This window comes from Drosophila suzukii, unplaced genomic scaffold (assembly GCF_043229965.1).
Source record: "Drosophila suzukii unplaced genomic scaffold, CBGP_Dsuzu_IsoJpt1.0 scf_4, whole genome shotgun sequence".
NCBI lineage: Eukaryota > Metazoa > Arthropoda > Insecta > Diptera > Drosophilidae > Drosophila > Drosophila suzukii.
Window position 1 is genome coordinate 1,653,510 of NW_027255927.1, and position 72,089 is coordinate 1,725,598.

The window sequence follows — 72,089 nt, forward strand, 5'->3', positions numbered from 1 at the left end:
TAAATAACGTATTCCTTCACGGGAATTGCTTTATCCTGGGTCGTTCCACTGCTTAAGGAGGACCTCTATACGCTTTTCCACAGAACAAATTGGCTTTTCCGCGCTAGACGTTACTTTAAGAAATTGTGTCCTACAAAAAAAAAGTGAAAATTACTGGATGGTGTTAGAGAGCGATTTTCGCGGGAATTTCTGACTATATATCTTCTGATCTGAACGATCGGGCCCCACGTTGGGCGCCATTTCTGTTTTAATGATCACGTCTACTACGTAGCGTTCAACTCGAATCCTACCGATTCTCAAGTCGCCACTCGGTATGCTGGTCGTAGAGGTCGTGCACTTCTAGCGATGCTCTGCGCTATGCTCGTCGGACTGGCGTGGGTTCTTTCTACTTCCGCTATACCACGACATAAAACAAGAAAATAAGTGCACTATCTGAAACTATTAAGATGTACTTAAATTGTTGTAATCGGCTGTACCCACTGCTTAGTTACGCCAACAGGAACAGATCTTCAATCGATCAAGGGTTAGGGAGACTTGGACATTGTTTGCCCCCTAGTCTTTACCCACCCTTCCATGGTAACCTTGACATCTATTAGATTACCCCTTATCTGACCTCAGATTATATTCTAATACCCCTCAAACATCATGTAGCTCCGGTGACGATCCAAAAAAAAAAGAATCTACACGATCATTTCGTGGCGTTATACAAAGAATTCATTGTTTCCATTTATTTCATAAGTTTACGCGCGGTGCGTTCTAATAAACCCTTCAAAGGTCGTTTTAGATAATCTAAGCACAGGGTGGTGCCGTTTACTTATTACTATACTCCAAGATTTATATCCCTAATACATTATATACATATATATCTATGGCAAACCATTGCAAATTCAAAAGCGGTACGTAATTCAGGTTAACTAGGTAAATTCTTATTTACATATTTACGCCAGAGGTTTTAGCTATCGCGGAATTCGCATCGTCAATAATTAAGGCTCAAACATTTTCATACAATATTCATTAAGGGTTTACTCACGATCGGTACTTTATAGGAAAATCCATCGAAGCGTTCGTTGGGCCCAATGAAGCTCTCGTTGATCCCTTGAGGGTAGATTAGAACATGATGTATATGTATATGTGTGATGTGTACAACCTTAACTTCGATGCACTTCCCGTTTACATAAGAAGCTTTTTACCTAATGGACGTATTTAAAACTATCGTTAGAAATTTCGTACAAGTACACTTATGCTAAAACTACTCAAATACAGCGAATAGAAAAAGGAAAACTAAAATCTACGCAAGGTTACCGCCGCTGAGCATACAGCAGCCGAATCGCATCTGGCAACGCCGTGCGGCCGATGCCTCCTGTTACTTAGGCCTCATGCCCTAGTGGTGTTGAGGTAGCGGGGTATCTACCTGACTACATGTCTAGTCTCTGATGTGTAGGTGTTGCTAGGTCTACGTTGCATATTTGTTCATCAAGGCGCCTCCGCTGCCGGTCCGACCTCCTGGTCAACTCGAAGAAAATTCCCTTCTGACTGTTTATGAAAACGCTCGCAGAAATTTGACGGCAACCGACCAGGGTCCTAAAAGCCACCCCCCGCTCTGCAATCGTTTGACGATACCAGTGCCAGCATACACTGAGTGGCAGGGACTTAGCGCCTGTTAAGAGATCGATTGCGGGGGGGTGGGTTCTGAAACAAAAACACTTCCGATATTATATGACCGGTCCTCGAGGAAAATTATGACTGATATTCACCTCAGTCTATGGTTTTGCACTATTCACTTTAGCTATTACTGTACAGGTTGCACCTTGCCGCACTTCGGTACCGTTTGTCGATCAGTTTTCACGTGGACTTGTTCCGAATTATATCTTGACTGTGGGTTTTGGCGCACGTCTGCTGGCCTTAGCGAGCGAAACTCAAGTGCTCGAGCTGTGCACAGAAGTTGGCCTACGTGGCTGACTACGCTTCCAGGAATCTAAGTAGGGAGCGCAGAGACGGAAAATAACGGCGTTATGGCGTGATATTTTCCGTCGTCTCGTCGCTCACACTGATTTTCGCCAGATGTTCAGTCGCCGCGGCGCAGATCGTGCGAGCGAGATGGCAGACGTACAGTACAGAGAGGCGGTCCAGCAAAGTCGGAAATTTTGCCGCTATTTACGTTTTATATATGCGAGTGAGGAACAACTTACAGCCAAAACATTAACCCTTATGCGTGCGTTCGTGCATTGTACCCTACAACGGCTGGTGGTCGGTATAAATGTGTAAATCTTTTACTCCGTATAAGTAGTTGCGGAGGTTTTTTAGGGACCAGACTACGGCAAGTAGCTCCCGTTCGTTTGTTGCGAAGTTTTTTCGTTATCATAACGTCCGAGATATCATGGTAATGGGGCGACCCCCTTGGGATAATACCGCCCCCAGACCGAGACCTGAAGCGTCCGTTGTTAAATCGAACGGCTTCGTAAAGTCAGGGTATGACAATAGGACATCTTCTGATGCTAGGATTTCTCTTAACTTATGAAATGCGTCCCTCTGTTGGTTAGACATTTCAATACCAATTTTCCTCGATTGATACTTACTTACTTTTCCATATTCCCCTTTTAGTATTCCCGTAAGGGGTCCCGCTACTGATGCAAATCCTTTAATAAAGCATCTATAGTAACTAGCTAAACCCAAAAAGGATCGGAGATCGAAAAGGGTTTTTGGTAGGGGAAATTCCTTGATAGCCTTGACCTTTTCAGGTGAGGTTCGTAGGCCCCCTTCTGATACTATGAATCCCAAATATTCAACGCTTTTTTTAAAAACTTTGATTTTTCTTGGGACACCCTCATCCCTGCATGTAAGAGTTTCTCGAGAACCCAGTGGATATCTTTAACATGGTCCTCTTTTGTCTGAGAAAAAATTATTACATCGTCGACATACACGTAGCATGTCTTTGAAATTTTTTCTCGTAATACGTCATAAATAGCCCTTTGAAAAATGCTCCGAGCATTTTTTAGACTGAACGGCAGTCTACAAAATTCATACTTACCGTTATTTATTGAGAATGCTGTTCTTTCCCTATCCCTTTCCGCCAGTTCTATCTGGTGGAAGCCTGATTTAAGATCAAGTGTTGTAAAAAATGTAGATTTGCCCATATTTAACAATATGGTCGAAATCGCGGGAACAGGGTATCTATCGTCGACTGTTTTCTGGTTTAATTTTCTGAAATCAATAACTTGTCGCTTCTTTTTTAACCCATTTTGGTCGGTTCCCTTTTTGTCGACGACCCAAGTGGGATTGTTGTATGGTGATCTAGACGGCCTTACGATGCCGTCCGCTCGAAGTTGTTTAACCTCTGCGTTCACAAATTCTGTCACGCCCATGGGGTGCGGGTATGATTTAGAGTACACCGGTTCCCCATCTGTTTTTATTGTGGCTATGGTGTTTAGTTGAAAGGTAGAGCTTCGTCTGGGTCAGCGAAGGCTCTATAATTTTTTTAATCATTTCGTCAAAAACGGATTTTATTGCATGTGGGACACTTTCGTCATCAATTTTGATGAAATTAACGTTTTCCGATTTGGTGAATTGAAGTTTTTCTGTTGCATTGCCAGCTTGCAACATATTTTTAGTAAAATCGAGCTTCGCATTTACTTGTTTAAGTAAGTCGAGCCCGATTATCCCGTCGAATCCCTTCAGAGCATTTAAGAGGAAGAAATGAGACTCAACTTGAAAAATTGAAATTAAGCATTTTTTAGTAATTTGTGTGTGGCCATGAATTGACTTAACACTAAATGGGGTTTCTACTTCCACGACGCCTTTAAGCATCGGGAGGGGTGCAATGTAATTTTTTGAAGTTCCGGTATCAATTAACAGTTTAACTTCCCGCCCTGCTAGCCTTCGCGTAATGTACGGGAGCAGGGATTTTATTCTAAAAAATTGCAAGTATCATCCGCATCTAAGTCATCTTCAATCTCCGTAGCATACGCTTGGGCGACAGAATCGTATTCTTCCTCCGTGAGTTTTTCCTCTGGAAGGTAATTAATTTTCTGTTGGCTCCGTGTTGACTCCCCTTTTCTCCAATTTGTGGACTGTCTGAATTGCGAGAGAGTATCCACATCCATTGGCTCCGGTGCGGGCCTGGCCTGACTATTTCCTGAATAAGGGCTTGGCTTTTGTTTTAAAGAGGGAGTTTTATTATTACCCCAGTTTTGATTTTTCACAAAGTGAGGGTTTTTTTTTATTGCCCCCGTGCTTTGATTTTGTTCACGATTAGGGGAATTTGACCGTTGTGAGATGTTTTTCCACGAAGGTGGTCGATAATTATTTGCTTTATTTGTTTTTTCTTCAGCATGTCGGGCGAAGCTGGCCACAAATCTCCTGGCCACAAATCTCCTATCGTTGCTTGACTCAGCTTCTTGAGCTAGGACTAATGCTGTTGGTAGATCCCGCGGTTGTGCTGGGAAAACGGCTACTTTTAATGATTTTTTCAATCCAGAGACGAACGCATGGAGTGCGTCTTCCCTAAATTTCTCATTTAATACAGACGCTGAGGCTGCGTCATGCGTCATTACTATTTTATTTGTAAGAAGTGTTAGCTTTTTTCGACCTCATCGTAGTATTTAAGAAGTGGTAGATCCCCTTGCCTTGACAGGCTTAGTTCTTGTTGGATCACGTGCGTTGGAGTTTTGTCTGCCTATGTAAAGTCGAGACGTGCCAAGATGGCGTGAAAATTTAGCACTGTATTAAATGAAGCTAATACGGCCACTGCCGGACCTCTAACTTTATTTTTTAGAATGACCACTGCTTGATAATGCCGACTGCTGCCATTAAAGCGCTCGAAGACCTTATAGGCCGCAATGGCTGCCTATCTCCAGAATATGTATGTCTCCTGCTTCCCATTGAACTCGGGAACCGATTTTATAATGTCTAGAGGCTCATTACACTCTACCCCTGGTGTGATATTGATTTCCTTAAATGTCTCGATTTTTGGAGCTTTCACTTTTAGCCTATCCAACTCCCTTACGATGGTACCTAATTTGTCATCGAACAGCCTTTGATGTCTTTCTAAGGTCGCGTTTATAGCTGCCTCCATATTTGCGATTTGTTTGGCCTGCATTTCCTGCGAATGGGTTTCTATCCGTTCGGGGCTTTCTAGAACACTTTTTTTTAAAACAATTTGACTTCTGCTAGGTGATGGGGTGCAAGCCCCCTCTTGATTTTTTCCTTTTTATTTACTCTGGTTGCTAATAATCGCTTATATTCTTCTATTATTTCATCTCCCGACGAGCTGGAGTCGTCATTTCTGTACATGAGCTTTAATAAGAGCAAGGGGTTTCTTTTTATTTTCGAGAGAAACCCGTTTTATAGTTGTGGGTACAAAATCGGAAAAACATTTAAATCAGTTATTTTGTATTATTACGTTGTTTTAAACACGCAATATTAGTTTAAAGACGTAAAAATTTTGAGACGAACAAACCAAATTTGTGTTGTTTTTTTTTTTAATTTTATAACACAATTTATTATACTTTTTAAAGTAAACAAAAATTTATTTGTATTGTTTAATATTTAAAGCAATCCTGTAAAATATTTATTTCAAGAAATTCTGGGAGGGGAAAAAAATTCCCAGTGTAGTTTTTACAAATGGTTACGGCACGAGGAAGATTTTTTTATTTTACCGTATTTTTTATAAGTACTTTTTAATTTGGGAGAAAATTATTTCTCTCAGTGTAGACAGACACCAGAAAATTCTAGAGATTTTTTTGCTTAAACTTTAGGGTTTTTCTACCTGCAGAATTGTACTCACAGACCGTTTATTCATATTTTATATTTATTTCTGTTTTCTACTGAGAATTTTGCGAATAATCAAAACAGCCTACTTACAGATTTTTTTGTTAGTGCAGCTGGTGTATTCCGATCTCTCGAGCGGGGCGAGGGGCTGGTTGCTAGCGGCTACTACTGCTGACGATTGCTATCCCTCGTGCGGGGCGAGGGGGCTGGTTGTTGGCGGCGACTGTTGGTGCGACCTGCGACTGCGACGACTGTTTTTTCCAACTTTATTGATTTTAACTGATTTTCGATTTTAACAGATTTTTCGTGCGAGTGAGGGTTTATTTTTTATTTTGTAAGATTCTCGCTCACTTTTTTCACACTTTTTTTTTAATTTTAACTGATTTTTCGTTCTGGTGAGGGTTTATTTCTCTCGCTCACTTTTTTCACACTTTTTTGATTTCAACTGATTTTTCGTGCGAGTGAGGGTTTATTTCTCCTTTTTTTTTTGTAAGATTCTCGCTCGCTTTTTTCACACTCTTTTTCTTTGATTTTAACTGATTTTTCGTTCGGGTGAGGTTTTATTTTTTTGAAAATTCTCGCTCACTTTTTTTCACACTTTTCTTTTTTAAATTGAACTGACTACTTTCGGTAGGGGTCCTGAAGTCCGACTTTCCGGGTAAAGGTATAATGAAACTTCGCGCGTTTTCTTCCGAGTTGGGCTTTATTTTACTTTGGCTTTATTTTTAATTTTTTGATTAGTTAACTTTTATTATTTTTTTTTTGTGGTGGGTTCCTTTTTCTTCACGTTAGGGCGCCAATTATTTTATTCCGATTTCTCCCAGCCTGTTTAGGCAAATAAGAAGAAGACGTGTTTAATTTTATTTATTTATTATTCCTAAGCCTGTTTAGGCAAAGGATAGATACTTTTACAGTGAGTTAATTAACACAGCTATGGCTGTGGAGTACCAATTTTAGACTAACTTAAGAGTCTGATCCGGCCACAGCTTGAGGCCTTTGCCTGCCGGCAGCGCCGTCACCAAAATGCAAGGTCAGCATTTGGTATCCGGCGATCATCCGCTGAGCGCGTGTTCCCCGCACTACCACTGGAGCGCCGGGTCAGCACTTAGTATCAGACGATGGGGTGATGGCACCCAAGATGTAGATTCGGCAGTTTCCTTACTGCGCGTGTTGGCCACCGGATACGACCCGGCAATTCTGCTCATGGGAACTGGTCGTGCTAAATTATACATATTGATAATAAAGATGATAGTTTCTCAAGTAGTGGGAAGGTTGTTTACTTCTGTTCGGTTTGATAAAAGGCCACTCACATGGATGCGATCGCATTTTACCTACTATCCTTCTTCATTGGGATCTGGTAAAAAAAATGAACATGTTCAACGCTATAACATATACTATGATTCTTATCCCTTGAAGCTTTTCAGGATCAGGTACCCATACAATATATCGGTGCAAAAACAGACCGTAGACTACCAAAAGTTTATTCCAGCCGTTGATTATGGGTGGTGTCTCCATTGGGGGTACTTCTCCCTAAGAAATTCCGGAGCTAGTCGGAACTGTCCCGCTGAAAATGAAGCAGTTCCGTAACAACAATCAAGAAAGAAGCATAGTACTCACATCAACAAAAACTGCGAACTAACCTAAGGAGTGAGCGAGAGGCAAACACGCGGAAAACGCTTTCCGCCATGTCTGTTTTTCAGCGCGGTACTCAGATGAGCTAGGAAATACCAAAAAATACGTGATTTAGCGAGTGAATTTCAATGAACGCCGTTAGCCGGGGCGCAAAGAATAAAAATTTACTTATTCAACCCAATTTTGCCCCCACCAGCTATTTGACAGCTAAAGCGAAAAGAGAGAGGGAGGAAAAAAGGGAGCCCGCTAAGGGATAGCTGGAGGAGCCATTGTCAGGATGCTTTCTGCAGCATCAGGCGGAACAACCCCGTTCCCATATCGGCTCCCACTTCCTCAAGGTCCTAAATGTCTATTGGGATTCGTAGCTGGACTTCAGGTGGCGCGGGAAAGATGGCGAAGCTTCCGTGGGACGAGAAGGAAGCTTAACACTACTAATTTAATTGAATATAAACATTTGTAGTGCATTCCATTTACTTTCATTATTAATTTCTTTGTGCACCAGCAGACTCCCCTTTTTTTATTTGCTCCAATTGATTAGTTCTCCGTTTGGCAACAAGTCCATCTTCTTGACAGTAAGACAATGCTACATGCATTGCGGATGAACTTTGAAGACTTCATTCACCTTACGAAAAAAACGATTTTTCGACTAATGACAATCTTCGCCGATCTGGGTACTAGGCTATAAAATAAAATAGCCCATTTTCCAAACCTAACCGATCCTCATTTGACGCTAATAACATCTTCCCATACACACCACACGTTGGAAGCGATTGGGGCTAAAAGAAAAATTCCAGTTTTTGTGAGTAATACCCCCTGCACACAGCCGCTTAAATGATGTTATTGCAACTTTAAGCGGACTTCTGGTCTTAAGCCTAGTACTCACATCGACGGAAACCGCGAGCTAACCATTGGAGTGAGCGGGAGACAAATACGCAGCTAACGCTTTTCGTCGGGTTTGTTCTTCAGCACGGTACTTAGATGAGCTAAGGAAATACTAGAAAAAATACCAGATTAAGCGAGTGAATTTCGATGAACGCCGTTAGCCGCGGCCTGAAGAATAAAAAATCTAATCTTTGGCAGTGTTCGTGCAGGAGCGGTGGGGAATTTAAAAGTTCAAAATGAAAGAAAAACCCGAAAAACGCCTAAAGGAGGTCAGTGCAGATGAAAAAGGATAACTAATCCAAGCTGTTGCCCATTATTGTGGGACTTGACCGACAGGAAGCAAATCAGCAGAATAGTTGAAGTGCAGGAGGAGATCCGCTAGAGAAGCCCAGTGGGAACATGGAACATGGGAACATGGGACATCGCTCGATCTCCGACGATCTGGACTATAGATGGCGCCGGAAAGATGGCGAAGCATCCCTGGGACGAGAAGAAAGCCTTCAACTTTTAGTTTACATAATTAAAAACATTCGTTGAACTTCTCATTTATTTTAGTTTTTATTTCTTTGGGCACCAGCTGACTCTTCTTTTTTAAATTGCTCCAATTGATTTGTTTTCTGTCTGGGGACAAGCCCAGCTGCTTGACAGTAAGACCATGCCACAAGCATTGCGGGTGAGCTTTGAAAACTTCGGTCACACAAGTTCATCGATTTTTCAACTAGTGAAACTCTTAGCTGATCTGAATACTAGGCTTTATAAAGAATCGCTGAAAAGAACAGGTGATCGGCATAAAAAACCCGTATCCGTATCAGTTGCTCCGAAAAAAATTCTAAACTAAATACAATGTGAAATGTTTTCAGAGTGATTATTTCATTGCTTTTATCTAATTGATCAAAGATGAGGTTTCTATTCAGGCAAGCGTAGGAAAAACTGAATAGGGACTATTGGTTGGCAACAGGGACGCCACGAGAATTTTCTCATGTTAAGCCTAGTACTCACATCGGCGAAAAACGGGTGCTAACCATAGGAGTGAGCGAGAGGCAAACAGGTGGCTAAAGGTTTTCGTCGGGTCTGTTTTTCAGCGCGGTACTCAGATAAGCTAAGGAAATACCAGAAAAAATACCAGATTTCTCGGACAGACGGACATGGCTAGATCGTCTCGGCTAGTGATCCTGATCAAGAATATATATACTTTATGGGGTCGGAACGCTTCCTTCTGCCTGTTACATACTTTCCGACGAATCTAGTATACCCTTTTACTCTACGAGTAACGGGTATAAAAACTCTCGTTGAAAATTGCATTTATTTTTATTTTAATTTCTTTGTGCACCAACAGAGTCTTCTTTTTTAAATTGCTCCAGTTGATTTGTTTTTCGTTTGTCAACAAACCCAGCTGCTTGACAGTAAGACCAAGCTACATGCATTGCGGGTGAACTTTGAAAACTTCGGTCACACTACAAAGAATAAGATTTTTCGACTAGTGAAACTCTTAGCCGATCTGAGTACTAGGCTTTAGAACAGATTGGACCCTCTTAAAGTCTAATAATCAGATCGGCTAAGAATTTCACTATATCGGCGACAGCGGTAGAGTCTTTTGGCTTGTTAACTGTCATCCAGAGATGACTTCCGAACTGAAGTGAATGTATAGTATTAGCACGAATTACTAAACTATGTAAATTTAAATTTTAAATATGTCCGTCAAATTAGCGTCGGTGACTTAGCGGCGCTGGCAGAACGGTGGAATCTGGAACACGGGGCCAAATTTTATTTTTTGTTTTTCTCGGCTTTTTGGGGCCGAATCGAAAAATATTAAATGCAAAATTGTTAAGAATAAAAATATCTATCGATCTAGATAGTTTGCAAACATATCCGACTTCTAGAAATTTATTAAAAATCTATTTAAAAAATCGGGTCCCACAATTTCGTTTATTGCTCCCCTCACAGAGGTTGTACCAATATGCACGGTAAACCTAGTTATTGGGCGTTAATTCAAGTTTCTTGTCAAAAAGTATCATTCAGCTAAAGCCGTCAGTTTTTGAGAAAATAGCTTAACAGTGAAGGCACCTCGGATTTTCCCCATACAAAAAAGGGGGGCAAATAGTTAATTGCACAGGGCTCCACTCTCAGACGTTGTACCAACATTCACGGTATATTGGCAGATTGGGGATCGCCTAAAGCAAGTTCAGTGCAAAAATCATAACGATAAAGCCGTCAGTTTTTGAGAAAATCGCTTTACAGTGGGGGAAGATAAATAATTAAAAGAAGTGGCGCCAGATTAAAATTTGAACCAGTAAGTTCCAAGACATGAACCACTATGTAAAAAATGTATTCAGGACACTAACCATATGGCAAAAAATTATGTTTCGACGCTATCTCTATTTGTAATTAATTTGACTTTCACAGACGTTGTACCAACATGGACGGTACCTCGTTGGAAAGGAAATTCATTTTACTAATTAAAAAATGTGATTCGACGAACGAAAAGCCGTCAGTTTTTAAGAAAAACGCATAGTGCGTTGTGGGCATCTCATTTGTTCCAAAATTGTAACTAAGAACACATGAACCTTATATTGATACCCTATATCGATACTTCGATAAAGGCAAGCTGAAAGTGTGGCATCACTCCCATTTCGCGGGAACTTTTATTTCCCAAGAAAATGTCGAGGGTGCTGCTGGTGAAGTGCGTAAGTAATTTATATGTATTAATTTAAACGAACTGTTAATAATTTCTTCTTCCCATTTACAGAACGTAGACAAGTTCATCGTTGGAGATAATGGCGAGGGGGGGGCTCCCCCCCACCAAACGCAAACAACCAAAGGCCAAAAGGCCCCAGAAGCGCCGCAAGACTGCGAAGGCGGCAAATCAGGAGGCGGCAAATCAGGAGGCGGCTAGCGAGGAGGCGGCTAGCGAGGAGGCGGCTTTATAGGAGGCGCTTAGCCTGGAGGCGGCTATCCAGAAGGCGGCTAGCCTGGAGGCGGCTAGCCAGGAGGCGGCTAGCCTGGAGGCGGCTAGCCAGGAGGCGGCCGTCGATAAGGCTGATCTAAAAATTTCTGAATAAATAAATAAATATGAAGAAATAAAAACATCTAAAGTAAATGCGTCGAATTTTTATTTTTATACCCGTTAGTCGTAGAATAAAAGGGTATACTAGTTTCGTCGAAAAGTATGTAACAGGCAGAAGGAAGCGTTTTCGGCCCCATAAAGTATATATAATCTTGATCAGGATCACTAGCCAAGTCGATCTAGCCATGTCCGTCCGGATGAACGCTGAAATCTTGGAAACTATAAGAGCTAGGCTATTGGGATTTGGCATGCAGATTCCTGAGCTTCTTACGCAGCGCAAGTTTGTTTCAGCAGCGTTTATTAAAATTAAGGAAAATATCGAGTTTTTTAAATTTTTTTTTGTAGGGTATGACAAGTTCGTGTATTTTGTACAAATTCTGAGTTCCTTACACAATGCTGTTTCCCACCGATTTTCATTACAATTATTTTTTTTATAAAGTACACTAATAAAATAAAAAAAAAAGTCCGATAAAAACGGACTTGTGTTAAAGAATATTTTTAACGATTTAAAGACATGCCTGATCAATTTGATATATTATTTATTGAAATAGTAGTTTACTAGTTTACTAGAAATTCACATTTTAAGAGTTTCAGTAAAATATATTTATTATTTCTTCTCCAGCCCTCGTGCATTTGTAGGAGCTGCCCTTGCGCTCAGGCAACATCTTGGCGCCATAATACATAAAAACGAAATTATGTTTAATAATATTTTCAACGAAATAAAGACATGCCTTCGATTATACTCGCTCACCTGATCAATTTGATGTATTATTTATTAAAATCGGGTCCGTAGTTTATTAGAAATTCACATTTTAAGAGTTTCAGTAAAATATATAAATTATTTCTTCTCCAGGCCTCGTGCATTCGTTTTTATCGAAGTATCGATATAGGGTATCGATATAAGGTTATTGTGTTCCTAGCTAAAATTTTGGTACAAATGAGATGCCCACAACGCACTATGCGTTTTTCTTAAAAACTGACGGCTTTTCGTTCGCCGAATCACATTTGTTAATTAGTAAAATGAATTTCCTTTCCAACGAGGTACCGTCCATGTTGGTACAACGTCTGTGAAAGTCAAATTAATTAAAAATAGAGATAGCGTCGAAACATTATTATTTTCCCATATGGTTAGTGTCTTGGAAGCTTAGAACAGGGTGGAACAATTTTGTTACAAATGAGATGCAAGCCACGCATTATGCTTTTTTCTCAAAACCTGACGGCTTTTCGTTCGCCGAACCACATTTGTTAATTAGTAAAATGAATTTCCTTTCCAACGAAATACCGTGCATGTTGGTACAACGTCTGTGAAAGTCAAGTTAATTAAAAATAGAGATAGCGTCGAAACATTATTCTTTTCCCATATGGTTAGTGTCTTAGGAGCTTAGAACAGGGTGGAACAATTTTGTTACAAATGAGATGCCCACAACGCACTATGCTTTTTTCTCAAAAACTGACGGCTTTTCGATCGCCGAACCGCATTTGTTAATTAGTAAAATGAATTTCCTTTCCAACGAGGTACCGTGCATGTTGGTACAACGTCTGTGAAAGTCAAAATTATTACAAATAGAGATAGCGTCGAAACATAATTTTTTGCCATATGGTTAGTGTCCTGAATACATTTTTTACATAGTGGTTCATGTCTTGGAACTTACTGGTTCAAATTTTAATCTGGCGCCACTTCTTTTAATTATTTATCTTCCCCCACTGTAAAGCGATTTTCTCAAAAACTCACGGCTTTATCGTTATGATTTTTGCACTGAACTTGCTTTAGGCGATCCCCAATCTGCCAATATACCGTGCATATTGGTACAACGTCTGAGAGTGGAGCCCTGTGCAATTTACTATTTGCCCCCCTTTTTTGTATGGGGAAAATCCGAGGTGCCTTCACTGTTAAGCTATTTTCTCAAAAACTGACGGCTTTAGCTCTATGATACTTTTTGACAAGAAACTTGAATTAACGCCCAATAACTAGGTTTACCGTGCATATTGGGGAGCAATAAACAAAATTGTGGGGACCCGATTTTTTAAATAGATTTTTAATAAATTTCTAGAAGTCGGATATGTTTGCAAACTATCTAGATCGATAGATATTTTTATTCTAAACAACTTTACATTTAATATTTTTCGATTCGGCACCAAAAAGCCGAGAAAAACAAAAAATAAAAATTGGCCCCATGTTCCATATTCCACCGTTCCGCCAGCGCCGCTAATAGGGTCTTCCCACAGAGATCCATCCACCATCTACCATCCGTTGAACGGATGGTCCATAAGGTTTTGCTGTTCCGAAAATTTCCCAGTTCCCCATCCAAATTTGACGGACTATTTTATGCGATATTTAGGCGATAATTTTGGGTGGAAACCCTAAACTCTTCTTCTTGACAGTGGAAAGTGAAACATTCATTACGAAAACGTAAACAATGATGACGGGAAACTTTTGAAAATAGAAGGCGAGAGTATGTCCCCACACTTATATCTTTGGTTTAAAATTATCTAATAAAATGTATTTATTGCAGATACTAGGGAATACTTTGCGGAGCTCTTGGATGTACACCCAGATGACAGGGAAGCTTCAATCTGCAGCGGCATTCAACGCTCAGGCAGCACTGCTAAGCGCTCAAAGGTGGACCACAAGTCTGAGCTTGTGGAGATAGCTCGAGAAAGGCTGGAGGAGCAGCGAGCGCAGACAGAAATATTGTCGAGAATGGCAGACAGCCAAGCTAAATTCCAATCGGATTTGTTGGAGCTGTTGAGAAAAACAACGAAGTCCCAAAAATGTAGAATAAATAGACCAAAATAATAATTAATAAAAAACAAACAGATTTAGAATTAATGAACTTTATTTGTTACCATTTAGACAATATTGGGAAATTCCTGCCCTTCTTTTTTCAGCAGGATGGCTAAAATCAGCCTGTTGCCAAGTTTCATTTATAGCCCTGTTGTGCTCATTTAAAATGTTGTGCAAAATGCAACAGCCTAAAATGACTGCATTATTATTCTTGTAGTGGCTGTCAGGACCATTCCCAACAAACCGCTGATGATCCCAAGGCTATAGCGATCCGCTTTTCCAGAGGAATGGCATTTCGCCAGTTCTTCCGCAAAATACATAGTCGGTCCGCCAAAAACGAAAAGGTCCTCTTCTCCATACGAAAGCTCTCTTTGAAGAACTCGTCGTTGTTTTCCGGTATATCCTTTTCCCAAAATGTCCCGTATCGCATCTGTTTAATATAAATCGCATTCTTTAATAGTATTTTTAATACAATTTAAGAGCACGTACCAGCATCCACACACTTCGTGGCATTTGCCCTATTGCTGAAAAAATGCTTTCGTACAGATCCAATTCGTCGTCATTCCACTCCTCTGAATTGGCTGCCAATAAAAGCTGATTCAACTTAAGATTTTGCTGTTGTACAACAGCCAAAATAGTTGGTAAATATTTCATTTTGGTCTGGCAAAATCCACTTTCACAATTTTTGCTTGTGTTTTTATTAGCCACGGCTGATTTGACAGCTGTTGTCGGATGGTAGATGGTAGATGTGCCCTGTGGGAACCGGAGTTTCACATATGTCAAAAATCCCAACCGTTTCGAACGGATGGACTCTATGGGAACGGGGTATAAGTCACCGACGCTAATTTGACGGACATATTTTAAATTAGGTGAATTTAACTCAAATGGTATTTTCTGAAAGTGAAATAGTATTTAATGGTTTGTTAAATTTCCGATATGGAATTTTGTATCGGTAGTGGTGCGGTCACGCTGGTAACCAATCGTGCAGGAATATCTGTCAAATATATACATATTGATAATAAAGATGATAGTTTCTCAAGTAGCGGGAAGGTTGATCACTTCTGTTCGGTTTGATAAAAGGCGACTCATATGGATGCGATCGCATTTTACCTACTATCCTTCTTCATTGGGATCTGGTAAAAAAATGAACATGTTCAGCGCTATAAATAATGCTATGGATTTGGCGCTCTCCGATGACAAATCAACATTATTGTTTGGAGAGGATGTGGGATTTGGTGGAGTTTTTCGGTTAGTTAAACGACTCAAAAAGACTATTTAGTACCTAATGTTTGCTCCTAATAGGTGTTCGGTTAATCTACGAGATAAGTACGGAAGTCATCGCGTCTTCAATTCTCCTTTATGTGAGCAGGGAATCGCAGGGTATGCTATAAATATTTTTAATTTTTTGGAACAGATTGTTTTTCCTTGATTACAAAAACGGAGTGGTCTGTATGTTGGGACACTAAGTTGTCCCAAAAAGATCCGTAACAAAAATTATTCGTTGCTTATGTAATGACGTCTTTGGTTATTATGTACAGCGATGAACTTAATTTTTGTCTCGGCAAGTATTTTTGACTGTTTTTCTCTATCTCCTGTGCTAATATTAAAGTGAGACTTTATTTTATTAGATAGTTTGAATAATTCACAGTTCAATGCAAGTTTTTTTGCTTTAATTCTTAACAACAAAAAAACAATAAATAAGACATCTTTCGCTGAAAAAAATTATTAAATAGACCCGCATAAAATTTACAGGGGTTTGACGACTTCAGTCCTGAGGAACGGAATATAACACATACATACATACATAGGTTGCTAATCACATAAAGGCGTGTTCTCAGTTTCTCTTTAGTCTTGCTTTACCTGAAAAGCTTGTTTTCTTTTGCGTGGTTCGGTTTTCGCAAGATTTGGTTATCGTTTCGTCATCGGAATGTTTTCTTTTGTCGCCGTTTATTCATACTTAAACAGCTGTTTTATCGACATTTGACAAACAAGTTTTTTCCTTAGGGAAATGTTTTGGTGTAAAATATTAGGTGGGGTCGGAAAAAAGTAAATCATAAATTAAGGACGCCCTTAATTGCTCTTAGGATGGTGGTAGTTTTCTTTTGATGAAAGTACCCGATTACAGATTAAAAACCATTTCTTAAAACGAGGAAAACAAATTGTCGTTTTTGAAACGAAAAAAAATTGCGTTTAGCAAAAAACGAACAACGATTAAAAAAATAAAACGAAATAAATTAGCACGCTTTATACTAAATTCTACAGATGTATCAATAGTAGCCGCTGTTTGTCGCCTTACACATGTGCTTTTATCGGAACGATTTTTACCCACGCTATTTATTCCATCCAATTTTAAATGATAGAATATATATATTTTAGCTGGCATTTATTGCTCTCGTCGTTACCTATCGATTGACATAATAAAATTTTGTCACGCCCACTCTATTATATTTTAAAGCTATAAAAGCTAGAAAGATCAGTGCCATGCTCATAACTCTGATTCTAGATTAAAAATGTATTTGCTTTATCTCAGTGCTACAAGTTATTACTTATTTTAAATGCACTAGTTACAAAATGGGTCGACAAATTTCAAACAATTTTATTATATAAAGTAATTTTTTTCTAGTTTTAGTATAACATTTTTCTATCATATTTTGCTATTTCAATAAATATTAAGTTATGGTTTATTGGTTGTTTAAATAGTTTTTATTAAATTGCGAAAATGACCAGGGTTTCGTATAGTTTTTAAATTGCGAGGCAATTATTCTATTATCGTATTGCAGTTATAAGACAAATTTCGCTCTGAAAATGACAGTCATTATTGGATAGATTATGTTATTAGTTTGTGGCAAATATAATAAATACAGTGTGAATCTTTCGTTTTTGTGACCTTATGAATAAATAAATAATAAATAATAAATCAATCATTTGCTAATATAATACATAGATGGAGTTTTTAAACTTGCTATGTGGTCATATACAGCTGTGTTCATTGAAATAGCAGTGCATACGACCTGCACGTATAAAACCGAAAAACACTATTATAAACACATCATTGAAACAAAACTTAAATACAACAGTTTTAATTATTTTTTTAAGCAATTTAGCTGTTTTTTCCTGTTGGGTACTTCAATATTTTAGCAAATACGGATAATAACAAAAAAGAAAGACTGAACTATGGTGTTCATTGAAATAGCAGTCTTAAAAGAAAAATTTGATAAAATTCAATATGGCTCATTAATAACTTAATCCTACTAAATATCGATTTGGTTACGACCAAATATTTTGTTGTAGGGCCTTTATTGGCTATTACAGGGTAACACCTACGTGGCATGGAGTCCCCCAAGTCCTTGCAACGTTTGCGGGAAATCTGACCCCATCCCTCCTGCACAACTTGCCAAAGCTGCGGCAAAGAAGTCGGGGATTTCTTGACAACAAATCGCTTAAGTCCCTCGATAAGTTCTCAATCGGATTTAAATCCGGGGACTGTGCTGGACTCGGCATTACGTCAATTTGTTTTTGGCTAAATGTTGGTGTGGCAAATTTGTTGGTGTGTTTAGGATCATTGTCCTGCTGAAATTTCCATATTAAGGACATTTCATCATCAGTATAACCCAGAATGACGTTTCTCAGTATATTTACGTAAACATGTTGGTCCATGATCTCATCGATCAAACGTATGGGGCCCACACCGCTATATGAGAAATTTGCCCATACCATGATTTTAAGGCCATCTGCTTAACGGTCTTGAGATTTTGTTTTGGGTGGTACCCGGTGTTTGGTGGTCGACGGACATACTATTTTGAACCTGTTCCACCAAAAAACATCAGCTAAGACTCATCTGTCCAAAGGATATTTCGCCTTTTGAAAGTGGCTAGTTCAAGTGGCTTTTGGCAAACTTCAACTTGTCTTTGGGGTGTCTTTTTCCAAGTAATGGCTCCTTTGGTGGACTTCTAGCATTCAAATTTTCATCGAACAGACTTCGGAGAATAGTGCCATCCCTGATTCCCAAGCTCACATCCGCTTTCATAGTCCTACAGGATGCACAAGGATAAGTTTTGCTGAAGCGCACTTTGCGAACGTCCTCTATAATTGTGGTTTTCTGTATCGCATAACGTTTTTCGGGCTTCGGTTCATAGTTTATGGCATTGTTACTCATATTGGCTGTACATTTTAAGGGAATTTGAATATATTGATACGTTTTGCCCTCCTTTTCTAAGCTCAATCACTTTTTCCTTTCTCCCTTGAAGCAATAAGCTCCTCTACCCACTAAAGTTAATTTTTTTCTATAGGTATAGTGTATTATGGTTCAATTTTTAATAATGGTCTTCATTAAAAACCTATTTTTACCAAGTTACAAACATTTTCGGGACTTTTCCTGGAGGAAAATCTAAAACTGCTATTTTAGTGAACAGCCGAAATGTTGTGTCCGTGTGGAAAAATATGAAAGAAACCCAAAAACAGACCAAATCTAATGGGGTTTTTGCTTGTTTTGTATCTCTATGATCCATTCTACAAAAGAAATGTACTATCGATTAAATAACGAAAAGGACTATGCTAATAAACCGTTATATAGTTTCGCATTTGTCGCACTGATATTTTAATGAACACAGCTGTATATCTTCTGCGATTAAACCCATATCTGTTAAATGGAGTTTTTAGGTTTTACATGTCCGGAGATGTACAGTTAAATAAGGATAGAATCAGGTATGTTTTTGTTATCATATGGGATGCACAGGTAAAAATGGTTGTAAAAAAGAAAGCTGCCGCACAAGATCGTAATGTGGTTGCTCCAGTACAATGTGTTGTTACGTATTATTTGCCTGGGAACAGTATTATATTTCGGTTTCATGCAATTCGAAATGGTTGAGGAAACAGGTTACGATTGTTTTTTTATATATGTATGTATTACTAAGCAAGGGTTTATACACAGAGGATTTTCCGTTGCCCAGTTTTTTTATATTATCTAGTTCTTCATTAGAGTCAACAATACTCTCATTAATTTTAAACAGGAGACGATAGACATAGATTTGCACGACGTCTGCGTACATGAATGAATATTACATTAAGACCAAACATTTAGGAGGTCATTTAAATACACTGAAAAAAACAGAGGTCCTAGGACTGATCCTTGCGGAACACCACTAGTTACAGTTATGAAATCGAAAATTATTGAGCCAGATACTAGAGCTTGAGACCTGTTTGTCAAATAGAGCTCTATTTTCCTCGCTGTTCGCGAAAAGTTATAACGACTACAGGGTTTCGTACGTAGAATATGGTTGTTAACAGCATCAAAGGTAGTGTAGCAGTTTTGGCAGTTGTGTGAAACCTGGTTTTTAACGTCGCACTGTGGGCCAGAAAGTTAATTTTTTGGCCAAAAATCTGTAATTTCTTTCCTGGGATAGTTAGAAGGATGCAGTTTTTTGCATTTATATCTTAAAAGATTGGACTTTTCAACGAACCAAAAGTACAATTTATTGGATTTTTATATGGTATAGATAATCCAAACCAAAATCGGAAAATTTTACATACTTTTCGGTTTTTTATTTTGAAAAAAATAACTAGAAGACGCACTCAACCCATTTTCATACACAATTAAGTATGAGAGAAAACAATTTAAAAAAAATGAACACCACTTTAAAATATGATGTCGTTAGAGATTTATGAACCGTTAAAAATTGCTACTTTCGGAGGCTCCCACTTGAACGTTTATTTAATAATCGACCTAACAAAATGTTCTAATTTTTTCTTCTTGTTATCTGTTTAGATTCTTATAATCAAAAAAAAAAAATTGTTTGAAAAATATTGTTTTTTAATTCGTTTTATGTTAATTTGACATTTTCTGAAGTCATCACAAAAGTATGCTATTTATTTATATATTTATTAATTTGAGATCATAGTAAAGTTTAAAAAACTAATACTAACATAGGGGGTAGTGCTAGCTACGAGGCCTTCGACTACGTATTTATGTAAGATACATTTATATTTTTATAATATATTTTAGTTCTTCTCCGAAGAAAGTACAAGAAATGCAGCATACCTTTAGGCATACATACAGCTGTGTTCATTAAAATAGCAGTGCGACAGAAGCGAAACTATATAACGGTTTATAAGCATAGTCCTTTTCATTAGTTAATCGCTAGTACATCTCTTTTGTAGAATGGATCATAGAGATACAAAACAAGCAAAAACCACATTAGATTTGGTCTGTTTTTGGGTTTCTTTCATATTTTTGCACACGGACACAACATTTCGGCTGTTCACTAAAATAGCAGTTTTTGATTTTCTTTCAGGAAAAGTCCCGAAAGTGTTCGTAATTTGGTAAAAATAGGTTTTTAATGAAGACCATTATTATAAATTGAACCATAATACACTATAACTATAGATAAAATTAACTTTAGTTGGTAGAGGACCTCATTGCTTCAAGGGAGAAAGGAAAAATTGATTGAGCTTAGAAAGGAGGGCAAAACGTATCAATATATTCAAAGTCCCTTAAAATGTACAGCCAACATGAGTTACAATGCCATAAACTATGAACCGAAGCCCGAAAAACGTTATGCGATACGGAAAACCACAATTATAGAGGACTTCCGCAAAGTGCGCTTCAGCATAACTTATCCTTTTGCATCCTGTAGGAAGCGGATGTGAGCCTGGGAATCAGGGATGGCACTGTTCTCCGAAGTCTGTTCGATGAAAATTTGAATGCTAGAAGTCCACCAAAGGAGCCATTACTTGGTAAAAGACACCTCAAAGACAAGTTGAAGTTTGCCAAAAGCCACTTGAACTAGCCACTTTCAAATATATCCTTTGGACAGATGAGTCTTAGCTGGTGTTTTTTGGTGGAACAGGTTCAAAATAGTATGTCCGTCGACCACCAAACACCGGGTACCACCCAAAACAAAATCTCAAGACCGTTAAGCAGATGGCCTTAAAATCATGGTATGGGCAAATTTCTCATATAGCGGTGTGGGCCCCATACGTTTGATCGATGAGATCATGGACCAACATGTTTACGTAAATATACTGAGAAACGTCATTCTGGGTTATACTGATGATGAAATGTCCTTAATATGGAAATTTCAGCAGGACAATGATCCTAAACACACCAACAAATTGGCCACACCAACATTTAGCCAAAAACAAATTGACGTAATGCCGTGTCCAGCACAGTCCCCGGATTTAAATCCGACTGAAAACTTATCGAGGGAAATAGGCGTTTTGTTGTCAAGAAATTCCCGACTTCTTAGCCGCAGCTTTGGCAAGTTGTGCAGGAGGGATGGGGTCAGAGTTCCCGCAAACGTTGCAAGGACTTGGTGGACTCCATGCCACGTAGGTGTTAGCCTGTAATAGCCAATAAAGGCCATACAACAAAATATTTGGTCGTAATCAAATCGATATTTAGTAGGATTAAGTTATTAATGAGCCATATTGAATTTTATCATATTGTTCTTACACCATAATTCAGTCTTTCTTTTTTGTTATTATCCATATTTGCTGAAATATTGAAGTACCCAACAGGAAAAAACAGCTAAGTTATTTAAAAATAAATAATTAAAACTGTTGTATTTAAGTTTTGTTTCAATGATGTGTTTATAATAGTGTTTTTCGATTTTATACGTGCAGGTCGTATGCACTGCCATTTCAATGAACACAGCTGTAAGTCCTCCCTTAAGCGCTCTGCCAGGCATTTCATCTCTGCGCTGTAATTTCCTGTTTAATAGTTTCCGCATGGAAACTATACAGATTTCGAAAGTGACATGAACGGTTAGCGCAACTTTCTGTACCAATCCCATGAAATTCCACATAAACGTTCAACGTGACGCTCACAACATTTGTCAACAAAAAAAACGAAACGGATTAGATTCGCTTGCCTTTAGGCTCAGCTCGCAAGCGGTATTGAAACAGAAACTGACAGTCTGCCTATTTTAGTGATCATGATCCTTCTGTCAAATGTTGTGGGCGCCACGTTGACCGTTTATGTGGGATTTCAAGTGATTGGTAAAGAAACCGAGAGTTTGAACGGACGAATAGATGGATTTTAGAGATTGTAAGCCTTTAATATTCTTCTTATCACAATTCTATGGAGTTTTGGTCCTCTGGGTCTGAATCGGAAAAGTCTGAGTCGCTTATGTATAAATCTTCATTTTGGTTTAACATTAGAGGTGTCAAAACATCGATGTATTGAGACATCGATGTTTTCGATGTTTTTCACCCAAAACATCGATGAAACATCGATGAAACATCGATGATAAAAAATTAAAATTAAGGGGGGGAAATACAATTAAAAGGCCTAAAATGAGGCCTATCTTTGGGAGTGGATTGCAAGTAGGGAATTAAATGAATCTTAGCGATTCTTTTTGTATGTTATTAGGAAATTATTGGGCAATGAAAATCAGTCAAGTTTTTTAAAAAATATTGTAATTAAGCCCATTTATGATCAATAATGTGGAGTCGTGTTTTGAGGGATGAACTTTGCGCCGTGCAGTCTCCAGGCCCAGGATCACGTCTAAAACAAAAAACAGCAACTGGGCATTAATCTTAGAGGTACAGCGCACAACATGAATTATTTCATATGTAAAAAAATGGTTTTTCCATGAAAAAATGTGAAGTTGGAAAAAAAATGTTCAAAAAACACACTTTTTTTTCGACTTTGTTCGTAAAAAAAACATGTTATAACAAACAAATATGAAAAATCCTTTTATTCATGTTGTGGAAAATTTCATTTCAAACATAAAGCAAAAAACCGCATTCGATTAAAATGAAATCTCTGACCTGTACATTGCACGGCGACTTTGAAAACACGACTTTTCAGTAGAAGCGTTTAAAGTTTACCTCACGCGCATTTCAGCTATTTGACACGCACTCACTAAATTGCGTATTACTTTGAAAATAAGTACCGGACGGCTTTATGCTTTTAAAGGCTTATTCCCAGACATATTTAGAGTACATTAAGACAAAATAAATTTTCAATTGTATTTTCCCCCTTAAATTTTGGTAATTCGTAAATAGTCGGGCCGGAACGACCCGACTAATTAACAAAAATCCATATTTAGAGGGCGATGAATCATGAATTTTGATGTAAAAATTGTTTTGGGGACGCGCTTAGTTTAGCGAGGAGAAATTTTTAAAGTTTGACCAAATTGCACTTAAAAAACCGTTGGCGATCGCCGACAACCAACAGCGGGCACGCACACAGACACACCACACACATAATTTTACGTTAATGTTCATGTTTTTGCTTTTTTCTTACTGTTTTTAATTTTTGTTTTTGTTGGTTTTGTTTTTAGTAATTTGCAATGATTTAAGTTGCATTTAACATGTGTGTTTTAAATAAACACCAATAACTGTAAGTGTATCTTCACTTATACACAAAATATACATACATTTATGCTTATATGTGACAAGTATATAAATCATTTGAAATTTGCAACTCATTAATGAATATTATGTATCCCTGAAAAGGGTCGATTTGGTAAAGAGGCAAACTTTAAAAATTTCTCCTGGCTAAACTAAGCGATTCCCCAAAATAATTTTTACACCAAAATTCTTGATTCATCGCCCTCTAAATACGGATTTTTGTTAATTAGTCGGGTCGTTCCGGCCCGACTATTTAAGAATTACCTAAATTTTTTAAATTATTAAAATTCACACTTGTGGTTGTATTAAAAATAGAAAACAAAACATTTATTCACTTGGTGTTTTAGACTGAGAGAGAGATCATTTCGGAGATTAAATTAAATTAAACATTTTTAAGAAAACTGTAATTTTTGTTAATAAACATAAGTTTGTCGACGACGTCAGGCTTTAGGCGCGTCCTGCGGTCAGAAATAATTTGCCCCGCCTTGCTAAAGGCTCTTTCTGACTCGCAGGAAGTGGCAGGGATACATATAAATTTTTTGACCACTTCTTTAAAGGGCGCCATACTGTTCAACGATTCCTGAAAGTATAATAAATTAATAAAAATAATGACATACAAAAATTTAGAAACTTACCTTCCAATATTGCAACGGCTCGCACACTTCGGCCTCATTTAAAGTTTCAATATGCTGCCTGAGCATAACTATGGCTTCGGAGCGCGCCGTGCTATTTTTCGCTTGCAATTTTGCTTGCAAGCAAGTGAAATAGTCCGATGGTTTAGTCTGGCTTGGTGGTGCAGGCTTTTCCGACGCAGACAACTTTCTAATGGCAATGATGAGCTCCTCCTCCAACCCATGGCACGCCTGGTCGGCATTGCTCCGGGTGCAAAAACCCAGGTTTTTTAAACTTGGGGTCAATTATCGTGGCAATCCTTGTTACTGTTCGGGATTCGTAAGGAGCGAAACGTTCCGCAAAGCGTCCATCAATAGCATCAAAGCATCAAAGTATGACCTCTGGTTTTTTAAAACTGTCCTTTAAGCTAGTTATTTGAATTTGCATTTCGCAAATAATAGGAATAATCAAAGATATCGTGGGGTACTTTCCACCCGAAATCTTTTTTGTCGCTTTGTCGAAAGGACTCAATTTAATTTAATTTAATTTAAGATGTTAATTTATTTCGTCGTACAACTTGGGGAGCATTACGTCGCGGAAGTAATTGCGGCTCGGCAGTTTGTATTTCGGGTCCATCTTTTTCATAAGGTCCAGAAAGCCTTCGTCAGCAACCATGCTAAAAGGTTGTACGTCTTTGGCTATCATAAGCATGACGTATTTATCCAGCATTTTCTTGTGTTGCGAATCTGGCACATACTCCACACTACGGTGCAGGAACACATCCAACTTTGGTGAATCTAGGGTATTCTCCTCCTCTTTATAACTTGGATGGATGTGCTTGAGGTGATCCATCAAGTTAGTGGTATTGCCTGCTGTTTTCAAAGTTTTTCCGCAGTGGTTACAAATTGCCTTTGCCTTGTCCGCTGTCTTTTTAAAGTGCTGCCAAACACTAGATGTTTCTCTTCTCCTCTTCGGAGACGGAGCGTCACAGTTTTCCTTTGTTGATTCTAAATTATAAATATGTTTGACACCTCTATTTAACATACATAATGCTTCTTTTGGAAAGTGCTGTTCTCGTTCCTTGCAATTTTTTAAACGTAATGAAGAAATAACATGGTCGGAACCGTCCATTGATCTATAAAAAAGGTCTGACATCGTTGATATGCGATCACACTTTCTGGTATGGTTTGTCCGATCATTTTTGTAAAATTTATTTTTAGCCTCAGAGGCTTCTTCGCCCAACATACCTACCGGTAAATTACTGGTTCGAATTATATCTGCTCCATGAACCAATATTTTATGTAAAGTAGCGGTCATTGGGTACCACGGATATGCATCTATATAAAGAAGAGCTGTTTGTAAAGCATATTTTTCAAATTTTTGATCATTTATGTCATGTTTTGAGTTAATAACTATTAAAATAATTTTTAACTTATAAAGGAGCTCGGATTTTAAGCCCGTTATTTTTGAAAGAACGTCGACATCCTTGAAGGCTCTTCTGGCAGTATTTCCTGTGTTGGTGTTGCCGTACCCGCCGGGCTTTGACTGGCTTACCCTTAGGCTCAGCTTTTCCCAAAACTGATTTTGAATATAAGCCTTTCTGGAATTAAATTCCAGTTTGTCTTCCTCGGACCGAACGTGATGTCTTTTTATATTCAGCATGTACGATATTTGTAGGCACATTTCAAAAATCCGAATATAGGCATGCAATGGGCTTATGCCGAAGGTAAGTGCAGATTTTATTGACACAAAAAGACGACCCTCAATATTGGCATTTACATTAAAATCCTTGGGATTTCGATGACAAATGGGGCATGTTTGCACCGATTTTGTGCCTGTCAAAAGGTTTAGAACTTTTCCGTCTATTAATGTAAGAGGTAGCACGAAATCTACTGAAATATTGGTATTTTCAGTAATCATTTGGAACACTTGTAGACTAGAAATCTCCTTTTCCAAATTATTGTACTGTGATAAAATCAATTCTTTACTTTCATTCACGAATTGTAACTTTATCGGCTTACAAAATTTGTCGGACTGAGCCGATTTGTTGTTCCAAATTATTTCGCCAGATGGTCTTACAATAATTCTAAGAGGAATTAGAGTTGTTGCGAACAAATTTTCATCCTTTCCAGGCCCATTCAAAAATTTTTGGTTATAGGCACAATGTCCGCTGCTACCGTCAAACCCATAGGAAAATATAGCTTGCAAGTCAAGTGAATTGCTGCCTAAACTTATTATTAAGTCTGAACATAAAGTTAAAAGCCGTTGGGTCGTGTGATTCACTAAAGCTTGTAGCTTAACTTCAGCTCTGTCTTCGGAAATATTCACAGTCTCTGCGGACGGACGGCATTTATGTTTAGCCTCTCTTAAAGTATTATAAGAAGGCCAGAAGTCCGCACCAGATTCCTTCGACGATATTCGAATGGCAGTACATTGCGCTTTGGAAAACGAATTATTTAAAAAAAAAAGCCAAGGCTTCATGGGCACTTTTTTTTAAAAGTTCCCTTTTTAATTCCGGTCTATTAGAAATATTGTTCAATGCTGAACTTAGATTCTTATCCCCAGACCTCTTTGCAGCATATGTCCCAGCTTCGAGAAGCTTCTGTGAATCATTATTATGCTTGACACATATATTTGAAATTTCTCGACGCTGCGACCTGTTAGACATTTCCGAAAATTTTAATTTCGGACGACCCCTCTCGGATGGACCACAATTTAAGGGCATTGGAAATAAGAATAATGAATTTAACCAAGTCGAATGACGTTCGTTAAAATTGAGACTTGATTTTTTCAAATAACTCCTTTTAACATGGTATTCGGATCTCAGTTTGCATACTTTAAGTTTTATAGCTTTAATGCAATTGTCAGCAGAAATTCCAGCTTTAGATGCAATAAAACCAGCTACTAAAGATATATCATTGTTGTATTCAGAAAGTAAGTCCACAATTTCCGCTTTTTTAAAGTTAGCCATGGTGTGTTCGCTTCGAGTTTCGAGCACCGAATGACTGAAATTGTGAACATTTTTTAGAGAAGATCCAACAAAGTTGATATTTCTCCTTTCGATATATCGATATATCATTCGATTGTTGGGTTTCAGAAATAAAAGAATCGGGAATGAATGAAAAGAGTATATTTTAGATGTTAGGCAGACTAAAATCAAATTTTGGCGCGCAAAACGTACATTAAAACCTGACGACAAAAAATACGGCATACTTTTAGGCATTCTTAGTAAAGCTCATCAAAATGGTTCGACTTCAAATTAAGTCATCAATTAAAACTAAATTAATTAAAAACTAAGGCAAAACCGCATCGAGTCGGCGATGAGCGATTTTAGTAAATTAATTAAAGAATTTATTTTTGATGTAATGACTTCTTTCAGGGATGGCACTCAAAAGCATTCGAATCTAGGCCATTAAAAATGCTATCAAGGACTTCACGTCTACTGACACATACAAAGCTAAATCTATTATCACAATTCAGTTCAGTAGTTAGGTACAGATTGAATGTGGAACTACTAAAAATTCGTAATTTAATTGATTTATTTGTTGTTAAGAATACACAACTTTCTAAGTTCCTTCCAAGTTTGTCCAGTCGATATTGCACTTGAAAAGGTGTCATTATAGTGATTAGTAACCTTACGACTTAACTCTTTATAGGTACCTTGATGATCGCTTGTTGTGTATCTTTTCCACCAGCTTTAAGCAGCATCTCTTTGATTAATAAGTCTTTTAATATGTGTTGAATTTTTTAACATGATTTTCAAAAAGGGTGGATAAACAGCCATTTAATGCCCTAAGCTGAGTGTCTGCTGTTGTCGAGTCATATAGTAAAGACCAATCAAAAGATGTAGTTTCATTTACCATATCTTCGCAGCAAATAATCTTGTAGTGCCTATAAGTAATCTGCTGAGCGTCTTGATCATTTTCAGTAAGTATAGAAAACATTTTGGGTTGTCACTTACAAAAAAAACGTCCAGCGCGAAATGGCACGTTGTTGAAAAGTGTATGGGGAATGTTATATGTACAATATGCATCCCTAAGGATGACATATTCTCAAGAAGGTTATTTTCTGAAAAGATGTCACTATTCAGCAGTTTTGTGTCTTTAAGCATTATCATTACTTTTTAAATAATTTTGAAAATGTAATGCTAAATAATTAAGTAATTTTGACAAAGTAATGCTAATGAAAAAGAAATTGGTTTCCTTTTGAAAATGTAATGCCAATAAAAAATCGATTCATTACTTTGAAAAATGTAATGCTAATGGACTATCATTGCAATACTTTTCAAAAATATAATGATAATGGTATTGCATTGCATTACATTTTGAAAAACAAATAATGCCAATGGAATAACAATTCATTACTTTCGAGTTAAAAAAAAATGCATTACTTTTGGCAAAACTAATGCTACTAGAATAATATCTCATTACAATTATAAAGTATAATGGTAATGACTACTTTCCATTAGATATTATAATGGTAATGAAAATCGCATAATTAAATAGAAAGCAAGAGAATACGCTATAGCCGATGGCCTCGGCTATTAGATACCCGTTACCCAGCTTAAGAGATTGCGAGGGGGATTGAGATATGCTAAAAGACGCTCTGCTTTTTTCACACCTTCTATAGCGCCACTTGGCCTACAGCGCCAACTAGCCTACATCGCACCTAGCGGCTTGGTGGCGCATTAGTGAAAACCGTTTTTTTGCTGCATGCGGTATGCAACCTCGATTGCAAAATATTAAATATTATTTGGTTATAACTTTTTAATGAAAGTTCCGATTTCAATCATTTTTGGCATGTATATAGGAATTTATAATAATACCAACCTTTCTTTTAAATTGTGGGCGTTAGAGTGGGCGTGGCACCCTGCTGAAACAAACTTGCGCTGCGCAGGAAGCCCAAGAATCTACATGGCATGGATTATGGTTAAGGATATGTCGGCCATAAAAGGCATTAATACGGGATACATAGGTTTCATTTTCGAATATACTATCAGCGATATTAACAAAACAGGATGTGACTGTTAGCCTTTGGCTTTTGTGAATGGTTATTGCATACGCCATATGTAATATAAAAAGCTGTTTTCGAACTATAAAAACATTAAGAAGGTTGACAATTCAAAAAGTTCATGAGTTTTATTGTTGTCCATTAACTTTACGTGATTCCAGATGTAAAATTCGAAGTAAAATTGTTTTTGTCCGTCCGTCTACCGTTGTACCGCACAGTTTTTAAATTTTGTAAAAGTGTAAATGTGATTTTGATCTGATTATCAATACAAATTAAGTTATGACATCTCGGAAATAACAGATTTGCTGCATTCATATTTTTATTTCCCTCGCACTCCCTTTAGCTGAGTTACTATCTGTGTAGTATCTAATAGTCGAGGCCGTCGACTGTAGCGTTCTTAACTGTTTATATTTTGGACCTACGGTTGATTTTTGTTTCAATGTTACGTGGGGACTATTTTCGGCACGTGGGACGGGAGAGCGTAGCGTCATATAAAAGGCTTCTCTTAAGCTTTGATATACACTTCAGGCCACTTCAGCGCTGCGCGACTGCTGTGAAACCCTGTGTATTTTAAAGAGTCAGTGGATGCAATTCTCGGTTGAAATGTGAAGCTAAACCAAAAATCATTATAATTCCCCTTCAGTTCTGTAGTAGGGACGCGGTGACATGTCGTAGAGTAAAAGGGTACACTAGATTAGTCGGAAACTATGTAACAGGCAGAAGGAAGCGTTTCCGACCCCATAAAGTATTTATATTTTTGATCAGGATCACTAGCCGAGTCGATCTAGCCATGTCCGTCTGTCCGTATGAACTATAAGAGCTAGGCTACTGGGACCTGGCATGCAGATTCCTGATTCCACTCTTACGCCCACAAACCGCCCAAAACTGTGGCTCCTACAGTTTTTATGCTAGAATAAAAATTGTAACTGAAATGAATTTTTCTCATCAATACCTATCGATTGACTCAAAAGTTTGCCACGCCCACAACCGTCAACAAACTTCAAAAAATCCTAAATATGAACGTGGATATCTCGGAATCTATCAAAGATAGAGATTTGGGATTTCGGATTTAGATTTCGTAGCCTTGTCCGCAGCGCAAGTTTGTTACGCGAATGTGCCACGCGCACTCTAACACCCACAAACCGGCCGAATATAAGGCGGCCACAATTTTCATGCTAGAAAAAAAATTTAACTGTAATGTATTAGTCTCTCGCCCACTCTAACGCCCATAACGCTTAAATCTGTCTGCCGCCCACATAACTATATATTGTGATAGCGGGTAGGTGATGCATTACAATCTCGCTCTGCTGCTTGCATATCTCCATCTACCTTTGGTCCTTTTAGCTGAGTAACGGGTTCTTCCTTGTCTTTTTTTTGTGTACCTAAAACGCTGTGCCGTTGTTGACGTCAGCAGAGAAGTCAGCGCAGCGTTGAAGACTGCCTACGAAAACGGTCGTGCAACAAAGAGAGACAGATATTCGGAGGTTCCATATCTTTCTTTGTCTTATAATCTGCCTGCACTCTGCGCTCTCAGAGACAAATTTGTGCCGGTCCGTTATTTATTTTGCGTCTCTCCGTTATGTTCGGCTAGCGACTAACATTTCGGCGGAAAAACTTTCGTGGAGGAGCGACATGTGAACGCCCTAATATTGTAGGAGCAATATTGTATATAAAAAAGACAACTAGTATTGTTTATAATAAAATTTAGTCCGTTAAAATTGATTTAAACATTTAAAACATTTTCATATAAACAATTAAAAAAAATCGTTTTGTTTTTTTTACTCAAGAAGTAAAAATGATATAGTCAGATATTTTTGCTTTGAAAACGCATTTTTTAAACATATGCCCATACATTTTTTCTGGAGTGTTGGCCAAGGATTCGGAGGACCCGGACAAATGTTTAAGGAAGGTGATGACCAATGTAAAAAGCAAATTAACGTAACATATAACTGGCCTACTAACAATAATTGTCCTATAACAGAAAACCTAAATAACTCAATTTAATTAAAATAAATTTAAAAGTAAATAAAAATGTATTTATTTTAAATTCTATATTTTTTTAAGTGAAAACTCATTAAAAATATTTAAAATTTCACAATTGATTTCACTTTGGACGTGTCACTTGCTAGTGATTTCATAAATGAAAGCTTATTGGAAATGAATTTCACAAATGATTTCACGTGGGACGTGTCACCGACAGGTGACAGTCCATATGACAAATGAGTATAAGGAACAAGTGTAATCCCGAGGGACCACGAAAAACTTTCATTTGAATTTTCACTTGTGAAAAAGCGGACATCCCATACAATTGTCTATGTTCTTGACTCGTGTCTTGTTCTTCACTCGTGCAAGGGGACATGTGCCGCGGTATTCATAAAGTGATTCACAAGTGAAACTTTTTTTTTGAACTGAAGGGTAGGTGTTCTACAAATTATTTGTAACTGTGAAAAAGAGAAGAGATTTTGCATACATAAGCATTTATGTAATGAACACTGGTGGAAAAAATAATAGAAACGGCTTACTTACTTTCGTATTTTTTTTTATTTCATAAAAAACAAAGTAGATGTATCTCATATATTTTTTTTTTTACATATACTTAAATTTGTTTTATTATGAGGAACAAAAAGATTTTTATAATTCACGTGTGGACTTAAAGAATTAATTTTGAGTTTTTACCCTGGAAAAAATAATAGAAACAATACGTTGAAACTTCATAAACATAATTTTTTTAAGCCATAATCACTCCTAAACTAATATTTAGTAGTATTACCTTAACATTGCAATACTGCAAGGCATCGGCGAGGCATAGAGTTTACAAGATTGGCACAAGTTGAAGGAGAAATGGCGTACCACTCGGTTTGAACTTTCTGCCACAATGCTTCCTTATTTGGGGCTTTGAAGTTACCAATTCGTCATTTTAGGTGTCCCCATAAATGCTCAATCGGATTTAGATCCGGCGATGGAGCTGGCCAGTCCATTACAGATATTTTTTGGTCCCGGAACCATTTTTGTAAAATTTTTGCTTTATGCTTTGGGGGATTATCTTGCATATACTCCCATTTAAGCGGCATTTCCTCATCGGCATAAGGATGTGCTCTCAAGTATGCTACGGTAGTCCTCAGCAAACATCCTTTCCTTAATCCAAAATATAGGTCCAACTCCAGAAGATGAAAAGCATCCCCATAGCATTATGTTCCCTACACCATGTTTAACAGTCTTAATCGTATGCTTAGGATCGAAAGCAGTGTTCTTTGGGCTTCTCACATATATTTTTCCATCTGATCCACACATATTAATTTTAGTTTCATCGGACCAGAGAACATTATTCCAGTTTTGGCGGTTCTGGTGTTGTTTTGCAAAAAGCAGTCTATTTTTCATTTTTTTTTTTTGCCTCAGAGATGGAACCTTCCAGGCTGAATATGCTCTCAGATCTCGTTCAATCAGCCGGTTTCTAATTGTTCGAGCTGTAACTGCTGCCCCTAAGGTATTTCTGAGTTTCTTGGCTGTAAGGAATGGGTCCTTTTTTATTGTTTGAGCCAAAATGTCGTCAAACCTTTTGGTTGTGGCTCGCTTTTTACCTCGGTTCTCCTTTTTATTAATGATTTTGTAATGAACTGCGGAGAACACTTTTTCTTTGAGCAATTCATTAATTCAGCTATTTTTTACATTGATTTGCCTTCATCACTCAGTTTTTTTTATTAAATGCCTTTCCGGAGCCGTGCAATGCACTCCTCGACCCATTCTGAGCCTAGAAGTCGTAATTATGAACGGATTTTCACCATGCTCGAAACTTTTTGTTAAACTTACCTTAAAGTATTTAAACTAAACCAAAAAGTTCAAAATACAAAGAGTCTAAACCGAAATTTCGGTTGAAATAAGTAGTGTTTCTATTTTTTTCCAGTCCAAACCTGTGTTCGCCCTCAAAAATTATGCACACAGCACATAATAACGGCGAATGGGGCTCAAGGTGTAACACAAAATAAAGAACAGTTATCAGTGCTCCACATTTTATTGGTTTGAAGCCCACAACTTTCGTACTTACTTAGCTATTTAATAAGAAGTGAAAATCGTTTCTATTATTTTTTCCACCAGTGTATGTACAGAAAGCCCAGCGACTGAGATCGGCAACCGTGATAATGCTTCCGTCAGCCAAAGCTTCTTGCTGAGCGGGCAACGGTACTCAATAACGATGCGTGTAATTACAGTGACCGCTACTGTCTAAGAAAAGCTATAACGGTTGGGTATTACTAGTGCTTGAATTTTAAAAAATTTGACTCGCCCACTTTAACGCCCACAATCTGTCCGCCACCCACATTTTTAAGATTTTGTGTACGTGTGAATGGGATTTTGTTTTGTTAATATTTTGAAAGGGTTCAAGATCATACATTTTTTTCTAGGTACGGTTTTTTTAAAGAATTTTTTAATAAGTACTTTTTTGGTACCTCCATGTTTTTAATTAGTGTGTGAGTATTTGTATTTATTTTTATATATTTGTTAAAATAGTTATATTAATATTGACGATATTTCGTTTCACAACACTACCTAAGGAAATAACATGAACCTCCTTTCGTTGGTTAACCCTAGTACTCAGATCAGCTAAGAGTTTCACTGGTCGAAAAATTGTATTTTTGTAGTGTGACCGAAGTTTTCAAAGTTCACCCGTAATGTAGCATGGTCTTACTGTCAAAAGGGAAACAAATAAAATGGAGCAATTTAAAAAGATTCGTCATCTGCTAGTGCACATAGAAATAAATATAAGTGGAATGTTTAAAGGATGTTTTTATTTATGATAATTAGTAGTTTTTCTTTCTTCTCGGGTCGCGGATGCTTTGCCATCTTCTCCGCGACACCTCCAGTCCAGATCCGATATGGGCGTTAAGGGAGTTGGAGATGGATTGGGAATGGGGTTTTTCCGCTGATGCTGTAGGAAGTTGCCCAGAATCCTGACAATGGCTGGTAATGGCTCCTCAAACAGTCCCCTAGCGGGCGACTTTTTTCCCTTCTCCCTATAGAAGCAAGCACGTCCTCTAGCTCTGCTTTAGCTGGCAATAGGCGCTGAAGTCCGGCGATTCCACGTTGAAGAGTTCGTCGGGGATCGTGTTACTGGTGGCTCTGTTAAAAATATGCTTATATCAGTACAACGTAAACAAGTTCTTTTGACCACAACGTACTTTCTTTGCTGAGTCACGGCCGGCAAGAAGTGCATGTAGGGAGCGAAGTCCCACTTGGCATGCTCCTCCTAACTAGGAGTCTCAAGTGGATCTCCTCCGGCACCTTCAATTTTTATCGGATTTGCCCTGTTGTGGGATTGTGTCCTGTATATCAAGTCCCACAATAATGGGCAACAGCATGGATTAGGCGTTCTTTTTTATCTGCCATGACCTCCTGGGGCGTTTTTTTTTGGTTGGTGGTGGTTCTATAAGTACTTAGCCTCCAAGAGAAAAACAAAAATTTTGGAAAAGTGGCGATTTATTTCTCAACATAATCTCCTTTTAGCTCGATACACTGAAAAATACGTCTGAAAAATACGTTTTCTCGAGGTCTGCAAAATAGGCCCCTGTGGCGGCGACGACCTCCTCATTCGACGCAAATTTCTGTCCAGCGAGTGACTTTCAAGTTTGGAAACAAAAAGAAGTCACACGGGGCCAAATCTGGAGAATATGGTGGGTAGCAGTTCGTAGCCCAGTTCGACCAATTTGGCCTTGGCGAGGGCGGAAGTGTGAGCCGGTGCGTTGTCATGATGGAAGAGCACTTTTTCTTCACCAAATGGGGCAGTATTTTCTGCAATTCGGCGGCGAATCGGCCCAATAATTCGGCATAGTACAGCCCTGTGACCGTTTTGCCCTTTTCCAGGTAGTCGATGTAGATCACACCTTGTGAATCCTAAAAAACGGTGTCCATCACCTTTCCGGCCGATGGGACAGTCTTTGCCTTCTTCGGAGCAGATTCGCCTTGTAAAGTCCATTGTTTCGACTCTTCCTGTTCCACTGGTGTGTACCAGTGGATCCATGTTTTGTCGACAGTCACGAAACGACGCAGAAACCCCTTCGGACTGCGCTTAAACAGCGTCAAACACTGCTCTGAAGTGGTCTCACGGTTGCGTTTGTTGTCCGGAGTGAGCAAACGCGGCACCCATTGCGCCGACAGCTTTCTCATGCCCAAAATTTCATGCAGGATATGACCCACGCGGTCTTTTGACATGGCGGTCTGCCAATACGAGATCGTGGATTTTTGTCACTTTATCCTCCGTGGTAGCCGTTTTCGGGGCACCTGGGAGTGGCTCATCAAAAACCGACGTGCGACCACGTTGAAATTCGTTAAAACAATTTTTGAGGGTCACTATCGAAGGAGAAGAGTCCCCGTACACAGCATCCAAGCGCTCTTTGATTTCGCTGCGCGATTTCCCTTCCAAAAACAAGAATCGAATCACAGAGCGATATTGCTCTTTCTCCATTTTTCTAAAATCCGCGGACACGTCCGATTCCTCACGCAGTCAAAACAAAACTACGAGTCCGATTCGGCTGAAATTTCGACAGTAGCCGTCTACGAGAAAGTACTACACGATAGTAAATTTCTCTTGCGATAGCGACGCCATCGGGCGGTGAGGCTAAGTACTTATCGGACTGCCCTCGTATTTGCCTCTCGCTCATTCCTATGGCTAGGTTACGGTTTTCGTCGATGTGAGTACTAGGTGTTAATACTGCCGCGATTCTGTTACCGGCCTAACAATAATAAAATTAAATGAATTTTACCATGAATGTTGTCCAAATATGGCTTGTTTGGTTCGTTTTGACGGTAAGTTAAAATTATACATTGCTGTGTATACGATATCAACAGGCGGCTTTCAGACACTCATTTGTTAAAAAATTCCACATTTTCAAAGATTGACGAGCTGTAGCTCACAAAACTCAATGTAGGCTATTCATTTATTCGGCAAAATCAAAGGGTGACATTATAGATTTAAACTAAAACATATATTACCTAATTTGACTGAGCGCAATTCGATGTATAATAAACAAGAAAAACAGTCTATGGCCTCGACTATTAGGTAGTTACTCATCTTCGACCGTCAGGTCAAAGGGATTTTAAGGGCCTGATGCTGCTATGGGCTCAGTGTTAAAGTTATAAGTTATGCTATATTCGTCGAGATGATATGGTGTGATGTGTAAGATAAAGATCGGAGGGTTTGTCCCGCGTAGTCCTGCGTCTGCGCTGTGCAGCTCTGTGTCCTACTGCTTCTCCTGATGTATCTCGTGCTAGGCCAGGTTCTGGAACGACGATTAGGTTGGCGGTAAACTTTACCGCTATTGCTGGCCTTAAGCTCAGTCAATAATAAGAGATATATTTTAAAGGCTTTGCCGGAGTATGTAATTTATTCAGACAAGTGTATTGTCGTATTGCTCGTACAAGACAGGCAATCAGAGTCTACAATAGGAACCTTAAAGCCAAGCAGCAATGCATCACGCCACAAAGTCATGGTCGGCAAGCCGACTCAGCATTCCATACAGCGCAGCACTCCACTTCGAATATGAAGTGTCAGCATATCACTGTTGGTCGTTCTAAGCGCAGAGCGCTGAACTCAAATGTGGCGCATCAGCATTACTCAGGAGAGCTAATTGATAACTAGAGTAATACTTTGTGCAATATTTACGTAGTTGTTAAATTGTATGTGCTCAATTTCTAAGATTTTTCTGAAGCCTCTGCCGTATGCTCCATGGTACTGCAGAAGCTGAACACTCCCTACTCGTATAATACATTAGCGTTACTCGAATATTGTATTCGGGGAATTTTATATAACAGGTAGAAATTATACAGATTCCTAATCAGGATCACTAGCCGAGTTGATCTAGCCATGTCCGTCTGACCGTCTGTCCGTGTGAATGCTGTGATCTCGGGAACTATTAGAATTACGGAGTTGAGATTTCTTATTTAGATTCCTTATCTTCGTACGCAGCGCAAGTTTGTTACGCTAATGTGCCAAGAAATGTTGCCATGTCCACAAACCTCCCAAACCTGTGGCGCCCACATTTTTGATGATACAAAAACGATTTTACCTGATAGGTAAATAGGCATTAGAGAATGCCCATAACACTTAAATCTGTCTACCGATGTCGCGGGTAGGTGGCGACTTATAATCTCGCTTTGCTTTTGTTATATCTCCATCTTTTTTTGGTCCCTTTAGTTGAGTATCAGGTATCTGATAGTCGAGGCACTCGACTGTAGCGTTCTTCCTTGTTTTTTGTATTGCCTTTGCTTGGTATATGCGTTGATGCGGGGTGGTACCAGGGCAATATGAAGCTGATAGCCTTTGACGATGAAAAATCGGCAGCGCTTTACAAGGCTGCCATCAACAAGGTTGACGAGGTCTACCCCGGGGTTAAGCTGGCAGTTTGCGAGGCTGCAAACATCCCGTCTCGACCGAGGCAAGGCAGCATCCGCTGCCCTACTCACCCGCCTGGCAACAGGCAAAATAGTCCTCATTCAAGACCCATGGATTGTTGGTAACAACATCTGTGGCTTATCAACCCCCCTATACAAGCTATTTTACACCAAGGGTAAGGGTAAAACCAGAACCTGCATTCTTACCTAGACACACATTAACGCTTATCTTTTTCTACAGTTTAGCGAAGGCGACCTCACCACGGTCAGACTGGAGCTAAACGAACACACTCATCACACCATAGCATCATTCTGTCTGGCACACGACTATGACGGGCCACTACCAAACACCATAACACAAGAACTCATATACTGTGTTAATGTTATGCCTATTTCATGAAATCAAATAATGAAATGGCAAATTCCTGTGTGCATAAACGCCTTTTCATGAATTCGATAACACACGAAAGTTGACTATAAATTCAGCCCCAACGCACGAAATGTTAAGGCACAGCCTACTTCACAGCCTACTACTTTATAGAGCTCTATATCAAATTCAAAAAATTTGACAGCTTTACTAATATCATTTCATGAATTTGTCTGTGTTGTATAAACAGGGGATATTATAATTTCATGTATTGGAGAATGCATGAAAGTTATAGCATAAACATTGTAATACATGCACACTCATCTAAGGAACTCATCCTGGGAGGGGACGCTAACTCCCACCGCGCACCAGACACAAACGAAAGGAGTGACTTACTCTATGACTATCTTCTTCAATCAAATCTATTCATCTGCAACAAAGGTAATCATCCAACTTGCATCACTAGAAATAAGAGGGATGTCTTAGAAGTCTTAAAATCTGATCCCTTGCTTATCCAACTCGAAGCGAGGAAGGTGGGGGTCGAACACTCATTCTCAAATCACCGGTACATAGAATTTATAATAGCTCTAGACTGTCCTCCCGCCGATAACATTACTAATCTAAGAGTAAGCAACTGGGGTTACTACAAAAACAGCGACAACGGGACGAATTTTGTTGGTGCCAAACGGGCATTAGATGAGATGCAGCAACTTTTGTCTTCGCAGGAGCATCAACGGAATCTAGCACAATCGCTGGCCGATGATGGAATCAAATGGAGTTTTATACCTCCCCATTCGCAACATTGGGGAGGGAAGTGGGAGTCATCAGTACGCTTTGTTAAATTGCATCTGCGTCGAGTTGTGGGAAAAACTGTTCTAACCTTTGAACACATGCAACCTCTGATCGCTCAGATCACTGCAGTGGTGAACTCGCGACTGCTATGCTACACACCTGACACTGACCTCCCCTACTTGTCTCCGGCCCACTTTTTAATTGGACGCCCATTCACAACTGTTCCAGAAGGAGATCTGACTCATTTGCCGATCAATCGTCTGGACTATTGGCAGCACTTGCAATCGATGTATCAAGGGTTTTGGAAACGCTGGCATCAAGAGTATTTGACATCCCTACAGCAACGTCAAAAGTGGAGCAGCAAGGAACTCAACATCGCAGTAGACAATGTAGTCCTCGTCAAGGACTCAAATCTCCCTCCAGCAGCTTGGATACTACCCCGTGTAGTGGAAGCTCATCCTGGGCCAGATGGACTTGTACGCGCTGTAAAACTTAAGACGTCTACTGGAGAGATGACCCGGCCTATCACCAAGTTAGCTGTACTGCCTAATTCTGAAACATTGTTTCAGGGCGGCCCGGGATGTTGATGAACGCATTACAGCCGTTATTTCATTTTGAATCTTATTCTATCTTTGGTATATGAAATACCAACTTTGCCCTCTTTAATGTATTTTTGTGCTGCGACACACTTTAGAGATTTTTTAGGACTTAGTGTTAAGACTACAACTGAAAGCATCGGACACACAAGAAAAATGTGACAAAGTTTAATCATTGAAATACAGTCCACTCAATTTGGGAAATAAAACGTTTTTATTCTACACCAAATACAATAGGGAAGACATCTTTACTCTCCTAAATGCCCTTACGGGCCATTGTCTTTTAGGGACTCACGCGCGCAGGTTGGGACTCAGTAACCACGACTACTGCCGCAGCTGCAAGCAGATGTTGAAGTGAGTTCTACACTTGATTTAAGATTCGGCTAGGTTGAGTTTCACCATGGGGGTTTGTGTTTTGTCTTGAATGCTTTGCTTGGACAAGCCTTTCTTATGGCCTTTCCACAGATGACAGATAATGTATTGACTGTCATGTAGGTCCGGGCGACGGGTGAGTATGTAAGTTTCTTGTGAGAAGTTTTTTATGGTAGTCCCAGTTAGATTTCTGAGATTCTATATAGCGATGTTTTAAAAAGGCGTGTTCGACTCCCACGCTCAACGTTTCAAGGTGATCGAGCAGATAATATCTACCACTTTTCCCCTATTTCTAGTGATGAAAGTGGGGTCATTACCTTTGTTGCAGATAAATAGATTTGATGAAGCTAATCGTTGAGTAACTCAACCGTTTCGTTCGTACATGTACTTGGAGAAAAATTTACTTTAATTACAATTTTATTTAAAGTGAACGTTTTTAAGCTTTTTGAAATTTTCCAGGCCTTAGCACCTATGTACATTGTACATATATTACAAAACGACTCCATACAACGACTCCATAAAAATTTGAAGGGCATAATATTGTTCTCGAAGACCCAATTTTTTAAGTATAGGTTCGGTGTTTTTGACATATTACCTTCCATTATTGGGAACATAATTATACCCGTTACTCGTAGAGTAAAAGGGTATACTAGATTCTTGGAAAAGTATGTATCAGGCAGAAGGAAACGTTTCCGACCCCATAAAGTATATATATTCTCGATCAGGATCACTAGCCGAGTCGTTCTAACCATGTCCGTCTGTCTGTCCGTCCGGATGAACGCTGAGATCTCGGAAACTATTAGGGCTAGGCTTCTTACGCAGCGCAAGTTTGTTTCAGCAAGTTGTTACGCCCACTCTAACGCCCACAAGCCGCCAAAAACTGCGGCTCCTACAGTATGGCTGCTAGAATAAAAACTTTATCTGAAATGTATTGTTCTCATCAATACCTATCGATTGACCCAAAGTTTGCCACGCCCACAAACCGCCCACAAACTTCAAAAAATCGTAAGTATGAACGCGGATATCTCGGAAACTACCAAAGATAGAGAAGCGGGATTTCAGATTTAGATTCCGTAGCATGTAAATGGCTATTGAGCGTTCGCAAGTTTGTTACGCGAATATATCACGCCCACTCTAACGCCCACAAGCCGCCCAAACCTGTGGCGCCCACAATTTTCATTATAGAAAAACGACCATATCGCCTAAAATTTGTCTACCGCCCACATAATCATATATTGAGATTGAGATATAATGATATATATAGATCTTTTTATATTGCCATATGTTAGAAAAACTACAGTAAACAATAGTTATACCCGTTACTCGTAGAGTAAAAGGGTATACTAGATTCGTCGGAAAGTATGTAACAGGCAGAAGGAAGCGTTTCCGACCCCACAAAGTATATATATTCTTGATCAGGATCACTAGCCGAGTCGATCTAGCCATTTCCGTCTGTCCGTCTGTCCGGATGAACGCTGAGATCTCGGAAACTATGGGAGCTAGGCTATTGAGATTTGGCGTGCAGATTCCTGAGCTTCTTACGCAGCGCAAGTTTGTTTCAGCACAGTGCCACGCCCACTCTAACGCCCACAAACCGCCCAAAACTGTGGCTCCTACAGTTTTGATGCTAGAATAAAAATTTTAACTGAAATGTATTGTTCTAATCAATACCTATCGATTGACCCAAAAAAAAGTTTGCCACGCCCACTTTAACGCCCACAAACCGCGAAAACCTGTAACGCCCACAATTTTCATGCTAGATAAAAAATTTTAACTGAAATGTATTGGTCTCGTCGATACCTATCGATTGATCCAAAAAAAAAATTACTTTTCTTAAACCTACAACTAAATTTCTACCAATTTTTCAATATACTTACCGTTATTTTAACATAGTACGCAATAAATCACTTTTTTTTAAAACTTCGATTTACAAGTTTTTACAAATATTTTTTTTACTTCTTGCATTAAAATATATTTATTTATATGCTTTTAAAGGTCATTGAACGTTACACATTATTATTTATTTTAATCATTATTATTTGGACAATTTAAGAATTACAATCTGCTAATGTTTTTTTATTTTGACATATTTAAGTATAGTTAAAACTGTATTTTGTTTCACTAGCAACGTTAACTGAGTTCTTACCTTTTGATTAGGTTTTAAGTGATCGGGGAGAACAAATTTATATATATAAGATTGTTTTAAAACTGGAATGATTTGCGCTCGCTTCTAAGGTAATATTTCCCCCTGGATTTGTCCTATGGAATTTCCTATGTACACGAGCAGCGACCTCTATACCGGGTGGCTCATCTAGCATTTGGTTTTTGAACTATCGACAATTTTAACTTTGACATTTCGAATGTTATTGTCAATGTGAGAGATATTTAGTAGAAGGTTTGCGGTTGGGGATTCGATCTAGACTTAAAGGCTAGGCTAATAATGCTCAGCATAAAACTGTGCCCCTCACAGCTGTGATGCTAGAAATAATAACTTGCCTAAGAAGTTACAAGCGTTACTTTTTCCAACAATCCAACCAAACAAGTCTTTAAAGTACGACACAAAAACGTTTGTCACAATTTTTACACTTTTTTTACTTACAAAATTACGTTATTGAGGAGTGTTTAGGATTTCAAAATACCTTTTCAACGGCGTATTTATTATTTATATCTGTTTTCTCGAGCTGTTTAACACATAATACTTTTAGGATCCTGAAAAAGAGATTGGATATTCACGAAATGACAAACAAAACGACACAAATTCCCGTTTTGAAAAGTTCGCCTAATTATATTTTTATACCCTTGCAGAGGGTGTTATGATTTCAGTCAGAAGTTTCCAACGCAGTGATGCAGTCGTTTCCGACCCCATAAAGGCTATAACTTTCCCAAAAGTCTTATTTCCTTTGCAGGTAGTATATAAGTCGGAACCAGCCGGATCGGACAACTATATCTTGTAGCTTCCATAGTATTAATCGGAAAAAACAAATTAAAAAAAATTATTTCTTTGGTGTATTATTTAACATATAACCTCCTACTCTTTGAAATAAAACTTTTTAGTTAGTTCTGAATTTTGAATTTAGTTTTATCAAAATCGGACGACTATATCATAAAGCTGCCATAGGAACGATTGGAAAATTAATGGGAAAATAATATGAAACAAATTATAGCTTCGGTGTTTTTTGACATATTATCTTATGCTATTGGGAATATAATTTTTTTGTATTTTTAAGAATTTTGAATTAAATTTTATAATTATAACCGCAAGGGTATATAACTTGCTTTCTTGTTTTGAAATAACTTAATTAATTAACTTAACTAAAATGCAACTATGCTCCAATTTCACATGCAACGCTCAATAACCATCTACATGATACAAATTTATGAAATCAGACCTTTTATTAAAAGATAAGACCAATGAAAATTTTCTGCGCCAGGTGGAGCCAGCTCGTCGATTTTAATACATTTATTTTATAGCTTTGCGATTGGTGTGGCAAATACTGGAACTACCGCAATAGCGGAAATTCAATTTGCGGACTACATATTTCCGAGCTTTGACCAGATAGTAAATGAAGCTGCCAAATATCGATACCGAAGTGGTGGGCTCTTTGACTGTGGATCATTAACTTTTAGAGTTCCTTGTGGTGCTGTCGGTCACGGGGCACTCTACCATTCTTAAAGTTCAAAATCATACTTTGCTCACACCCCGGGCCTTCGTGTAGTGGTAATTTTAAAGTATAAAGAAATGCTGGAAAATATAATTTGTCAAAATTCGGTCAAAATTCGGAAAAAATAAAGCGCCTTCCAGGCAGTTTGTGGATAGTTTTGTGAAGCGTGTGCGTGAGACTGGATCGTTGATGGATAAAACAACACGTTTACGCGCTCGTCCAGTTCGGTCGGTCGAAAATATCGCTGCGGTGGCCGAAAGTGTCCGTCGACGTCAACTCTGCACCGTGCTCAAGAGTTGGATATTTCGCGCACTTCCCTGCAACGGATTTTAACCGAAGACCTCCGTCTAAGGCCATATAAGATTCACTTGGTTCAGCAGCTTAAGCCTCATGACCATCCAATGCGTTTTCGGTTCGCGGAATGGGCTCTGGAGCGCTTGGTCGAAGATGACCATTTTTACCGAAAAATCCTGTTTTCTGATGAGGCCCATTTCCACCTCGGCGGTTACGTTAATAAGCAAAACTGTCGCATTTGGGGTTCAGAAAATCCACACGTCGCCTTGGAGATGCCAATGCATCCACATCGAGTGACTGTTTGGTGCGGTATGTGGTCGGGTGGCATCATTGGGCCGTTTTTCTTTGAAAACGAGGAAGGAGCCGCCGTAAGACCTTTTCATTCCCCGAATGGAAGAGGAAGACATAGACGACATATGGTTCCAGCAGGACGGCGCTACGTGCCACACAGCCAACGTTACAATCGATCTTTTGCGCGGTACGTTCGAAAATCGCATAATCAGCCGAAACGGCGATGTCAACTGGCCGCCTCGCAGCTGCGATTTGACCCCGTTGGGCTATTTTTTGTGGGGTGCCGTAAAGGATAAGTGTTACGCCAACCACCCAGAGACGATTGATGACCTAACGCTCGAGATTGAAGTCGCCATCAGCAATGTTGAGGCTATCCAATAAAAAAATTTTTTTGAAAAATATAAACTCGTTGTTTTTTTATAGCGATTTTAAAACGCAAATCTTTCGTGGAACACCCTTTAGCTGCTATAGGAACGATCGGATAAATAATGGTAAAATAATAAAAAAAATGATTACAGCATCGTTGTTTTTGATCATATTCTCTTCCTCCACAGGTACAACCTCCAAGGGTTTTTTGTTTAAATATTAAACTGTTTTTATTTGCAAACAAAAAAAATTTGGTTGGTAAAATTGACAAATGCAGTAAATTCAGTAATTATAAAAACTGTACTTTACTATTACTATTTACTATTTACTATTTTTGCTTTGTATACTATTTAATAGTTAAGCCACTATTAACATAGTGATGTGTGTAATTTGTTATTGCAATAGTAAATAGTTATCCTAACGTAAAACCTTCCACACAAAAGTATGCAACAATAAGGAATTCACTTAAATGTATTGATTATAATTCACAACTGGGTCTAGAACTTCGTACACCGAGGCTCCCAAGCCACGCTCAGAAAAGTTAAGGCTTTACTTAAAAGATGTATCTGTAAAGTCTTCAATATGCTTCTAGCTGAAAGTCACTTGAAAAGTGACTCAACAAAAACCTTACCATGCTACAGTGACGTTTCTATGAACTTAAATAATTAATAACGTTATCAATTTTATATCTATAAAAATGTAACCATATTTATGGTTCGCATAACTACCCTTTTATACAGTTTAATAACTATTTTCTATAGAAACTCTTACGTTAAAGTATTACATAAAAGTAACTATTTAATGGGTAAAAATGAAAATTCGATGGTTGGAGACGGTTTTAGTATTATGTTAGTCCACTTTACCAATCGATTTTTTTTTGTTTTTAGATGTTTGAGTTAGTGTTTATAGCTTCTTCATATTTTTGGTATAACGGATTCGATCTAGACTTAAAGGCTAGGCTAATAATGCTCAGCATAAAACTGTGCCCCCCACAGCTTTGATGCGAGAAATAATAACTTGCCTAAGAAGTTACAAGCGTTAGTTTTTCCAACAATCCAACCAAACAAGTCATTAAAGTACGACACAAAAACGTTTGTCACAATTTTTACACTTTTTATTACTTACAAAATTAGGTTATTGAGGAGTGTTTAGGATTTCAAAAAACCTTTTCAACGGCGTATTTATTGTTTATATCTGTTTTCTCGAGCTGTTTAACACATAATACTTTTAGTATCCTGAAAAAGAGATTGGATATTCACGAAAAGACAAACAAAACGACACAAATTCCCGTTTTGAAAAGTTCGCCTAATTTTATTTTTATACCCTTGCAGAGGGTGTTATGATTTCAGTCAGAAGTTTCCAACGCAGTGATGCAGTCGTTTCCGACCCCATAAAGGCTATAACTTTCCCAAAAGTCTTATTTCTTTTGCAGGTAGTATATAAGTCGGAACCAGCCGGATCGGACAACTATATCTTGTAGCTTCCATAGTATTAATCGGAAAAAACAAATTAAAAAAAATTATGTCTTTGGTGTATTTTTTAACATATAACCTCCTACGCTTTGAAATAACACTTTTTAATTAGTTCTGAATTTTGGATTTAGTTTTATCAAAATCGGACGACTATATCATAAAGCTGCCATAGGAACGATTGGAAAATTAATGGGAAAATAATATAAAACAAATTATAGCTTTTGTGTTTTTTGACAAAGTATCTTATGCTATTGGAATATAATTTTTTTTTATTTTTAAGAATTTTGAATTAAATTTAATAATTATAACCGCAAGAGTATATAACTTGCTTTCTTGTTTTGAAATAACTTAATTAATTAACTTAACTAAAATGCAACTAGGCTCCAATTTCACATGCAACGCTCAATAACCATCTACATGTTACAAATTTATGAAATCAGACCTTTTATTAAAAGATAAGACCAATGAAAATTTTCTCCGCCAGGTGGAGCCAGCTCGTCGATTTTAATACATTTATTTTATAGCTTTGCGATTGGTGTGGCGAATACTGGAGCTACCGCAATAGCGGAAATTCAATTTGCGGACTACATATTTCCGAGCTTTGACCAGATAGTAAATGAAGCTGCCAAATATCGATACCGAAGTGGTGGGCTCTTTGACTGTGGATCATTAACTTTTAGAGTTCCTTGTGGTGCGGTCGGTCACGGGGCACTCTACCATTCTCAAAGTCCAGAATCATACTTTGCCCACACCCCGGGCCTTCGTGTAGTGGTAATTTTAAAGTATAAAGAAATGCTGGAAAATATAATTTGAATTTTGTATATTTGATTAAAAAAGGTTCCCCGTGGACCCATAAAGGCAAAGGGTCTTCTTCTTGCATGCGTTCGTGATCCAAACCCTTGTATAATTTTTGAGCCTAAAACTTTGTATCGGGCAGCTGTTGAGGATGTGCCAACGGAATACTTTACCTCGGAACTCGGCAAAGCTGACATACTTCGGGATGGAAAAGATGTCACACTTGTTGGTTGGGGTACACAAGTCCATGTTTTATTAGAAGTATGTGCAGACTGTTTTTGTTTTGTTTTCTAAGATAATAAATCGTTTTATAGGTTGCTGAACTGGCCAAAATACATTTGCATGTGGATTGTGAAGTAATCGATTTGGTCTCTATTTTACCGTGGGACACAACTTTAATTTGTACCGTAAGTAACCGAATTGAATTTCCTTTTAACAAGTTTATACAATATTTGTAAAAATGCTTTAGTCTGCACAAAAAACAGGAAGAGTTATAATTGCTCATGAAGCTCCATTAACCCAGGGATTTGGCTCAGAACTAGCATCATACATCCAAGAAAAATGTTTTTTTCACCTAGAAGCTCCCGTGAAGCGGGTGACTGGATGGGATACACCGTTTCCTCATGTCTTTGAGCCCTTTTATTTGCCCGATAAACATCGATGCTTGTCGGCTATAAAGGAAATTGTTAACTTTTAGTACCTTGACCCATTTTTTTTCGTGTAAGGAACGGACATGAAGATAACTAAATGCATTTACTTACAAAAAATGTTATATTTAAATGTTTATTCATTTAACAACAATAATTTACATATTAAACCTTCTTTACTTTAAACGGGTTATCCAAAATATGAAACTTAAAAGATAATTGTTTATTTTATTATAATTTTTGTAGCTGAACGATAAATGTTTTTCAAATGGGTAAAAAAATGTTCACATCACTTTCACAACACTGGTAATAGTTATATGGTAATAGTATGGAAAATGAGCCTGTACCTGTGATAAATCAAATATACTGTATGCCGGCGGGTAGCGGGGTAGCGCTGGTAGAATGGCGTGGGAGGCGATGGCGGGAAACTGGCGGCGTCGGCGGGCTGCTGCTCTGGGCTTCGGCGGTTTGCTGCTGGTGCGGCGGAAAGCGTCTCAGCTGTAGGGGAGAAAACCACTCGAAACGCGAATTGCCCCGTGATGGAAAAGAAGTACTCGAAAAAAGTCAACTTGTAAAATAGGCGGGGTACGACCGCGCTTTATTCCATACGACTTCCAAAATTGAACTACTTAAGTCTAAGCTCCGCTCTGCGCTCCAAAGCGCAGCGGAGACTTCACGGAGGGAGGCTGGGAACAGCGCAGGAGAACAGGAGCGCGAGAGAGCGGGAGAGCGGTGCAGCTGGATAGCGGGGCCGGTCCAGATTCGCCGGACAGTGGTCCTGAACATTCCGCCCCCCTGCAATCGCTAGCGTTGCAAAAAAGAGACGGAACTTCGGCCAGTCGCCTACGCCTTAAGCCTGCGTACAGGCGCCGGAGAGGATCCATCCGACCACCGTCTTCTGGGCTACTGGCAGTCCCTCGTCGACCATGTGGAAGCCCGGCTGTATCACCTTCGGGTAGACGTCCGCGCCCAGGATTAAGGAAATCGTGGCTGGCCGATGGAAACGCTCATCCGCGAGCGGTAGCTCCTTAAACTTTTTGACGACGCGCTCACTGAGCGCACGGATGGGGGTGCGGATGCGCACGTTCGGCTCGATCTTGAGGACCACCTCCAGCTTGATGGCCTCGTCGACCTTTGACCGAATCGTCGCCGTGCAGATGCTCTCATCGCCCACGTTTGTTGTCGGCAAACGAAACGCGGCGGCCAGGGATGCATCGATGGAGCTTGTCGGGGTGCACGGATCGATGAGTGCGGCGGTGTCGAACGTCTTCTCCCCGGTCTCGACAATCACCAAAGCAGTCGGGAGGACGTTGACGCTATGACGCTGGAGAAGTGCCGCGAGCGACGGAGCTGGTGTCGAGGATGCTGAGCGCGGTGGAGGAGCAAGCGTTTGGCGAGTTGGCGGATCTTGCCGGCGCGAACGCTGCGGAGAAGCGGGCTTTTGCTTGGAACCGGACTTTTTCCGGGAAACACGTTCGTGCATGTGGAGCAGCGTGTGATGGTTCCGGTTGCACGTTCTGCACCGGTCACCGCTACGGCAGCTCCCAGTGGAGTGCTCGTGTGCGAGACAGTTCGCGCAGTACTTGTTTATAAGAATTGCCCGAGTTACCGCTGATGTCTTCCTCATGACATCACCTCCACCTAAACCCCCTCGGGCATTGTCCCACTAGCGGAGATGCCATTCAACCCGGACACCAAACCGCCGACACAGCAGACGGGATACCGAACCGAGTAAACAACTGGGCCACAGGCATCCGGCCGAGAACTGCTGACCTAAGGAGTTTCGCAATCTCAACATATGTACCCCACTCCCAAGTTAGCTCTCATTTGTATACTCAGAACAGAATATAATTAGTCGAAGAGTGACACTCGACCAGAGAAGTTTATCTTTGTCTTTATTTCATTGGAATACTAAATAAGCACCTATATCTATAATACTGTGACCAGCCACCTCCGGACCACAGACGTAATTGGCGCAGCCGGTATCTAAAACAACAAAGGATGAAATTGATGAGGATATTCATTATAACCACCATGTAATAAATTGGGTAAGCCAAGGGGCAGAGTGAAAAGTGAAACAAAAGGGGCAAACGTTTTCAAAAAAAGTGAACAATGAAAAAAAAGAATAAATAAAACAACGATCTCAGTCAGCGAGTTAGTGAGGCCTAAAAGGAATAATTAATTATTATAACAATGTGTTGTGTACAAAAAATTTTTTCCAACAAAAAATAAATACCTATAGTGTTATCGTCATGATTAATCCAAAATAATATGCTAAACGAAATTCTATTTTCCTACTTACTGTGAATCGCTGGGAATATGGCTAATTAAATCGGAAAATTGTTGTGTGTGTATCCATATCAATTGTGACCATCAATCGCTGATCGGCACAAAATGCATCGCGCATTATATGGATATATATATATATATATAAAAAATCTTACACTGAAAATTATATTTTTTTTGCATCCATATCAAATTGTGACCATCAATCGCTGATCGGCACAAAATGCATCGCGCATTATATGGATATATATTTATAAAAAAAAATCTTACACTAAAAATTATATTTTTTTTGCACCCATATCAAATTGTGACTATCAATCGCTGATCGGCACAAAATGCATCGCGCATTATATGGATATACATTTATATAAAAATCTTACACTGAAAATTATATTTTTGCACCCATATCAAATTGTGACCATCAATCGCTGATCGGCACAAAATGCATCGCGCATTATATGGATATATATATATAAAAAAATCTTACACTGGATATTTTTGCATCCATATCAAGTTGTGACCATCAATCGCTCATTGGCACAAGAATGCATAGCGCATTAATAGGGATATTTAAATAAAAAAAAAATGGATGCACTCATTTAAAATTTTTTGGAGCCTCACATAATTCACTTCTCCACCCATACAAAAATGTGTATATGCATGGCCGGGTATTGTCTCCTTTCCCCCCACTGCCACGAAACCCGATACTTTTGGGTCTTAGACCCGACGAAGGGCAGCTACAATGTTGCAGGAAAACAACACAAACTCAAAAAAACTCGCTGACTAAGGTAAAAAGGAAAAAAAAGAGAATTAAAATTGAATAACAACTTTTTATAATGCTCCCTATTCCCCCAACGAGCCCAATCACTTTGCCTCATGGTTGCCACGACACCACGATAAGACACACACATACACTAATATTGTCTGCATTACAGATTATCAACATAAAACAACAACACGAACAATAGTAACTAAATATACATTTTAAGCCTTATCTCTACATACATATTTACACAACATTATTACATATATATTAAAAAAAAAACATTTTCTAAACACACTTTAACAAAAAAAAAAAAAAGAGAAAATAAATTCCTAAGATAGATACACTAAACAAAATTCTCACACGTGGAAACACTTAAACAGGAAAATTCTGACTAAAGCACATATATTGACCAGTATTTACAATTCAAATTTTTTCTCGAAACCTTTAATTACGCAAATACGCAGTTTCACCTAATGTCAAGGAAAACCTTAGTACAAAAAACTAAAACTAGACTAGGCCTCAGGAGTAGTACCAGCTTACCTGAAATCAGAGAGGAGGAAATTTTGATCATGGACTCGGGTAACGCCTCCGGGGGTTCTAGGACCACTAGCCCTACCAACAGTGGCATTAACAATATAGGAAATGCTAGTACCATTTCGAACACGTCAGCCACCACTACCCTAAATACAACCCTAAACCCTACCGATATACTAGCCTTTGTCAAGCAATTACCTACTTTCGAGGGGACCCCAGGTAACCTTCAGAAATTTATTGTGAGCGTTGAGGAAATTATTATGTTGATAAGGGGTACGGACCAAACCCCGTACGGACAGTTGATATTAAGAACTTTGAGGAACAAAATTAAAGGCAAGGCGGACGAGACTTTGAACATGTTGGACACTAAACTTGAATGGGACAGCATTAGGGAAAACCTTAAACGCATGTAGTATGCATGCAAAAAGAAAGAACCGATACTCATCGCCGAAATTCAGAACCTCCCCAGTGGGTTGTCTCTGGGTTAATTATTCTTTGAGATCACCAGACTCCGTAGTGACTTGTTGTCACTCCCTGCAGACTCCGACCACGGAGTAAGTGCGGCATCAAAACGAGCTCTTTACGATGGGGTCTGTCTTAATGCCTTTTTAGTGGGGCTACGCGACCCACTCAGAACAGTCATCCGGGCCCGAAATCTGACAACGATCGAGACGGCTTATGAGTGGTGCCAAGCCGAGCAGAGTTTTATTTACCAAAAACAAAACAAATCGCAGAACAATAGGTTCAACTCGGACCGTAATAGGCCCTACCAGAAGAGTTCGTATCAAAACAACTCTAGTGGCCGTAATAACTACTCTTCCAATACTCATGGGCAAGACCATCGGGGCAATTCTTACTCCTCGGCAAACCCATTCCGTCAAGGCTCGTACCGAAGCCAGAATCGTACCAATAACAACAGACAGAATAATGACAACAGAGCAGGGGGGTATAACACTGACCGAAATCCTTCACAAAGGTCTGCCTCCAGCTTCAACAACATTGACGGCAGCTCAAATTTTCAGCAAGAAGCCTCAACCGACAAGTCGGTTACATAAACAAAAAAACGCACGGTCTGTCTCTTCCATGTATAATTATCACTTTATCTAACTCTCCAGAACCACCAAAAAATTTCTCGTGGACACCGGTTCCACCTGTTCCTTCGTGGTCCCAACTCTTATTCCGCAAGGCGCCATAGAAAAATTAGAAAATAATGTACGTATCACAACAGTCCTGGAAAACTATTCACTGACCCGAACTGCTAATTTACCTATACCAGTAGAATTTAAAGTACAAGGCGAAATTCAGTTATTACTTTTCAAATACCACCCATACTTCGATGGCCTCTGTTTGTGGGGAAGACAACAAATATGCCACCCTTATATTTATAATTAATAACGCACGAATAGGTTATATTAAAATGTAAAGCGTTTATTCGGAGCGGCAGACGGACTGTGAATGTGTAAAAAGCTTGGCTCCAAGATCTTCATATAGACATATGCAGGCTTACAAAGTAGTTGCTGAATAGATAAGCGACAGCTTTATGGGTATAAGAAAGAAGGCGAAAGATAAGCAGAGAGCGATGCAGGTGCCGTCGTACACCTATGCGCGCATGACTAGGCGCTGGCGATCTGCTCCGAACATCAACTCTGGAACTGTACTTCTTCTGAGGAGCATCCAACAGGTTAACTTGGCGAAGGAGTATGGATCTCTTAGCCAGGGCAAGCCGTTTCCACAGAAAAGCAAGCTGGTTTCGCTTAGACCTATACTCGGCTCCGATGGGTTACTTCGCGTGGGTGGAAGGCTTCAGAACGCAAACTTGGACTACGACACGAGGCATCCGATACTGTTGCCCAAGGATCATCCAGTCACCAAGGCGATCATCGTTTATTATCATGAGAAATATTTGCATGGAGGATCGCAGGCGCTGCTTGCCGCATTACGGCAAAGGTACTGGCCGATTGGAGGCCGCAAGTTCGTCGCCAGCGTTATCAACAAATGCGTCCGATGTTTCCGAATGAAGCCTGTTACTTGGGAGCACGTCATGGGTAGCCTTCCAGCAAATAGAGTGCAGCCTAATCCAGCTTTTCATACCACAGGAGTGGACTATTGTGGGCCATTCTATCATAAAGCAGAGGCCAGAAATAAGGCACCCCACAAGTGCTATATCGCCGTCTTTGTCTGTTTTTCCACGAAGGCTGCTCATTTGGAAGTGGTCCAGGTTCTCACGACGGATTCTTTCATCGCAGCGCTGAGGAGATTCATCAGCCTTAGAGGCAGTCCGCGTACCATTTGGAGCGAAAATGCTACAAACTTTGTCGGTGCAAAGAGAGAGCTTGCCGAGCTGAAAGAGCTCTTTTTGAGCGAGCAGCACACAGCATCGATATCTTCCGCCTGTTTAGCTGATGGGATCGATTGGAAGTTCATCCCTCCGCGTGCCCCGCACTTCGGTGGTTTATGGGAGGCCGCTGTGAAGTCAGCTAAATTTCACTTCTACAGAGTCGTCGGTGCATCCATCTTAGCCATCGATGAATTAAGAACTCTTGCATATGAGATTTCTGCCATCCTTAACTCCCGTCCACTCTGTCCAATTTCAGAAAATGCTGAAGGCCTTGAGGTGCTAACACCTGCTAACCCTGAAGGGTTCCAGCTACACTAAGTTTCCTGAGCCTGGCATTACTCATCTCCGCGAAGACCGCCTCAGCAGATGGCAGCGGGTTACCCAGATGCAGCAACATTTCTGGAAAAGGTGGAGCAGCGAGTATTTGTCCCTACTTCAAGAGAGGAGCAAGTGGCGCGTCGAAATGTCTAACATCAAGGTTGGACGCATAGTTTTGCTTAAGGAGGACAACGTTCCACCCTTGAGATGGCAGCTTGGGTGCATCCAAGAAGTCATACCCGGCGGGGACGGAGTCATCAGAGTAGCTATGGTCCGTACAGCTACGGGTCTGATCAAGAGAGCCGTCGCCAAGCTAGCCGTTCTGCCCATCGATTCCGAGATAGTTGGAACCTTACCTCTTCCAACGGTGGGAGTATGTTCGGAGCAGATCGCCAGCGCCTAGTCATGCGCGCATAGGTGTACGACGGCACCTGCATCGCTCTCTGCTTATCTTTCGCCTTCTTTCTTATACCCATAAAGCTGTCGCTTATCTATTCAGCAACTACTTTGTAAGCCTGCATATGTCTATATGAAGATCTTGGAGCCAAGCTTTTTACACATTCACAGTCCGTCTGCCGCTCCGAATAAACGCTATACATTTTAATATAACCTATTCGTGCGTTATTAATTATAAATATAAGGGTGGCATATTTGTTGTCTTCCCCACAAACATTTGGGAATTGTTAAGGCCTTCAATGGAGCTACCCTTGACTTGGCACAGAGCAGATGGACTTTCGATTCTCCATTGGTCTCCGATCGCAAGTATAGACACGCTCCATAAGCTGACATGCTAGCATCGCAGAATCCATGCAACTCAACGGAAGCCCTTGGTTGCAGTACGAATCGTGGGAATTTTAAGTTCTGTACGACCGATAACTGTGAGGTCAACTCCCCCCATGACGAAAGAATGGGCTCTGGCAGTGCATCATCCCAATCCACGTTCGCACTCCATAGAGATTGCAGAAAAATCTTAGATTTTGTGATAATAGGAGTTATTAAACCGAGTGGATCATAGAATTTGGCAATCGTCGACAATGCAACCCGCTTAGTGGGTCGTTGATTGATTGGCAGTTGAGAAAAATGAAATAGGAGCTGATCAGAAGATGGATCCCAGACTAGTCCCAATGCCTTGGCGACATCCGATCCATCGTGAAATTTGATTAACTGCTCCTTGTCGCATTCAGACTCTCCCTTCAGGGCTGCTGACTCATTCGAACACCATTTGCGAATTGGAAAGTGCCTTGCGACAGTAATTCCTTCACCTGACGACGAATTTCTCTCACCTCCTCAACTGAGTCCCCACCAGATATTAAATCATCCACATAGAAATCTCTACGAACAATTTTTGCTCCAATAGGAAATGATTCCTCCTCATCGTAAGAGAGTTGATGCATGGCCCTTATAGCCAAGAAGGCAGCTGGCTTGGTTCCGTAAGTCACCGTGTTCAATTTAAAAACACTCAATTCTTTCCTGGAGCTCTCTCTCCAAACGATGCACTGCAAGAAATCATCCGGGTACGAAACACGCACGCAACGGTACATCTTGCAGATATCTCCACAAAGGGCAAGTATATTGAAGATTTTTTGTTGAATTGTTGGTCCTGCCAGAAGTAAGTCGTTCAGAGAGCTACCAGAAGTTGTTTTAGCAGATCCATCAAAAACGACACGAAGCTTCGTACTCGTGCTTTCCTGCTTATGTACGCAATGATGGGGCAAAAAGAATTGTGTTTCTGGCGGTTCCTTAGTTACAAGAGACATGTGACCTAGGTCGATATACTCCCTCAAAAATGCTGAATACTGAGCTTTCAGGGCTGGGTTTCTATCTAATTTAGCTTCCAAACTCTTGAAACGACGACGAGCCAAGCAATAAGAATCACCTAAAGATTCGAATCCGGAAGTGGTCAAGAGACGAACAGAGTATTGGCCGTTTCCAACTCGAATGCAATTTTCAGTAAAAAGTTGCTCACATCGCAAGTCTTCCGGCAATAAAGATGGCTTAGACGAAGTGAAGTCCTCAATTTCCCAAAATCGCTGTACAATGGCGGAAAGTGTGTCATCGAAATAATCAGCTGGGTCCTTGATGCTGGCTTGTAAAACCGACTTATGAGTTGGCATGTTCGATGATAACCCTCCAGAGACTATCCAACCAAGCTTGGTGTTCTGAAGAGTTGGCAAAGCCCTATCCAAATGAATTTGTCCCATAGAAATTATTTCGAAAAACAACCCAGCGCCGAGTAAAAGGTCAATTCGTTGTGATTGATTGAAATTAGGGTCAGCGAGTGAAATGTTTTGCGGTATCCTCCACGATGTTGCATTTATATTGAAATGGGGTTGATAATCAGTAATACTGTGAGTCACAACCGCTGTGAATGCCGCTCGATAGCTTGCATCCCGTGATTGCACAAGAATATCGACAGTCTTATCAGAGATCATGGAAGATTCTCCTATCCCAGAAATCGACGGTTGCGATCTTCTGTGATTCAAGTTTAGTTGGCTGGCTAAGCGAGAGGTTATGAAGTTTAGCTGGGAGGCCGAATCTAAAATTGCTCGGCAAGGCATAAATGCTCCAATTCTATTTCTGACGTAGATAATAGCAGTTGGAAGCAACACGTAGTCGATCGGCAAAATATTTAAGGCTTTGAGTGGAGGGCTTGGTAAATGATGATCAGGATGCGATGATGTATGCGAACATGATACTAATGCTGATGAAGTAGATGGTAATGGCTGAGAGCTCGAGGATGGATCGCATGATGGAGATGAAAATGAGGTTGATGTTGCGGATGGGTCATGGTTCATGTGTAATATTGAATGATGCTTCATGCGACAATACTTGCAGTGAGTCGACTTGCATTGCTGCAAACTATGCCCCTTGCGCAAACAGTTGAGGCAAAGGTGCAACTTCTTTTTCCCACCTGCTGGCCTGGTGTTTGAGTTACCAAGGCTTGATCCAAGTTTTCCATCATCCTGCACCTCTTTTCCAAAAACGACTCCATAGCATCCCAGGTAGACAGCTCAGTGATTGACAAATCCTCTTCCCATTTTTCCCGCGTCCTCTGATCCAGTTTCCGAGTGACGATGTGAATTAAAAGTCCATCCAAAATTTGTTGCGTATTGGCCAGGGTTCGAATTGCTCGCAGATGAGAATTCATGCAATCGCTCAGCTCCCGAAGACCCTTCGAAGATCCCTTCTCGACACCCTTTAAACCGAATATTGCCTGAACATGTGCCTGAAAGTGTAAAACTTTATTATTAAATCGATTAACCAGCAAATTCATAGCCTTTTTAAAATTAGCATTCGAGGGTTCGAGCGAGCGTATGGTTTCCAGAGCCACGCCGCCCAAACTCGAACGCAAATATTGTAATTTTTCAATGTCGCTTAGCTCATCATCATTTCCGATGACCGTAGTGAAAGTCGCAAGAAAATCCGGCCACTCAGAGTATGATCCATGAAAACGAGCAATTTCCAAATTTGGCAACCGAGGCTTTCTAGATCGAAAAGAAAGATCCGCATTATTAGTGATGTCAATAGATGTTGAATTTGCAGCGGTTGAAGCCGGCAATTGTGACTTGCGATGAGCTGCCAAGCCTCGGCTTAGTTTCGCCTTCACATCCATGAAGACTTCAGCAAATTCAATCCGATGGTCGCTCGAGATCTCTGCAAAGTCCAGTCTTTCCAACGATGTCTGCGCAGAATCAAATGCCTGGTTTAAGGAATTGATCCATTCCATTCGCGCCAGCAAATCAGATTCGTCAAACTGATTAACCGCATCAGCGTTTAAATAGCATTTCATCGAGCTCATTTGCCGCAAAATAGATTGGGCTTTGACTCGGTAGTAGTCGACGTCACTTGTGGATTCATTTTGAGCCCGAACCGAGCTTTCCGTATCAGACATTTTTCAATCACGAGAAAGAAAAAAATGAAATGAAAATGAAGTAAAGTAAAATGTCCGACCGCGTTAGAGGCACAAAACACCGTATACCCTTTACCGCGAAAACGTGAAGGTTAACAAGCGTCGCCGAGATGCAACGGAACCTTTAACTTTGTTGTTGTTGTTCTTGCCGATAAATTGCCTGCCTAGCAACAGCGGATTATGTAACTGGCAAACGAATGTATGTATGGCTATATGTACATGTATATATGTAATATGCGCTATTAACAAAGATTAAATGCGATTCACTTTGTTAAGAATTATTTGCACAACACAAATTTGGTGCTTTTTCACAGCGCAAAATGTACAAAAAATCGAACGGCCGGCTGTGCACTTTTATATGCACATATGTATGTATGTTCGTCTGTTTGTGGCCGAATGCACGATAACGACAGCGAAACAAAGCGTTTGTTTAAACTATATTAAACAATCGCGAAACCGAGTTGCAGACTCCGATTAAAACTGCTATCACGTCGGGGTCACCAAATGTTTGTGGGGAAGACAACAAATATGCCACCCTTATATTTATAATTAATAACGCACGAATAGGTTATATTAAAATGTATAGCGTTTATTCGGAGCGGCAGACGGACTGTGAATGTGTAAAAAGCTTGGCTCCAAGATCTTCATATAGACATATGCAGGCTTACAAAGTAGTTGCTGAATAGATAAGCGACAGCTTTATGGGTATAAGAAAGAAGGCGAAAGATAAGCAGAGAGCGATGCAGGTGCCGTCGTACACCTATGCGCGCATGACTAGGCGCTGGCGATCTGCTCCGAACAGCCTCCTTGGGATGGATTTCTTGACAGACCGAAAAGCGAAAATTAATATTGAAGAACCATTCACATCGATTAACATTATAACGGAAATTAATAGAAGTACCGACGAACTTTTTATCCAACCCCAAAGTAAAGCCATTATAAAACTACCAGTCGACCCTAGTGAAGGTGATTTTCTTTGTAACTCTCTGGAGATAGACAATATTCTTTCCGTTTCTGGGGGACTCTACACCGCCTCGGACGGACATAGCTTGCTGGAAATAACTAACAGTTCCGAGACTGGGCAGATCCTTTGTCTCGACCAACCACTAAACGTGGAGCCATACAACAAAGAATGTTACGATCAGATAAACGGGGTAACGCTTAATCCAAGTTACCAACAGATCAGGAGAAATCTTAACGAGCACATCTCTACGGACCATTTAAATGACGAGGAAAAGCAAGGATTGCTTAAAATTTGCAAAAAATTTCAGGATCTATTTTACGACGACGCGACACCTCTCACATTCTCCAACACAGTTAAGCACCCCATTTCGACTACCGACAATATCCCCGTTCATGTTAAAACGTACAGATACCCTTATATACATAAGGAAGAGGTCCACAAGCAAATATAAAAAATGCTCGACCAGAATATAATAAGAAACAGCCATTCCCCTTGGGGCGCTCCTGTTTGGGTAGTCCCTAAGAAATCGGATTCATCCAGCCAAAAGAAATGGAGATAAGTAATAGACTTTAGGAAACTGAATGACAAAACCATCACGGACAGGTACCCAATCCCCAATATTAACGACCTTCTTGACAACATTGGCAGGGCAAAATATTTTTCCACCTTAGATTTAGCGAGTGGGTTCCACCAAATTCAGATGGACCCTCGGAATATGGCCAAGACAGCTTTTTCGGTAGAGATCGGACAATAAAACACTCTATTCCATATCAAAGTTCCAATTTTGTCAAAAGAATCTTATAATTTGTACCGTCTTATTTCACTACCACTAAACAAAACTATGTATGTAAACTTACCTAATGTTATAATTAAGAATGACCTAGAAATTAAGATAATTGAGACACCTTGTATAAAAGTGGGAGGTACACACATTTGCGAAACTCCTCTGACACCCAATAACACAGAATGCCTTCACAACCTGCTGGACGACAAAGAAGCGACCTGCAGCACAACGAACAGAGGTCACCAACCACAGATCTTCGTTCCTTTAAAGCAGTGGTCGGCACACACATACCATCACAAGTTTTCCTTGCATTAGTGTGAGTGTAACAAACACGAAGTTTGCGCGCGGCGTGCTGAAGCGAGACGTTTCTCTGCTTTGCACTGAGATCCTCTGCCGCTATCTCGGATGTCGGCTCTAGATCGATGGCCTTTGTAGAAAAACAAACGAAAACCTCACATACCCTTTCGTAATGAGAGACAAGCTCTTCCGGTATAATTTTGTATATCAAACGGGCCGGCGTAGTCCATCCCTGTGTACGCGAACGGACGGGAAAAAGACACTCGCTCTTTTGGAAAACTTCCCATCATCTGGACTTGCAATCTCTTTTTGTGGATAACGCAGACCTTGCAGGAGTTAACCACTGCCTTCACCAAGTTCTTTATTCTCGGAAGCCAGTATTTGGACCGGGTGAGACGCACCACTAACTGGTTACCACCATGTAACGAAATGAGATGCGTGAATTTACCAGAAGCCGCGAGAGTGCACATTCGTACGGCAGGATTATCGGATGTCGTTCATCATACCGCAAACTGTCGGAGGCCGTTACGCGGCCGCATGCCCTGATTAGCCCTTTCTTATCTAGAAAAGGGTTCAGGGAGAGAATCGAACTTGCCGCGGGCACAGGACGCTTCTGACTCAAGCACCGCACCTGCGCTGAGTGCAAATTGTCATGAGTTCTTCCGCGGCGGCAACGTCCTGGTCCTCTAGACGAACCCCGGAAAGCGGTGATTGTCTTCGACATCGTTGGACAAATCGATGGACATACGCGAGGACCCGCAAAGCTCTATCTAAATTGAAAAAGCGATCCAGGAAGTCTTTTTCGGCATAGACGCCACATGGACTTTAACGGCACGCTTTTCGATCTCAGTCACCGGCAGGTCGGTTCCCTGGCTGGGCCAATGATCGCGTGGACGTTGCAGCCAAGTGGGTCCATGCCACCAAAGCGGGTTATCCATTAGCTCTTGAAGGGGAACTCCTCGACTAGCCAAATCAGCTGGATTATGTTCGGATTGAACGTGCGACCAATTGGCCGCCTCAGTGGACTCGGTGATCTTCGTCACCCTGTTGGCAACGAACGTTGTCCAATTCCACGCTGGTTTGGCTAACCATGCTAGCACAATCGTGGAATCGGTCCAGCAATGGAATTTTGAGGTCAGCAAGTGAGCAATAGATCGCAGCACCGTATGCCTTTTGCGAGGCGTCACAGAATCCGTTATGCTCTACGCGGAACTCTGGACGGAAGGAAACTCATCTGGGTATTCTGACCTGGTCTAGGACCGAATAGCTCTGGAAAAAGCTGTTCCACCTTTGGCACAGCTCAATTGGAAGTTTATCGTCCCAGCCTAGATCCTGAAGCCAAATCTCTTGCATAAAGATTTTGGCACACACAACAAATGGAGCGAGCCAGCCTGCTGCATCAAACAGCTTGGCAATTTGGGAAAGGACTTGGCGTTTCGTGTGGAAGATTTCCGTTGCTAGATCGGGTGTTACGAAAAAGAACTCATCGGACGTCGCCTTCCATCGTACGCCGAGAGTTTTGGCTGTGCTCTCGGTGTCGATCTCGAGGAAGTCGGTTGTCAGATGATCGCTTTGGATATGAGCTAATATTTCTTTGTTGTTGGAGGTCCATTTTCTCAATGGAAACCCCGCGGAATCTAGAGCACTTTGTAGCTCGCGAACAATGAACTTAGCGTCCTCGGCGGGGTCAGCTCCCGAAAGGACATCGTCTACATACATATTATTTCGAATTACGTTGCTCGCTCTTGGATGGCTGAGCTGCACCTCAGTTGCCAGATGTTGCAGGACTCGATTGGCCAGGAATGGCGCGCAATTGACTCCAAAAGTTACCGTCTGTAATTCGAAATCTCGAATGTGCCCCTCGCTGTTGCGGAATAAGATGCGCTGGAACGGGGAATGCTTCGGATCTACCCATATCTGCCGATACATTTTCTCGATATCGGCACTGTAGACGTATCGGAAGTATCGCCACTTCAGGATCTGGATAGTTAGATCGGACTGTAAGACTGGGCCAGCATGAAGGATATCATTTAAACTGACCACATTCTCTGAAGGGCTGGAGGCATTGAAAACCACGCGTAACTTGGTGGTTGTACGTTCCGGCTTGAGCACGGCATGATGCGGAAGGTAATAACTGGCAGAACTATGGGTAGGACGGACTTCTTTCATGTGATTGAGGTCGAGATACTCTTGAATCACGGAGTCGTATTTGGCTTTCAGCTGACTGTCCCTCTTTAGGCGTTGCTAGGTTCTTAGGAACTGCGACAACGCGGAGGATCTGGAGTGACCGAGGGCGGATTTTACGTTTTGGGAATCACGAAACGGAAGACTTACGACATACCTGCCGTTATCGTCTCTCGCAGTCGTTCGGAGAAAATTTTCCGCACATGTCAAATCGGAAGATTTTGTCACTTTTACTGGCAGATCCTCCACCTCCCAAAATTTGGTGAGAAGCCTATCCAGGGACGTGTCAACTGTGTGGGAGATTCGTGTGGAAAAAACGGAAATCTGATTTTCCCTTGGAGCAGGAACGGGTCCTGTTAGGATCCACCCGAAAATGGTTTCTTGACCGAGGAGAGAGCCACAAATATTCGGCCGGGTGCCGCTTAGGAGAATGGATGGCAGTACGTCGGCCCCGACCAGAATATCTATCTGTGCGCTCTCGTAGAACTTTGGATCCGCTAGTGGCAGTTCGGGAAGATCCCTTAGAAACTGTTGCGGAATCGGACAAGGTGGGAGGTTTCCAGCTAATTGAGGAAGATTTGCAGGCCAGGCCTGGTCGGAGAACGGATGGTAAACTGACAGAGCTTTTTGGATTCAGCGGATACTGTCTGGTTTAAGCCTGATACTTGGGCTCGGATTACCTGGTGAGGCAACTTAATTAGTTTGAACAGCCGCTCAAAAATAAAGGTTGCCTCTGATCCTGAATCTATCAAGCCACGAGCTTTAAAATTCGACCCCAGGTGACATGTCAATTATTGCGGTGCCCAGCAAGACGGATCTATACCCCGTCGCGAATTAATTTTGGATTGTGGAGTCCGTGGACCCGGAAGCGGTGGCAACTGGTGTATTTGGTCTTGACCTGGGTCTCGGGGAGGGATTCGAAGGCGATTGGGAGGAGTTGCCTCTGTGCAGTAGGGTGTGATGGCGGCCGCGGCACGTAAAGCAACTATGAGTGCTTTCACAATCACGCAGCTGATGCCCTCGTGCGAAGCAGTTCAGACACAGCTGCTTCCTCTTTATGTATGCCGACCGCTCGTCGACCGTCATCTGGAGGAACCGTGCACATGTGCGGACAGGATGGTTTTCCTTCTTACAAAGGTCACATCCTTTTGGCTTGGGTGCTACCCTTGTCTCGTAAGAAATTATTCTTCGAGGCGCTGCAGTGGGGGCGGATGTTTTTGGCAGAGATTGACTCGAGCCTGACGGCCGTACGTCGTCTATGGCTTCTAAGGTCCGGTGACGCTCCGTAAGGAAGGCGTTCAGTTCCTGCCACGTCGGAATCTCTGCCTTATTGTGCAGGGACTGTTCCCACAAGGATAGCATGAGCTTAGGAAGTTTGGAGAAGCACATGTACACTAAGAGGCAATCCCAATTTTCGGTTTTAATTCCGGACATTTCTAAAGCCGTAAGGCAACCCAGATTCCTGATTAACGGACTGCACATTGAAAAGTATTTTTAAAATGGCTATTTACTAACCACCGCTTGTTTTCGAAACGCTCAGTTAGGTTAGCCCAAGCTGAGCGAAAGCCGTCGTTAGTAAGGGGGGAGTTCGACTCTATCGTGTGTGCATCGCCGCTTGTTTTGGCATTTAGCTGAAACAATTTTTCGACTGGCGTCAGCCTTGGATTGTTTATATAAATGGCCGTAAACAGATCCCTAAAGGTCGGCCACCGCAGATAATCTCCGGTGAAAACCTCGGTATCGCACGGAGGCAGCCGACATCCAGAGGAAATGTAAGTCTGGGTAGGAACAGCTTGAACTTGGGGAGCCTGGGCTATCATATCCGCGATCTGAGCCCCACATCTCTCGTAAACGGAATAGCAGTAGCCGTATTTAGCCTTGAGAACTGGCAAACTATCAGCTGCACTGTCTCCGGCTTCTGCTATGCACCCGGTGCATTCATCGTATTCTGCCTTGATGCGGTCCCATAACGCGCGTATTTCTTCGCGGTGGATGTTCAGCATGGACAGAGTAGGAGGGATCGGCGAAGGAGTGTTTGCTCTGGATTCAAACTCACTCAGCCGATCTGAGACCTCAGTAAATTTGCTTAGAGCGATTTGGGAAGGTGTTAGTGCCATTTTGACGTTTGCACGGGTGACCCTTTTTCGGGGCGACGAGGTCTTGGCGGTTAGTTCGGGTGTGGGCGGATCTACGGATATGCCTGGGACTACGGCAGGTGGAATAGACAACTTGTTGTTATCACTTCCAACGGACATTTAAAAGAAATGACCTTTTTTTTTGGGTCAGAATCTGCTCGCCTTTGTTTATGTCGGATAAATAGGAAACCTGGCCCACTTGTTGAACAGTGGAACGAGGTGTCGACAAGAAAAAGTAGTGGATCGGAGAAATAGAAATTGGAAGCAAGTACCAACCTGGTTACTTTGCGGAATTAAACCCAATGATAGGGATTTGGAACGGTAAGTAAGGAGTTCGAATACCACCCGTTGAGAAGTAATACTGTAATATTTAACCCTTTTGGTATATGTATTATGGTTGGAATATTTTTGCTGGTATTTTTTTGCGTTTGGATAAATTGAGGGGGAAAAATACCAACTATGTGTATATATATAGTCTCTGGATAAAGCTGTTCCACCTTTGGCACAGCTCAATTGGAAGTTTATCGTCCCAGCCTAGATCCTGAAGCCAAATCTCTTGCATAAAGATTTTGGCACACACAACAAATGGAGCGAGCCAGCCTGCTGCATCAAACAGCTTGGCAATTTGGGAAAGGACTTGGCGTTTCGTGTGGAAGATTTCCGTTGCTAGATCGGGTGGGACGAAAAAGAACTCATCGGACGTCGCCTTCCATCGTACGCCGAGAGTTTTGGCTGTGCTCTCGGTGTCGATCTCGAGGAAGTCGGTTGTCAGATGATCGCTTTGGATATGAGCTAATATTTCTTTGTTGTTGGAGGTCCATTTTCTCAATGGAAACCCCGCGGAATCTAGAGCACTTTGTAGCTCGCGAACAATGAACTTAGCGTCCTCGGCGGAGTCAGCTCCCGAAAGGACATCGTCTACATACATATGATTTCGAATTACGTTGCTCGCTCTTGGATGGCTGAGCTGCACCTCAGTTGCCAGATGTTGCAGGACTCGATTGGCCAGGAATGGCGCGCAATTGACTCCAAAAGTTACCGTCTGTAATTCGAAATCTCGAATGTGCCCCTCGCTGTTGCGGAATAAGATGCGCTGGAACGGGGAATGCTTCGGATCTACCCATATCTGCCGATACATTTTCTCGATATCGGCACTGTAGACGTATCGGAAGTATCGCCACTTCAGGATCTGGATAGTTAGATCGGACTGCAAGACTGGGCCAGCATGAAGGAAACTGACCACATTCTCTGAAGGGCTGGAGGCATTGAAAACCACGCGTAACTTGGTGGTTGTACGTTCCGGCTTGAGCACGGCATGATGCGGAAGGTAATAACTGGCAGAACTATGGGTAGGACGTACTTCTTTCATGTGATTGAGGTCTTGAATCACGGAGTCGTATTTGGCTTTCAGCTGACTGTCCCTCTTTGCTAGGTTCTTAGGAACTGCGACAACGCGGAGGATCTGGAGTGACCGAGGGCGGATTTTACGTTTTGGGAATCACGAAACGGAAGACTTACGACATACCTGCCGTTATCGTCTCTCGTAGTCGTTCGGAGAAAATTTTCCGCACATGTCAAATCGGAAGATTTTGTCACTTTTACTGGCAGATCCTCCACCTCCCAAAATTTGGTGAGAAGCCTATCCAGGGACGTGTCAACTGTGTGGGAGATTCGTGTGGAAAAAACGGAAATCTGATTTTCCCTTGGAGCAGGAACGGGTCCTGTTAGGATCCACCCGAAAATGGTTTCTTGACCGAGGAGAGAGCCACAAATATTCGGCCAGGTGCCGCTTAGGAGAATGGATGGCAGTACGTCGGCCCCGACCAGAATATCTATCTGTGCGCTCTCGTAGAACTTTGGATCCGCTAGTGGCAGTTCGGGAAGATCCCTTAGAAACTGTTGCGGAATCGGACAAGGTGGGAGGTTTCCAGCTAATTGAGGAAGATTTGCAGGCCAGGCCTGGTCGGAGAACGGATGGTAAACTGACAGAGCTTTTTGGATTCAGCGGATACTGTCTGGTGTAAGCCTGATACTTGGGCTCGGATTACCTGGTGAGGCAACTTAATTAGTTTGAACAGCCGCTCAAAAATAAAGGTTGCCTCTGATCCTGAATCTATCAAGCCACGAGCTTTAAAATTCGACCCCAGGTGACATGTCAATTATTGCGGTGCCCAGCAAGACGGATCTATACCCCGTCGCGAATTAATTTTGGATTGTGGAGTCCGTGGACCCGGAAGCGGTGGCAACTGGTGTATTTGGTCTTGACCTGGGTCTCGGGGAGGGATTCGAAGGCGATTGGGAGGAGTTGCCTCTGTGCAGTAGGGTGTGATGGCGGCCGCGGCACGTAAAGCAACTATGAGTGCTTTCACAATCACGCAGCTGATGCCCTCGTGCGAAGCAGTTCAGACACAGCTGCTTCCTCTTTATGTATGCCGACCGCTCGTCGACCGTCATCTGGAGGAACCGTGCACATGTGCGGACAGGATGGTTTTCCTTCTTACAAAGGTCACATCCTTTTAGCTTGGGTGCCACCCTTGTCTCGTAAGAAATTATTCTTCGAGGCGCTGCAGTGGGGGCGGATGTTTTTGGCAGAGATTGACTCGAGCCTGACGGCCGTACGTCGTCTATGGCTTCTAAGGTCCGGTGACGCTCCGTAAGGAAGGCGTTCAGTTCCTGCCACGTCGGAATCTCTGCCTTATTGTGCAGGGACTGTTCCCACAAGGATAGCATGAGCTTAGGAAGTTTGGAGAAGCACATGTACACTAAGAGGCAATCCCAATTTTCGGTTTTAATTCCGGACATTTCTAAAGCCGTAAGGCAACCCAGATTCCTGATTAACGGACTGCACATTGAAAAGTATTTTTAAAATGACTATTTACTAACCACCGCTTGTTTTCGAAACGCTCAGTTAGGTTAGCCCAAGCTGAGCGAAAGCCGTCGTTAGTAAGGGGGGAGTTCGACACTATCGTGTGTGCATCGCCGCTTGTTTTGGCATTTAGCTGAAACAATTTTTCGACTGGCGTCAGCCTTGGATTGTTTATATAAATGGCCGTAAACAGATCCCTAAAGGTCGGCCACCGCAGATAATCTCCGGTGAAAACCTCGGTATCGCACGGAGGCAGCCGACATCCAGAGGAAATGTAAGTCTGGGTAGGAACAGCTTGAACTTGGGGAGCCTGGGCTATCATATCCGCGATCTGAGCCCCACATCTCTCGTAAACGGAATAGCAGTAGCCGTATTTAGCCTTGAGAACTGGCAAACTATCAGCTGCACTGTCTCCGGCTTCTGCTATGCACCCGGTGCATTCATCGTATTCTGCCTTGATGCGGTCCCATAACGCGCGTATTTCTTCGCGGTGGATGTTCAGCATGGACAGAGTAGGAGGGATCGGCGAAGGAGTGTTTGCTCTGGATTCAAACTCACTCAGCCGATCTGAGACCTCAGTAAATTTGCTTAGAGCGATTTGGGAAGGTGTTAGTGCCATTTTGACGTTTGCACGGGTGACCCTTTTTCGGGGCGACGAGGTCTTGGCGGTTAGTTCGGGTGTGGGCGGATCTACGGATATGCCTGGGACTACGGCAGGTGGAATAGACAACTTGTTGTTATCACTTCCAACGGACATTTAAAAGAAATGACCTTTTTTTTTGGGTCAGAATCTGCTCGCCTTTGTTTATGTCGGATAAATAGGAAACCTGGCCCACTTGTTGAACAGTGGAACGAGGTGTCGACAAGAAAAAGTAGTGGATCGGAGAAATAGAAATTGGAAGCAAGTACCAACCTGGTTACTTTGCGGAATTAAACCCAATGATAGGGATTAGGAACGGTAAGTAAGGAGTTCGAATACCACCCGTTGAGAAGTAATACTGTAATATTTAACCCTATTGGTATATGTATTATGGTTGGAATATTTTTGCTGGTATTTTTTTGCGTTTGGATAAATTGAGGGGGAAAAATACCAACTATGTGTATATATATAGTCTCTGGATAAAGCTGTTCCACCTTTGGCACAGCTCAATTGGAAGTTTATCGTCCCAGCCTAGATCCTGAAGCCAAATCTCTTGCATAAAGATTTTGGCACACACAACAAATGGAGCGAGCCAGCCTGCTGCATCAAACAGCTTGGCAATTTGGGAAAGGACTTGGCGTTTCGTGTGGAAGATTTCCGTTGCTAGATCGGGTGGGACGAAAAAGAACTCATCGGACGTCGCCTTCCATCGTACGCCGAGAGTTTTGGCTGTGCTCTCGGTGTCGATCTCGAGGAAGTCGGTTGTCAGATGATCGCTTTGGATATGAGCTAATATTTCTTTGTTGTTGGAGGTCCATTTTCTCAATGGAAACCCCGCGGAATCTAGAGCACTTTGTAGCTCGCGAACAATGATCTTAGCGTCCTCGGCGGAGTCAGCTGCCGAAAGGACATCGTCTACATACATATGATTTCGAATTACGTTGCTCGCTCTTGGATGGCTGAGCTGCACCTCAGTTGCCAGATGTTGCAGGACTCGATTGGCCAGGAATGGCGCGCAATTGACTCCAAAAGTTACCGTCTGTAATTCGAAATCTCGAATGTGCCCCTCGCTGTTGCGGAATAAGATGCGCTGGAACGGGGAATGCTTCGGATCTACCCATATCTGCCGATACATTTTCTCGATATCGGCACTGTAGACGTATCGGAAGTATCGCCACTTCAGGATCTGGATAGTTAGATCGGACTGTAAGACTGGGCCAGCATGAAGGAAACTGACCACATTCTCTGAAGGGCTGGAGGCATTGAAAACCACGCGTAACTTGGTGGTTGTACGTTCCGGCTTGAGCACGGCATGATGCGGAAGGTAATAACTGGCAGAACTATGGGTAGGACGTACTTCTTTCAAGTGATTGAGGTCGAGATACTCTTGAATCACGGAGTCGTATTTGGCTTTCAGCTGACTGTCCCTCTTTAGGCGTTGCTAGGTTCTTAGGAACTGGGACAACGCGGAGGATCTGGAGTGACCGAGGGCGGATTTTACGTTTTGGGAATCACGAAACGGAAGACTTACGACATACCTGCCGTTATCGTCTCTCGTAGTCGTTCGGAGAAAATTTTCCGCACATGTCAAATCGGAAGATTTTGTCACTTTTACTGGCAGATCCTCCACCTCCCAAAATTTGGTGAGAAGCCTATCCAGGGACGTGTCAACTGTGTGGGAGATTCGTGTGGAAAAAACGGAAATCTGATTTTCCCTTGGAGCAGGAACGGGTCCTGTTAGGATCCACCCGAAAATGGTTTCTTGACCGAGGAGAGAGCCACAAATATTCGGCCAGGTGCCGCTTAGGAGAGTGGATGGCAGTACGTCGGCCCCGACCAGAATATCTATCTGTGCGCTCTCGTAGAACTTTGGATCCGCTAGTGGCAGTTCGGGAAGATCCCTTAGAAACTGTTGCGGAATCGGACAAGGTGGGAGGTTTCCAGCTAATTGAGGAAGATTTGCAGGCCAGGCCTGGTCGGAGAACGGATGGTAAACTGACAGAGCTTTTTGGATTCAGCGGATACTGTCTGGTTTAAGCCTGATACTTGGGCTCGGATTACCTGGTGAGGCAACTTAATTAGTTTGAACAGCCGCTCAAAAATAAAGGTTGCCTCTGATCCTGAATCTATCAAGCCACGAGCTTTAAAATTCGACCCCAGGTGACATGTCAATTATTGCGGTGCCCAGCAAGACGGATCTATACCCCGTCGCGAATTAATTTTGGATTGTGGAGTCCGTGGACCCGGAAGCGGTGGCAACTGGTGTATTTGGTCTTGACCTGGGTCTCGGGGAGGGATTCGAAGGCGATTGGGAGGAGTTGCCTCTGTGCAGTAGGGTGTGATGGCGGCCGCGGCACGTAAAGCAACTATGAGTGCTTTCACAATCACGCAGCTGATGCCCTCGTGCGAAGCAGTTCAGACACAGCTGCTTCCTCTTTATGTATGCTGACCGCTCGTCGACCGTCATCTGGAGGAACCGTGCACATGTGCGGACAGGATGGTTTTCCTTCTTACAAAGGTCACATCCTTTTAGCTTGGGTGCCACCCTTGTCTCGTAAGAAATTATTCTTCGAGGCGCTGCAGTGGGGGCGGATGTTTTTGGCAGAGATTGACTCGAGCCTGACGGCCGTACGTCGTCTATGGCTTCTAAGGTCCGGTGACGCTCCGTAAGGAAGGCGTTCAGTTCCTGCCACGTCGGAATCTCTGCCTTATTGTGCAGGGACTGTTCCCACAAGGATAGCATGAGCTTAGAAAGTTTGGAGAAGCACATGTACACTAAGAGGCAATCCCAATTTTCGGTTTTAATTCCGGACATTTCTAAAGCCGTAAGGCAACCCAGATTCCTGATTAACGGACTGCACATTGAAAAGTATTTTTAAAATGGCTATTTACTAACCACCGCTTGTTTTCGAAACGCTCAGTTAGGTTAGCCCAAGCTGAGCGAAAGCCGTCGTTAGTAAGGGGGGAGTTCGACACTATCGTGTGTGCATCGCCGCTTGTTTTGGCATTTAGCTGAAACAATTTTTCGACTGGCGTCAGCCTTGGATTGTTTATATAAATGGCCGTAAACAGATCCCTAAAGGTCGGCCACCGCAGATAATCTCCGGTGAAAACCTCGGTATCGCACGGAGGCAGCCGACATCCAGAGGAAATGTAAGTCTGGGTAGGAACAGCTTGAACTTGGGGAGCCTGGGCTATCATATCCGCGATCTGAGCCCCACATCTCTCGTAAACGGAATAGCAGTAGCCGTATTTAGCCTTGAGAACTGGCAAACTATCAGCTGCACTGTCTCCGGCTTCTGCTATGCACCCGGTGCATTCATCGTATTCTGCCTTGATGCGGTCCCATAACGCGCGTATTTCTTCGCGGTGGATGTTCAGCATGGACAGAGTAGGAGGGATCGGCGAAGGAGTGTTTGCTCTGGATTCAAACTCACTCAGCCGATCTGAGACCTCAGTAAATTTGCTTAGAGCGATTTGGGAAGGTGTTAGTGCCATTTTGACGTTTGCATGGGTGACCCTTTTTCGGGGCGACGAGGTCTTGGCGGTTAGTTCGGGTGTGGGCGGATCTACGGATATGCCTGGGACTACGGCAGGTGGAATAGACAACTTGTTGTTATCACTTCCAACGGACATTTAAAAGAAATGACCTTTTTTTTTGGGTCAGAATCTGCTCGCCTTTGTTTATGTCGGATAAATAGGAAACCTGGCCCACTTGTTGAACAGTGGAACGAGGTGTCGACAAGAAAAAGTAGTGGATCGGAGAAATAGAAATTGGAAGCAAGTACCAACCTGGTTACTTTGCGGAATTAAACCCAATGATAGGGATTAGGAACGGTAAGTAAGGAGTTCGAATACCACCCGTTGAGAAGTAATACTGTAATATTTAACCCTTTTGGTATATGTATTATGGTTGGAATATTTTTGCTGGTATTTTTTTTGCGTTTGGATAAATTGAGGGGGAAAAATACCAACTATGTGTATATATATAGTCTCTGGAAAAAGCTGTTCCACCTTTGGCACAGCTCAATTGGAAGTTTATCGTCCCAGCCTAGATCCTGAAGCCAAATCTCTTGCATAAAGATTTTGGCACACACAACAAATGGAGCGAGCCAGCCTGCTGCATCAAACAGCTTGGCAATTTGGGAAAGGACTTGGCGTTTCGTGTGGAAGATTTCCGTTGCTTGATCGGGTGGGACGAAAAAGAACTCATCGGACGTCGCCTTCCATCGTACGCCGAGAGTTTTGGCTGTGCTCTCGGTGTCGATCTCGAGGAAGTCGGTTGTCAGATGATCGCTTTGGATATGAGCTAATATTTCTTTGTTGTTGGAGGTCCATTTTCTCAATGGAAACCCCGCGGAATCTAGAGCACTTTGTAGCTCGCGAATAATGAACTTAGCGTCCTCGGCGGAGTCAGCTCCGGAAAGGACATCGTCTACATACATATGATTTCGAATTACGTTGCTCGCTCTTGGATGGCTGAGCTGCACCTCAGTTGCCAGATGTTGCAGGACTCGATTGGCCAGGAATGGCGCGCAATTGACTCCAAAAGTTACCGTCTGTAATTCGAAATCTCGAATGTGCCCCTCGCTGTTGCGGAATAAGATGCGCTGGAACGGGGAATGCTTCGGATCTACCCATATCTGCCGATACATTTTCTCGATATCGGCACTGTAGACGTATCGGAAGTATCGCCACTTCAGGATCTGGATAGTTAGATCGGACTCTAAGACTGGGCCAGCATGAAGGATATCATTTAAACTGACCACATTCTCTGAAGGGCTGGAGGCATTGAAAACCACGCGTAACTTGGTGGTTGTACGTTCCGGCTTGAGCACGGCATGATGCGGAAGGTAATAACTGGCAGAACTATGGGTAGGACGTACTTCTTTCATGTGATTGAGGTCGAGATACTCTTGAATCACGGAG

General features: G+C 41.2%; 1 protein-coding gene across 5 annotated transcripts; it reads left to right on the plus strand.

Moving 5' to 3' along the window:
• Positions 1-15,067: 15,067 nt before the first annotated feature.
• Positions 15,068-53,989, plus strand: BckdhB (Branched chain keto acid dehydrogenase E1 subunit beta). Of its 5 annotated transcripts, none has more exons than XM_065868583.2 (6): positions 15,073-15,377; positions 15,432-15,509; positions 46,221-46,467; positions 46,534-46,752; positions 46,806-46,898; positions 53,319-53,989. In XM_065868583.2, exons 1-6 carry the CDS (start codon positions 15,154-15,156, stop codon positions 53,343-53,345), a joined length of 888 nt encoding a protein of 295 aa, XP_065724655.1. In that variant the 5' UTR covers positions 15,073-15,153; the 3' UTR covers positions 53,346-53,989. The 5 variants fall into 5 exon arrangements, with proteins under 5 accessions (XP_016931768.2, XP_036678252.2, XP_036678254.1 ...); XM_017076274.4 differs by lacking the exon at positions 53,319-53,989 and adding an exon at positions 46,961-47,357 and having other exon boundaries at positions 15,074-15,377; XM_017076279.4 differs by lacking the exons at positions 46,221-46,467; positions 46,534-46,752; positions 46,806-46,898; positions 53,319-53,989 and adding an exon at positions 38,872-39,448 and having other exon boundaries at positions 15,068-15,377.
• Positions 53,990-72,089: the final 18,100 nt, after the last annotated feature.

What these genes read in the sequence shown, in the direction of transcription:
- BckdhB (XM_017076274.4), top strand. Translation starts at nt 15,154, where the DNA reads ATGATAGTTTCTCAAGTAGCGGGAAGGTTGATCACTTCTGTTCGGTTT. An exon ending in TGTGAGCAGGGAATCGCAGG is followed by an intron (nt 15,510 to 46,220) that starts GTATGCTATAAA and finishes TTTATTTTATAG; the next exon opens with CTTTGCGATTGGTGTGGCGA. An exon ending in ACACAACTTTAATTTGTACC is followed by an intron (nt 46,899 to 46,960) that starts GTAAGTAACCGA and finishes AAAATGCTTTAG; the next exon opens with TCTGCACAAAAAACAGGAAG.